The sequence below is a fragment of the Panthera onca genome, chromosome Y, assembly GCF_046562875.1.
Source record: "Panthera onca isolate mPanOnc1 chromosome Y, mPanOnc1 haplotype 2, whole genome shotgun sequence".
Lineage (NCBI taxonomy): Eukaryota > Metazoa > Chordata > Mammalia > Carnivora > Felidae > Panthera > Panthera onca.
In genome coordinates this window covers 7,935,363-8,003,826 of record NC_138358.1, presented here as the reverse complement: position 1 = coordinate 8,003,826, position 68,464 = coordinate 7,935,363, and the positions used below count along the sequence as shown (strand labels likewise).

Below are 68,464 nucleotides of genomic sequence, written 5' to 3'. Positions count from 1 at the left end.
CTCTGGTGGGCCGACAGTAGCAAATACGTAGGGGCTACATGGTGTGCCCAGGCTTTGTGCACAGGGTAGCTAGGGAACCCAACCTGTCAGGCTACGTGGTGTGCAGAGGGCGTAGGTATTTCCCTGGAGGGAGCCGTCTAGCAAAAATCTCTGCTCTTGGCAGACGAGCCATGTTTTGTCACCAGTCAGCTCTTCCTTGGGGCTCTCCTCTCTGCTTCCTGTGCACCAGGCCCAGGGAAAGGGAGGAGCTGGGACCCTAGACCTCAGGTGACTTGAGTCCCCCAGGGGTGCCATAGCAGGGTGGTGTTGGTGATCCATGTGTGGATGGGCAGGTGAGCAGCCTGCCAGCTGCTCTCTGAGGGGACAGTTCCTTGCCAGCAACACCTCTCCCCGCAGCACAAGATCACCACTGTCGCTGCAGCTGGGCTGGGGACATGTCAAGGTGTGTCCCAGAACTGTGTTCCCCTTGCATGTAAGTGGTGCCAGAATGCGCCTCTCAGTCCCTGTGCGGGTGACCCTGATTAGCCTCAGGCTTAGTCGACTCCTGGCCTCATGTAAATGGGGAACTGGGTTCCTTTCTCAGTGTCTCAGCGGTTGCATGTCGACAGAGGATGCTGTGGACATTGTGGTCAGGATTCTGACCGGGCTCCCCCCGCCCTGCCCCAAACCACAGTGGGCAGCACATGGCCCACTGTGTGTGTGCTTTGGGGAGTCTAAAGCCGTACAGCCCCTCCAGTATTCTTCTCAGGTGGTGGAGGGTCAAAGGGGCCTAGGGAGGAACACTGGTCCCAGTCTGCTGCCGGCTGTGCCCACAGGTGTGTGTGCCCAGCTCCTTGACGCTGAAGCTGCAAGGCTTCTGCCCTGCCCCCAAAGCCCCATCCCTAGAATTTGCGTGTGGGCCAGATGGAAGTGAAGTCCCAGTGACCCTGCGGGATCACAGCGGGTGGTCTCGTCTGTGCCTGGCCACCCACCTACCTGCCTTCCCCGCAGCCCGTTGCCCCCATACAGGGCTTTCGGTAAACACGCGGCCACCGTCCAGCATTTAGAGGAAAGGCTTGACGGTGTCCCAGTACCGCTGGTCATGTGTTGGCTGCTGCCAGCTGACAGCATGGAGACCCCATGGCCCAGTGGAGGATGTCCGACCTGTCCTACAAGGAACTGGGGACGACTGTACGGATGCATCAGGTCCCATGCAGTAACCTAGGCCTGACTTTATCCGCCTAGGGGGTGATCGAAGAGCCTTGGGGTCCCAGGCCTGGCATATGTGTCGGTGTGCTCCCTCCTGGATGGCGCTGCCGACACAAGGCTGGCTGGTCAGGGGTCGCGTGTGAGGCCCGTTGGGTCCCGGCCTCTAGGTCCGATACTGCTGTAGGTGTTGTTGAAAAGACAGAGCACGATATGACCATCCCTTGGGTGTCGCTGCACCGGGCATCCCGTCGCTGCTCCCAGGTTCCCACTACCGAGTCTCCCCGGGAGGCCTGGGAGGTTGCCAGGCTCCTTTTGCAGGGACACAAAGGCTTGTGAGAGCCCATCCGCAGGGTCCGGTGCTCATTGCGGATGACTTGGGGGCAGTGCGAGATCTATTGCTCCCGTCCTTAGAGGAGATTGTGGTAGTCTTAAGGGACAAAGATGTGCCTGGAGAATAGAAGGATGTCCAGAGGAAGCATTGGAGGAGGAAGAGGACGAGGAGGAGTAGGAGGATGAGGAGGAGTTGGAGGAAGAGGATTGGGAGGAGTTAGAGCTGGAAGAGAAGGGTGAATGATTGGGTGCAGGAGAGGGAACAAGTGGAGGAGGAGGATGTCCAGGATGAGGAGGAGCACGAGCCAAAGGAGCAGGAGCAGCTGGGGGAGGATGTTGAGGAGGACGAGAGCAGAGGGAAGAGGGTGGGGAGAAAAGATAGAGCCAGGGCTCCAGAGCATGAGTAGAAGTGTAGGAGCAGAAGGAGGAAGAGCCCGAGGAGGAAGAGGTGGAGGGAGAGGAGGAGCAGGAGGAGTTGGAGGAAGAGGATTGGGTGGGGTTAGAAGAAGAGGAGGAGGAGAAGGAGCAGTGAATGACTGGGTGCAGGAGAAGGACAAATGGAAGAGGATGATGTCCAGCACCAGGAAGAGGCGGATTACGGGCCAGAGGAGCAGGAGCAGCTGGAGGACGGAGTCGACTAGGACGAGAGCAGAGGGAAGAAGAGGTGAAAGGTCAGAGGTAGGGCAGGAAGGGCGGTAGCAGGAGAGGACCTGGAGAAGGAGGAAGAGTCCTAGGAGGAAGAGTTGGAGGAGGAGGAAGAGGTGAAGGACGAGGAGGATCAGATGGAGGAAGAGGACTGGGAGGAGTAGGAGGAGGAGGAAGACGAGTGAATGATCGGGTGCAGGCGAGGGAAGAAGTGGAGGAGGAGGAAGTCCAGGACGAGCAAGAGGAGGAGCACGAGTCGAAGAGCAGTAGTAGCTGGGGAGGAAATTGAGGAGGACGTGAGCAGAGGGAAGAAGAGGAGGAGGAGGAAAGGTAGAGCCAGGGCTGGAAGAGCAGTAGCTGCAGAGGGGGAGCAGAAGGATGAAGAGGCCCGAGGCTAAGACTTCCAGTACTGTGTTGAATAACAGTGGAGGCGGTGGACATTCCTGTCTCGTTCGTGACTTGAGCTGAGAGCTTTTGCTCCTTGAGATGATATTCACGTTGGGTCGTTCATACATGGCTTTATGATCTCGATGTGTGCTCCTTCTATCCCTACTTTCTTGAGGGGTTTTACCAGGAAAGGATGCTGTATTTTGTCCATCACTCTGTCTGCATCGATTGAGAGGATCCTGTGGTTCTCGTCCTTTCTTTTATTGATGTGAGGAATCCCGTTAATTGTTTTGCAGATGTTGAACCAGCCCTGCGTCCCAGGTACAAATCCCACTGGGTCGTGGTGAATAACATTTTCATGTATTGTTGGATCCGAGGGTCTAATATCTTGTTGAGGAGTTTTGCATCCATGTGCATCAGGGAAATTGGCCTATAGTTCTCCTTTTCAGTGGGGTCTCTTTCCGGTTTTGGAATCAAGGTAACGCTGGCTTCATAGAAAGAGCTTGGAAGTTTTCCTTCCATTTCTATTGTGAGAACAGCTTCAAGAGAATAAGTGTTAACTCTTCCTTAAATGTTTGCTGGCACTCCCCTGGAAAGCCATCTGGCCCTGCAGTCTTCTTCCTTCGGCAGGTTTTGGATTACTAATTTGATTTCTTTACTGGTGATGGGTCTGTTCAAATTTTCCTTTTCTTCCTCTTTCAGCTTTGGTAGTGTATATGTTTCTAGGAATTTGTCCATTTCTTCCAGATTGCCCATTGTATTGGCAAATAATTGCTCCTAATATTCTCTTCTTATTGTTTGCCTTTCTGCTGTGTTGGTTGTGATGTCTCCTCTTTCATTCTTGCGTTTCTTTATTTGGGCCCTTTCCTTTTTCTTTTTCATCAAACTGATGACTGGCTTATCAATTTTGTTAATTCCTTCAAAGAAGCAGCTTCTGGGCTCATTGATCTGTTCTCCTATTTTGGTTTGTTTCTTTGTTTGTTTGTTTGTTTGAGGTTGTTTTTGTTTTTGTTTTGTTTGATTTTTGGTTTCAATAGCATTAATTTCCGTTAATCATTGTTATTTTCTGTCTCCTGAATGTTTTGGGTTTCGTATGGTGTTCTTTTTACAGCCTCTTAAGGCGTAAGGTGAGGTTGTGTCTCTGAGATCTTTCTTTCTTCTTTAGGAAGACCTGACTTGCTAGATAGGTCCTCTTATAACCGACCCTGGTGCGTCCCAGAGGTTTTGGGTTGTGGTGTTATCACTGACTTCCATATACATTTTCATTGACTTCCGTATACTTTTTATATTCTCTTTCAACCCTTGCTTAGCCCATTCAATCTTTAGTAGGATGTTCTTCAGTCTCCCAGTATTTGTTACCTTTCCAAATTGTTTCTTGTAGTTGATTTCGAGTCTCTTAGTGTTGTGGTCTGAAAATATGCACGGTGTGACCTCGATCTCTTTGAACTTCCTTAGGGATGACTGTTTTCCCCAGCATATGATCTATAGAGGAGAATATTCCATGAGCACCGGAGAAGAATGTATATTCTGCTGCTTTATTATGAAATGTTCTGAACATATCTGTGAAGCCCATCTTGTCCAGTGTGTCATTCAAAGCCCCCGTTTGCTTGTTGATTTTTCGTTTACATGATCTGTCTATTGCAGTGAGTGAGTGCATAGAAGTCTCCTCCTATGATGGCATTACTAAGAATGAGGTTCCTTATGTTTGCGTTTAATTGGTTTGTATATTTGGTTGCTCTCAAATACGCCACATAAATGTATCCATTTGCTAGGTCTTCTTGGTGGATAGACCCCTGAATTATGACATCATGCCCTTGTGTATCACTTGACACAGTCTTAAATTAAAGTCTAGATTGTCTGATAGAAGTATGGCTACTTTGGCTTTGTTTTGTTGACGGGTAGCATGACAGATGATTCTCCATCCCCTTCTTTTCACTCTGAAGTTGTTTTCACATCTAAAGTGGGTCTCTGGTAAACAGCATATCGATGGAACTTGTTTTCTCATCCATTCTGTTCCCCTATGTTTTTTGATTGGAGCATTCAGTCCACTGACGTTTAAAGTAGTACTGAAAGACACGATTTTATGGCCATTATCTTGTTTGAAGAGTTGGAGGAAAACATATCTATATATCTTTATATCTATATCTACGTCTCCATCTCCATCTGTATGTGTATGTGTATGTGTATGTGTATGTGTATGTGTATGTGTATGTGTATGTGTATGTGTATGTATATGTATATGTATGCGTATGTATTGTATTAACTGTATCTATATATCAATATCTATATCGATATGTATATGTCTATATACATCTATATATATAATTCTATATCTATTTGTATATATAAATATAATTATAAAGATAGATAGATAGATAGATAGATAGATAGATAGATATCAATTTCCCTCTGAGTGTCCCCCCTTAAAATTGCGTGCAGGTGTGATTTAGCGGTCACAAACTCCTTTAAATTTTGTGTATCTGGGAACCTTTTTCCTCTGTTTCTATTTTGAATGACAGCCTTGCTGGATAAAGAATTCTTCACTGTGGATGTTTCTAATTCAGCACTTTGAACGTATCCTACCACTCCTTTCAGGCCTGCCAAGTTTCTCTGGATAGGTCTGCTGCAAACCTGATCTGTCTTCTCTTGTAGTTTAGGGACTTGTTTCCCTTGCTGCCTTCATGATTCTCTTTGCCTGAGTACTTTGTGAGTTTGAATATGATATGCCTTGCTGAGGGTCAGTTTTTGTTGAATCTGATGGGGTCCTCGGTGCTTCCCGGATTTTGATGGTGTGTCTTTCCCCAGGTTAGCAAAATTTCCCACTATGATTTGCTCACATAACCTTTCTACCCCTTTTTCTCTCTCTTCCTCTTCGGGACCCCTATGATTCTGATGTTGTTTTTCGTTCTGCATGAGTCACTGATTTCTCCAATTCTTCAATCGTGCTCTTTTCCTTAATCTCCCTCGATTTTGCTGCTTCCATAGTCTCCATAAGTTGGTCCTCTGAATCGCTGATTCTCTGTTCTGTCTCATCCATCCTTGACACCGCTGCATCCATCCGTCATTGCAGCTCAGTTATATCATTTTTAATTTCATTCTGGCCAGTTTTTACTGCATTTTGTCTCTGCACAAAGGGACTCTAATCTACATTGGACTGCAGCTAGTATTCTCATAATCGTGCTTCTAAATGCTGCTTCAGACATCTTGCTTGTGTCTGTGTTGGTTGAATCCCTGGCTCTCGTTTCTTCAGGCTCTTTCTTTCTGGGTGAATTCCTTCCCTTTGTCATTTTGAATGGAGAAAAGGAACTCATGAGGTAGAAAATTCAATGAAATATTCAAATTATAAAATGTTAAAAGTAAAAACTTAAAAACACACATGTGAATAATGGAATGAATGATGCTAGATTCTAGGCATGTTTCACGTGGGTGTTGAAAGTGGTTTTGACACAGGAGAGAAAAAAACGTGGGAGTGGAGAAAAATTTAGAAAATACTAATAAAAAATATTAAAAAGGGAAATGTTGTGAGAATTTGAAAAATCAATACACTGAAGTAGACTAAAAGGAGAAGATGGGAGTAAAATAGAATCTGTGAATATAGACACAAAAGGAAAGAATAATGTAGAAGAGTATTAAAGAAAGTTAGTAAAATTTCCACCTGCCCAGTCTCCTTCGCCTCTCCGCGCACAAAAGCACCTCCCTTCCCATGCCTCCTCGCTCTCCAAGTTCACTTCTGCATGCCACGTACCTGCTGAATTCGGTGGTTCAGGATATGCAGATTGCTGTGCTAATCCTCCAGTCAGTTTCCTGGGTGGGTAGGATGGTTTAGTGTTGGTCGGGCTGTATCTCATGCACGCGAGACACTTAAGAAGCTTCCATGCTGTCTGCCATCCGGGCTCCTCCCCAAAGAGGTGAGATCTGTAGCACCAGTTCTCCGATATGAGACATCCCACAGGAAAGTTGCGGTCGGTGACAAAGCGGAAAAGGGCATGTACCAAACAGGGAGGTCACCCTGGAGGGGGAGGCAGAGAACCTGCTCCAGACCTGGGAGGGGAGGCAGGGGCTCAAATGCTGGAGCCACGCCCACTGCCCTCCAGCTGATTGTTCCTGAACAGCAGCCAACTGTCTGGGTCTGGCCTGGAGCGCCTTCACCCCAAGGACCCATGGTCAAAAAGTTCACTGCCTCTGCCTCTGCCTCTCCCCCACCTCCACCGCAGCCACAGCCACAGCCACAGCCACAGCCACTTCAGTGTCCGAAGGGCCACGGGGCCGTGGGTGTGCTTCCCAAATGCTGGTGGGCTCCAGAAGGAGGCGGCAGGCATTTAAAAACCTTGGGCCTTGACACTCCACCTGCTGGGCCTAGTCTGGAGCCTCATGCCTCAAGTTCCCACTCCTTCTGCTCTATGGCCCTAGCCTGAGGATGGGCTAGGGCCCCAAAGCAAGGGAGTCCTGTTCCGGAAAACGCTGAGATTCCTGACAATACCGGGCCTCCATTCTGCTGGAAGAGGGCGTTCGAGAGTCCAGGAATCGTGGCAACACCCCTGTCTCAGTCCCAGACAATTTCACTCGTTCATACGCACTCACACGCACACGCACGGGCACGGGCACACACACACACTCCCCCTCTGTGGCTGTCTCTAGTGGTGACTTACTCTCCTTCTTCGGCCTCCTTCCATGTCCCTCTGGCCTCTGTCTGTCTCTGAGTCCCTGTGATCATTTTCTTGAGGGAACGCTTCCTCCCTCCCGCACCTCCATCTCTCTTTCTCTGTCTCTGTGCTGTCCTTGCACAGTATCAGTGCATCTGGGTTTCCGTGAGCTGTGCGTGTCCATAGGGACGTAGTAGGCTGCTGATGGCACAGGGCTGCAGGGGAACACACAAAGGAACGCACAAGTACCAGGGGTCAGAGCACATCCAGACCTCCTAAGCCGTGACTGCCTCCAGGCAGCCCACACAAGCTGGGTATACATGTGAACTGAGAAAGGTCAGTCCCTTGGCCCTTGCCCTGTAGGTTGCAGCCAGCTGGGAGGTACTGAAACCCAAGGGACTGCCCAGTGTTGAGAGGGTCTGAAGAAAGGGCAGGAGCCGAGGAGGCAGGGAACCTAGTCGTAGCTGGTGTTTCTCCACATGCCATGTTCCGGTGCCATTGGTACTGGAAGGTTGGTATCAGTTGTGGCTCTCTTTCCTTGGCATCTCAATGCAAGCTTCCGTGACCCAATGGAGGTCCTGAATCTGCCCTAGTTTTCAGCCAGGTTGGGCCCCAGGACAAATGCACGTGCTGTGTGAGGGGGGAAAGCAAGTGTGAGTCGTGAGGAGGAGCTAGCCTCGTGAGTGGGATGTGGCAGAGGGCATGAGTGAGTGCACAGGTCCACTAGAGTGTGTCTGTGAATGTATTGTGGCTGGCGCCTGTGAGTACTTTTGCCTGAGACCTAGCGTTTGTGCTGGCAGCGTGCACGTGTCTGTGTCCACGTGCCGCGTGGCCGTGCATCTTTGTGCCCGAGTGAGTGTGTGTAGGCCGTTGGCAAGCGAAGGAAAGAGACTGGGGGCTTTCCTGACTTGGTGAGTAAGGGGGGGCTCCAGTGCCCAAGTGCAGCGAGTGCAATCCCTTCGCGCCTGGGATCGACACGGAGCTAGCTGATCACCTTTCATGACGGGAGGAAAGCCCGGACTTTGCCTGGGTCCGCTCGTCCTGTGTTGCCTTGGCCAGGGGCAAGTTGGGGTTGGGCCACCCATGGCGCAGTGGAGGAGGACCAAAGTTCCCTGCAAGGAAGTGGGCGTTAGTGGAGGGAGGCAGCAGAGAGCATGAGTAAGTCTGGCCCTGCTCCTGGAGCGGCCTAGGGGATCATCGCAAGGCCTTGTGGTCCCAGCCAGGGTATGTGTCTGGGTGAACATCCTCCTGGATGACCCTGCAGAGACAGGCCTGGCTGGTCTAGAGTCCCTTGCGAAGTTGGGGCCCGGCCCCTGGACCCCAATACTGTGGTAGGTGTTGTTCAACCTGAAAGGCAATGCCTGCTTGTCCCAGACAGTCCCTGCACCTGGGACCCAGATTTGTTCCCACGTTCCTGCCACGGGGTCTCCCGGCGATGCGTGGGAGTTTGACAGGCCCCATTTCTCTGGAGGGAGTGAGTTGCATAGGTCAGGTGCACCAGGGTCTGGGCCTGCTTTCCTGTCTTGCCCACCCGCTACGTCCTCTGCTGAGGGCAGCTTGAGGGCTCACCACTGGACCTGTTCCTCTCCCTTTCTGGGTAAGAGTTTGCCTCTCTGTCGGTCACACTGGCCACCCCCTCTCAGCCCCCTGCCACCTGTTCAGCCTCCCCCCATCCACCTGCGTTTCTATGCATTGCTGTCACCTGAAGCGGTGGTGTGCTGCCTCATATATCACAGCCACCCTGGAGCATTGCTGTACCCCGTTCGTATCCTGACATAGCCCAGCGAGTCTGGAGGAACCTCTTCTGTGTCACGGAAGCAACATGTTGGCCAGAGGGCCCGGCACACGAATTTGGAAATCCTAGAATCCCCCGCCTGCCTGGCAGCCTCCTGGTCCCATAAAGAGGTAGGGGAACACTGCATTCCACCAAAGGGAAAAGGCAATGCATGAGTGTGGTGCCTGGCCAGGCAATGCATCTCGAGCCTCCAATCCTGCAGTGGCTCTGTGTGGTGTGTGTGTGTGTAGCTTATGCTGTCTGACATAGACCGGCAGGGAGTCCACATCACCACTGCCCTGACAGGGAGGGAGACCACATCATCGCCCTCACTGCACACCGTCTGCAGCTTATTGCTTCCCCAAAGTGGTCATGTGGCTTCATGTAGACCCTGGGGTGTGTCCCTCACTTGGGTCCCAACACTGCATCCCCCAACCCCCCGATACCTCTCGGAGACCCTTGAAATCATGCTGCCTGTGGCACAGGGGGACAGTGTTTTGAGCCAGCGCCCACGCTCATGGCAGCCTGCCGCCTAAGTGAGTGGTAAAGGAAATGGGACCAGGATGAACAGACATACGGCCAACGAAGGCCTGGGGAGGGTCCCTGTGAGAAGATGGCCAAGCATTGTGGGAGGAAGGGGACCGCTGTCTGTGGGACAGACACAAGCTCCAGGAATCCCAGGGCCCACGGTCACGGGTCTTTCCTGTGCACTGCCACACACGGGAGCAATGGGCAGCCCGTCATGAGAGGGGGGTGTGTGCTTGCCAGTGTGTCACTTTCCAGGCAACGGGGACAAACGGCAAGAGCGGCGCGCATGATACGCAGCCTCCCCTAGTGTGGCGTCCTCTCCACGTCACACACCTCTGGTCACCGACCTTCCCTAGCCGGTGCACTGCTAGACTGCTGTCATGACATACATGTCTTCTGGGAGCAAGGATGGACGTAGAGAGTATGCAAAGGAGGCTGAGCAGATGGAAAACCGGGGTGCACAGACAGCAGGCGCACAGCTGACATGCGTCTCCCGGACAGCCAAGGTGATCCGCTGAGTGGATTTGTCGGACTAGGGGCACAATGAACAAAGGTGGCGGTGTAAATGGGCAAAGCGGGGAGGTCCCCCTTTACCCGTGTGTGTAGATAGCCGCGTGCCCAGCGCAGCGTGGAATGCAAAGGTCGCTTTCGCATGGCCAGAAGCCAAACAGGGCACCCAGAGCGCACAGAGGGCCGGCTGCAAGCCCCCCGGAGGAGTTGCACTGCACGGGGCCCAGAGCCTTCCTGCCTATGCAACAGACGCGCCCCAGTTTCCGGGTGACCTAGGGGCGGGACCGCCGAAGCCACGCACGCCACCGTCCCTATGATTGGTCCTGAAGGCAGTGAAGCGGCCTGGGCGTGGCTTGGAGCTCCCTCAGCCTCAAAGCCGCAGGCGCACACCTCTCCCCACAAAGGCCTCCGAGGCAGCATCGGCATAGCGATAGCCACCGCCGAGGCATCCTGGGTACAGCACCATGCGCATGCGCATGCGCATGCGCATGCGCCCCCTCGACCTTTGGGCTCTGGGAGGAAGGGGGAGCGAGTTGCCAGCCATTGCCCTCAGGGCTCCGCTCACTGGGTCTGGGGAGGGGGGCCGTGCTTTCACCTCCCGCTTCGTCGTCGGTAGGAGCCACAGTTGGTGTCTCGGGCCGGGGCCGCATGTTGCGCGACTCGTGTTTCCGAAACACTGGGGATGCCCGGAGGCCCCATGCCGCCTTCGACCGGGAACGGGGCGGTCGAGAGACGAGGGCCCGTGGGGACACTGGGTCTCCGGCAGGGCCGGAGGTGCCGCAGGCCGAAGGCTTGCAGGCCACAAGCGAACAGCCTGTGCAGGAAGGCCAGGCCCGACCCGAGAGGCAGGTGGGCGGCCCCAGCGAGATATCGGTGCCGCTGGTGCATGACATAGTGGCGGTGGAGGCGCTGTGGGGCCTGGCGGAGGAGGAGGTTGAGGTGGCGGCCGCGGAAGAGGACGCGCCTGGGGAAGAGGGGCATGAGCAGAGGAAGAAGGGGGAGGAGGACGAGGAGCAGGAGCCGGGGAAGGAGAAGGTCCAAGTTCACGAGGAGGAGGACCTGAAGGGCGAGGGGGAGCAGCAGGACCAGAAGAGCAGAAGGAGGAGGAGGAGGAGGAAGAGGGGGAGAGGCAGCAGGAGTAAAAGATTAGAAGGAGGAGGAGCAGCAGAAGCCCAAGCAGAAGGAGGAAGAGCGGAAGGAGGAGGAGTTGGCGGAAATGAAAGGGGAGGAGCAGGAGCAGCAGGGTATACAAGCGGGCGCGGCGGCGGCGGCGGCGGCGGCGGCCACGGCGCCGGCCGCGGCGGTGGCGGTGGAGGCATTGGCGGCGGCAGTGGCAGGGGAAGGGGACCAGGAGGAGGAGCAGGAGGAGGAAGGGAAGGCGTGCGAGCCATTAAAGGGAGAGCAGAATTGCAAACGGAGGAGGAAGAGGAGCAGGAGAAGGAAGCGCTGGAGGAGCAGCAGCAGGGCGAGGAGGAGGTGGAGGGCAAGGAGGACAAGGAGGAGCGGGAGGAGGAGGAACAGAAGCCGAGTGAGCAGGAAGGCCGATGGGTGGAAGAAGCCCAGGAGCTGCAGGTGAAGCAGGATAAGAAGGAGCAGGTAGAGTCAGGCCTCCGTCCTTGCCCTTCCCCACTGGAGGCTCTGGAGGCTCTGGAGGCCCTTCAGATAGAGCTACAGCCGGTGAATAAACAAGCCAGCCGGGAGCACGCTCGACTCAAACTCAGGATGTGGCAGAGGCGGCAGCGACATCTGCAGCAGAGAGGTGCCCTTATCCAGGGCATCCGTGGTTTCTGGGCCAAGGCTGTATCCTTCCTGCTGCTGGTGGAGGGTCCAGAGGGGGCTGGGCTTGCGCAAGAGGAAGGAAAGGGAGGTGACATTTAGAGGAACCCAGGACAGGGACTGGAGCTACGCCACGCTCCAGTGGCCGGGAACGTGCAAACGTGATCCCATCCGGTGGTCCTGGCTCTGCAATGAGTGTGGGAGGAGGGCAGTGCCGGGGTGGGGGAGGCATGTGTGCTTTACGTCGCACCTGGCACGGAAACAGCGCTGGGAGAGTGGGGAGTGGCGGTGGAGGTCCAGGCCAGGTCGGGGAAATGACCGAGGGCTTCTTCCCACACAAAGCCGCGTGGGGGCACGTTTCTGGGTCCCGCTAAGCATCTTGCTGCGGGGAAGGCGATGTGAATGCCCACTGGTCGGCGCGAGACCGGATGTGTGCTGTCTGGCTGTGTGGAAGTAAGCGTCCTCAGTGTCCTCACGAGCACACAAAGCTAGGCGTGGTTGCGGGCGTCTGGGCATGCACAGCCTCCTGTGCGTGTCTAGCAGAGCCCTGCGCGATCCTGAGACCCCGTGGGCCTGGACGCAGCCTGCGGGGAGGGCTTGAGACCCTGGGGGAGGACGCCAGTCCCGGGGGGAGGACGCCTGGATGCTGTCCACACTGGTTCTCTGGTTCGAGCTCTCTCACGCCCAGCACCTGAAGGCTCTTTGACCTGCGGCAGTTTGTGAACCACCCTCAGATGTCAGCCCTGATTAGTAAGCCCGATGAAAGCATGCTTCGCCACATGACCAATTTGAAGGTCGGCCTGGGAGTGGGAGGTGGTGTGGGTGGCTGGCTGTGTGGGGAGGGGAGGTGGTGGGGAGAAGTGATGTGTTCCTTCCTCAGGGGAGGGCGGGTCTCCTGGAACAAGATTTCACATTTCTGCCCCACTGTACCACGGCAGGTGGAGGAACACAAGTTTCCCAGGGAATGCCGGAAGATCCTGCTGTTTTTTGGCAAGAACTCCTACTTCCAGAATGAAGTCGTTACGAAGGAGTATGTCCTAGGCCTTGATGGTAAGTGTCCACTGACTGCATGGGCGGCAGTGGGTGGAGGGTTGAATGTGATAAGTTCTCTGGCGCCTTCTCACATACGCGTCTTCCTGCAGGGTATAGGGCGTCTCATTCCAGTCCCATCCAGTGGTACCCAAGGTACAGACAGGAGGCCTACAGACGCAGGCATGACAACAGCAGCCTCAACTTCTTCAACTGGTTCTCTGACCACAGCTTTGCCGGCTCTAGCAGGATTGCTGAGGTGGGGCCCTGTAACAAGGAAGGGAGGTGATTTTCATGGGTTCCCCCACTGCGTGGGATAGCTACCTGAGGCCTGGCCTGTCTCCCCTACCAGATAATCATAGAGGATCTTTGGCCCAACCCCCTGCCGTATTTCAAGATGAAGGAGGCCCCAGGAGAGAGAACTGAGAGGGAAAGAGGTGAGCAGCCAAGGGTGTGGGCACGGAAATGTGTGTCGTGGGGTCCAGGGCACAATTCTCTTCTGCATGGAGGCACCGAGACTCACAGCGGCACAGGAGGTGACCCCAGGTCAAAAGGGCATCAGCCTGAGACAGGGAGTCTTAAGAAGTAACGTGTCCCAGAGGCTTTGCCCCTTTGGGGAGCCTGAAGGTGGGAAGGGGGCTAGACAAAAAGAATGAGCAAAGCGGGACAACCAAAGCTGGCTCATCACATAGCACGGTGACAACTGTCATTCCCGGACCATGAACCCCACCCTCAGGCCTCCTACCACCATCCCACATGTTGTCTGGCTTCTGGATCCCCTTGTCAGCTTTGGCACAGCTTATCACACCCTCCCATCCTACTTTCCGTTTGGAAACATTCAAGCAACCTTACTCAGGGCCAAGATAAGACTCTCACCGTTCGTTCGTTCGTTCGTGTGTGTGTGTGTGTGTGTGTGTGTGTGTGTGTGTACACCCATATATCCCAGGGATATGCACGATCTTGAGAAGAGTATGAAGGAGCGTCGCACTTCATCGACCCCAGTGGAAACCCTTCCGATGCTCACCGATGGTCCACAAGATTCTCCTGGCCATGAAATAAGGACAAGGGTGGTGGTGACACGTGGCGCAGGGCGGGGGTCCAATACATTGGAAGAAATATAGAATGGGAGATAAACAGCATGAAGTGTTTGTGTGTGTCTTCCTCTCAGGTTCGCCCTGGGGCGTGTCCATGTATACATGCGGCTGTCCAGAGGTGTAAGTGTTCTGTGCCTGCACATTGGAGTTCCAAGGAAGGGCGGGACGTAGGACATTGTCCGTAGGGATGGGTCACACATTGGGATTGCATGTGAGGTCAGTAAGATTGAAGCAATGGGGACTTGGGTGAGGGAGGCCAGGGCACAAACCTGAGAGAAAGGCCAGTGCCCAGGTTCATAGCTTTCCTGTGAAAATGAGGAAATTCAAGGAAACGGAGAGGCCAGCACAGGCCAGGGATGTCCAATATTCAGGGTTTGGGCATGTCCATGATGGTGCCCCCAGAATCCCGCATGGGGACACCCTCAGTCATGTTGACTGAACCGCCACACAGGGAGGAATTCCCAGGGTTGATTACCCTCTGGTTTTCAGACGTCTACCAATGCAGACTGTCTTGTGGACAAGGTCAGGATCTCAGGACCAGCCACACATATTTGAGGGATTGTGAGCAGGTTGTAAGATTGGTGTCCAGGGGAAGGAACCGAGGGACCAGAGGCAGAGTGGGTGGGTAAGACCGAAGAAGTTCTGCTTCAGGCAGAGTTGACAGGGACAACATACACACTGCAGAGAAAACAGCCCACTACAGTCTCACGCAACTCCAAAATCACAGCCAACTTTTCTGGTTCCACTTCCTGAAGCTGAGCCTCCCAAACACCGCTTCACTTGTGTGAACTTTGCTGTTTCTGAAAAGACCTCTGGTTACGAATGGGTGGCCCAGATTGCAAGCCAACAGAGGGGAGGGTCGCGGGGAGGTGGGGCTCTTCAAGGGCACGAACACGCCAGCCTCTCCCGTGTGCCCTCTGCCCTCTCATCATCAGCCGTGATGAGTCGGGTGATGCTCTTCCTCTGTGTCCACAGGCTTAAGCCGTGTGTCCAACACGCCATGTGAGACTTGTGAGAAGACTCCCAAGTGCAAACACCAGCAGGCGCTCAGGGAGGTCGCCTCGTCCCAGGCAGCCTGTGTTCCTTTGCCTGAGTGCCAGGACAAAGGCTGCCTCGGCCACATAGGGAACGATGGACTTGTGAGGCCTTAGCATTCTGTGCAGAGGTCCCCGGCAGGCCTGGGGCTTAGAAAGGACTGGGACGAGCCTCACCTGCGAAGACGTGAGTGCTGGGATACTCCTTACACAGCAGATGGCTGCTTGCCAGAGATGTCTGTGCTAGGGATGGGGCAAAAGCTCCACCGTGCGAGCAGTGCAGTAGACAGAGTTCAGCCTTGTCCATCGCAGGCTCTTCTGTATCCCCATGTACCACGGCCCCCAGCACAGCGTGCCTGACACTGACCTCCCGACACTAATATTCCTGTCTCCCAAGCTGCCCAAGCTCCCCAGGATCCCCACTGCACAGCTCTGCAGTACAAGAGCCTTCTCTGCAGTGGGTCTATTCCAGAGAAGGCGTGGGCAGTCCCAATGCATGGAGGCCTCTTGCCCCTATCATATGCAGACAACATGGTCAGCGGGGTGTCAGCACGCTGTGGAGTTGAGGATCTGTGCGACCAAGCCTTACCTCTTCCAGGGCAGAGGCTGTCGCACTCTCTAGAAGGGAAGGCAGGCCTTTCTCTCGCTGCTGTCTGCACGCTGGCTGGAGAGGCACGTCTTCTCAGCTGCTTGATGGGTAAATGTCAGGGTACCCTGGAAAAGCTCCCAGTGCTGACCCGAGTCTTTGGGTGTGAACATCCAAAGAAAGTATGGCCAGTGATTGTGCAGTGGGAATACGGCCTCAGTGGTCATGAGGCTGGGCCCTTTGGGGCATCTTTCTGCACAAGCAGGCCGTTACTTGATAGGTCTTGCCGAGCAGGAACACTTTATGGGACAGGTGAACACAGGGTCCCCCACATGTTAATATCTCCAGCCAATACCTCCTTAGGGGCCAGGGTGACGTTTGCGCCCGGCCTGTCCCAAAGACAAGGTACGGACAAAGTGTGGGTGTGGAATACACTCACGGCACCCAGAGCCAAACCCTCAAGTGTGGACACTTGAGGTCCGTGGGCAGAGGCCTCGGTGCTCTGTGTCCGAGGGATTACAGCCCTCATGCTGCACACCCGGCATCCCCGGGTGTCCTCCCGTATCCGCAGCTCTCCCCGGGGAGCCCTAGGGTCCAGGAGCTGCTAAACCCCCTGCACAACTGTATCTGCTGCCCAGCGGCCTCTTCCACCCCAACATCAGCGTGTGTGGGCTCCAGAGTGCTGTCTCTGTCTCGAGTGGGCTCGAGAGAGGACACCCTCAGCAATTCAGGAGCCTTCTGACTTCCATGTCTCTGAACCACGCGTGTCTCATTGGCCTGTCGGGATCGTCCCGTTGTTCTCTGTTCACAGGAAATGTCTCGCATTGCCTGTGCTCCTCTGTCTCCCTGAGTGAGCCCTGGCGTGTTTGTGTCTTTTCCTGGCTTTGCCTGTGCCGACACCTCTCTGGTGATGCCTCCTTGCCTGGCCTAAGTGGGCACAGCTGTACCCGTGTAACCGCCTTCGTCTCTGCACACCTGTGTGTTGGGTCAGCTGTGGCTCTGGTGGCCTGTCTTGTCTTTGGTGTATGCTTCTGCGCTTGAGTGTGCTTCCCTCTGCATTCAAACCCTTTCTTCCACTGACAGATCCAATTGCTGTCCTGCTGTCAGGTGGAGGGGCTTCTGCGTGTTCTGTTCTATGTTCCAGGAGCCAGAAATCCTTCCGTGCCTGTAGGACCTTCGTCAGAGGATTGGCCATGCACTCACTGCCAGCCAGTTAATGTCCCCAAATGCAGCTGGCTTGCTGTGAGCATTCCGTCACACCTCTATTTTCTGTCCTTCTGTTTTCAAACCCTTTGCGCCCGAGGGGCTCAAACGTCACTGGCCTGCACGTTGCAGATGCAGGCGTAAATTGTGAAAAGCGGACCGGCAACGTTTTCCCACTTACTCTTTTGCCACGTGGCATGTTCCTGGCTGGGAGAGACTTCCCCCTGCCAGTGTGTGTCTCGTTTCCGTGTGCCTCCTGTGTGTTCTGGTCCCTAATTTGTCCATTACGTCCTACCTGGGAGTCTGATTCATGTCTGCAGGAACGAGGCTGACACCTTTGACTGCTGGGTTCTGAGCTCAGCTTAGTCCACCAGGACTAGTGCGTGCCTGAGGGACACAACGGGCAGTGACGGATGTGCCCGTATCCTTCACGTGCAAGCGCTCCGTCCAGCCACCTTCGCCGGGACATTTCTCAGCGACCCCTCTTTGTTTGTGGTGAGAGCACTTGCCTCTGAGAATTCTGACGAGGCGGTGAAGCATTGCTTACGGCTGCCCTGTGCAAGTTAGATCTCCAGAACTCATGCACATGGCATGACTGCATCTTCACACCCGAGCCCCGACACCTCCTCATCGCACCCTCCCCTGATTAGCACCACTCTCCTCTCTGGTGGACTGCATGCCTTTAACTCCTTTAGTCTCCTCAGGAATCCATCAGGCAGGGCTCACCACCACTGTGCTTCTGTCAGGGGCTGGCTTCTTTCAGTGAGCCCAGTGCTTTCTGCACTGATGCTCAATGCACCCGCAGAAGGGTGAGCCACACTAAGCCCGGCGGCAAACCCTTTGGCCCTACATTTCCCACATGTGTGCCTGGTGGCAGAGGTGCACAAGGAGCCCGCCTGCATGCGTCTCCCAGGTCCTCCACAGGGTACAAAGTACCGCCTCAGGAGGCTGATCCGCATCACATGGGCATAGCTCTGCTTGCACGTGTTAGCCTTTCGTATCATACAGGCAGCCCAGACTTAGAAATCCTGCTACCTGCTTACAACGATCCAGCCCTCGTGCTTCTGCAGACGCTCTGTGTCTGTACAGACATTTGAGTCACGGTCTCGTGACCTTCCAATACAGCTTGATGGTCTGTCCTTAGCTTACAGCCTGGGATGCGGTTCTCACTCATTGTCCTCCCCTCGGGTGCGAGTTTCCTCCATCACTGTGGTGGAAGGTAACCTTTATCACCATACGTTGGCTTGAAATTACTGGGCGGATCACCTGTCTGCGTCCGGGGATCCGAAGGAGACCTTGGCTCTTTTGCTCACGGTCCACCCTTTCTCTGTGATGAGTCGCTTTGGATGAGAAGCTTGCCAGAGGCGAGGGGGCCTCAGAGTTGAGCACATTTCCTGGGCATCTGTGAGAACTTCGTTGGTTCCACTCGGAAAGCATTGACATTCATGGATGTGCAGCCTCTGCTTTTGCTTGAATTTGCCGAGCTTTGGGACGTGATTTCTTCCCGCATGTGCTGTGCCTAAATCTCTGCTGTGTCTTTCCGGCAGTCCCGTTTCCTGTCTCCTGCTGGTAAGTGCAGGGCTTCCAGCAGCCCTGTGGGGAACGGGTCCTTGTTTTCTTCCCTGCGGTGCCCTCTTCCTCACCCCGAATGACCTCATTGCAGCTTCCTTCTCGTTCAGCGATCGTTTCAGACTGCCCTTAAGGTCCAGGTGGGAGCGGTGCCTTTTGTGCTGAGGGCTGACCACTGTAGAGCATTCGTCTCTGTGCAAATTGCACAGGTGAATTTCACCAGGTGAAAGTGCACACTGCAGTTGCCCTGTCTTCAGAGTCAGCCCACCTGTCTCCGCCTCGGCTGCCCCTGCTCTCCTTCCTCCTACCCTCTCCTTACCTCCCCCTCCCTTGTCTTCTTCCTGTCCCTCCCTCCCACTTTCCTTCCAGCTCTCTTTGTCTTCGTCTCCCTCCTCTCCATCACTAATGCCTCCCCCTGTCTCCGCCTGTCTTCCTTGTAATAGGTGCCCCTCTGTCTCTTCTTGTCTTGCTCCTCCTCCCCGTCTCTCCCACCAATCTCCCCGGACTCTCCCTCTCCAGGCCGGTCTTCCCCTCCACTCGTCCTTCCTTCATCTGCTCTGCTTGCACGTGTCTCTCTCTCTCCCTCTATAGCTCTGTCTCTCTGTGTGTCTCTTTTTCGCTGTCTCTCTCAGTGGACCTTCTGTGTCTGGGTGCATGCTTCTTCAGAATTCTTGTTGGTGCCTGGGAAATGGGAAGGGAACTCGTCTGCTTTCGCGTGTACTAGTGAAAGCAGGCACAGGGCTTTCTCAGAGACAGACACAGACAAGTCTGCAATTCTCGGTGAAGGGCCCCTACGTGCCCTGCGTGGTTGGAGTCGTCCTCCTTTTAGTGGAAGGTTAGATTTCAGGACCGGAGCAAGCTGCTAAATCCTACTACTACCCCATCTCCCTGGCGCTCTGTACGGAGATCAGTAGGGCACCAGTGGCAGATGGTGCTCTGGGGGTTGTTCTTTGCTCTGAATTGCAGTGCAGTGAGGTCTACTGAGCTGTTTTCTTGCAAGGACATGGCGGTGGGGTGGGTCTAGGGTGGGTGTCACTGGTTCTGGGTGGGCACCCACCTTACCGCCGCCCTCAGCCTGACGGCCAAGGAGGAGATACCGTGCGGACGGCCATGTGGCCCCGGTAGGCGTGACACTAAGGACTTCTCCAGGCTTTGCCCCAGCTTCATGAAGAAGGGGCAAGGGACGGAGCAGGGAGTGGCTCACGGCGTGGACGATCCTGTGCTGAACGCTCTGGTGCCCGTAGTGAGGCCTCTGGGGAAAGGGTGTACAAGCGACCACACACTGCGCGATACCGGGGACCTCGCAAGTGAAGCCTGGAAGGTGACAGCGCTGAAGAGGACATGCGGCAAACGGGGGCCACGCTGGCACCTTGGCACTCGCTCCAGAGCCTGGACCGGCCATTGGCGCGCGCTTGCTGGCGGCCAGCACCCTGTCTTGCTGTCTTGCAACTGATTGCTCCCCGAACCTGGCCAGCTGGCCTGACCTGCCCTGGAACCACTTCGCCCCCAGGCCGCATGCGCACACTCTTCACTGCCTCTGTCTCGGCCCCTCCTCCACAGCAGCCACAGCCAATGCGGAGTCCTCAAATCCCAGAGCCTGTGCGCCTGCGCTCAACTTTGGCGGGCTGCGGCGGGAGGCTTCAGGGAGCTCATGGTCTTGCGGCCAAGGCTCCCCCCACCTGCTGCCGTTTCCTGTCCTTGTCCTGAGGCTGCCCTAGCTACACTGGGGCCGGGGCCGAGCGTCATGGCCAGCGTGTCGCGGTCCGGACAAAGCGGAGATTCCCGCCGACCCTGGGCCCTGATCGTCCCGGATGCGAAAGGTGGAGAGTCCCGGCCCCGCGGGAATGCAGGGGCGCTGGAGGGCGTGGGCTGGCCGCAGTCCCCAGGTTCAGGGGCGGCAAGCGCCCATCCTGTGCAGGAAGCCCAGGCCGGGTGTGAGATACAGGTGGCAAGCCCAGCGGAGGAATTGGTGCTGATATTGGATGACGGAATGGTGGCGGCTGAGGTGGTGATCGGGGAGGAGGAAGAGGACGGCGAGGCGACCAAGGATGAGGTGGCTGGAGAGGAGAATTCTGAGGAAGCCAAGCCAGAAGCAGAGGACATGCACGAGGAGGAGGAGGTGGAAGTTGAGAGACAGCAGCAGGAGGAGTTTCAGGAGCAAGAGGAGAAGCGCGAGGCAGATGCAGAGGCGGAGGAGGGGCCCCAGCTCTCCCAGCCGCTGCAGCAGCAAGAGCCAGCGCTGCGTCCTGCCTCAGCCCAGGACCCGCTGGCAGCACTGGAGCGTCTTCAGCTGGAGATCAGCGCTGGGAATGCCCAGGATTCCAGGGCCTTATGGCGGCTGAAGCGCAGGATTCTTTGGAGGCAGATTTCTTACCTGGATCACAGAAGGGCCATCATCAAGCACATCCCTGGCTTCTGGGCCCAGGCGGTATCCTTCCTTGTGCTGGTGGGTGATGGCGGGGGCTGTTGTGCAGGAGGGCTGGGCACTGAGAGCAGGGTGCCTCAGGGCGATGGCCCCCAGAGAGGAGAGCTGGGGAATGGTCCCTGGCCCTGGGTTGGTGTGGTCTGGGATCCAGTGTAAGGCCTTGGACAGGGGCGGTTGTTGGGGATGGGGGGACTTGGTGACTGGGTCTGTTTCCTCTAGGTCTCCGCCAACGTTGGCCTGCAGGCTGGTCTCAAATATTACTTGCAGACACGAGCCATGTGTCCCCATGCTACCAGAGCTAGGGTAGCACAAAGCAGCCTTCACTCAGAGCAGATAAGGCAAGGAAATATTTCGCTGCAAAATGGGAGAGTTACGCAGGCCGCACACCCACCTTCACATTCACAGGCTGTGCACGTTTCCTAGCAGTTCCTTCAAAAGAGAGCATTTCAGACACACACTCGTGACCTTTAGTGGAACCACGCCACGCCCCTTTGCCAGACAGTAGGACGACTGAGACCCACTCCGAATGGGGTACAAGCTGCCTCCTCAGACCCTGACACACACACACACACACACACACACACACACACACACACACACACAGAGGATTCTCTCCTGGTATCTCCACCCCTGCTTCCCTCTCTGTCCTCAGGCTCCGGCTCGGTCCCACCCATGTCTTTCTCTCCGGACTGGCCGTGTCACTGTGTCTAATCCTTTTCCCTCCTCGGCCCTCCTCGTCCGTGCTTCTCGATCTCTTTCTCCCTCCCACACCCTCTGCTTGCAGCGTAAGTGTGCAGTCGGGTTCCTGTAAGCCATGTTATTCCATCTGGACTCAGGAGGCTGGTGACAACATAGGTCTTCACGGGAATATGCCAAGAAACCCAGCCGTGAGGAGGGGTCAGAGCACATGCCGACATCACAAGCTATGATGGGCTGCTGGCAGCCCACACAGGTCAGATATAGGAAGGAACTGTGAGGCGTGCAGGCAGTGGAGTCTCTCCCTGCTGTGTGCAGACAGCGTGGGAGGTACAGGAAGCCAACGGACTGCCCAGTGTCGATGGGGTCTGATGCATCTGCAGAGGCTGAGGAGTGTGGGGACTAGTGTTTCCTGGTCTTTCTGCACATGCCGTGATCTAGTCCCTTGCTCTTAGCCTGGGAGGGTTGGAGGGGGGCTGTGTCTGTTTCCACAGCATCTGAAGGCACAGCTCCTTGACACAGCACAGATTCTGAATCACCCCCAGTTGTCGGCCATGATCGGTGCCCAGGACAAAGACGTGCTCGGCTACGTGGTCGACTTGGAGGTGAGACCGGGGAGGCTGTGGCTGGGGGCCGTCCCGTCGGGGGTGGGATTTGGGCAGGAGAGGGTGAGGCAAAGGTGCTCACCCTCACAGCCAGGCAAGTAGCTCAGGACCCCGAGGGAGGACACTTGCCCCCTCCTGTCCCATTGCTCACGGCAGGTGGAAGAAGTGGGCCATCCCAAGTACCGCTGCAGAGTGATGTTTTTCTTTGGGGCCAACCCGTACTTCCGGAACCCAGTGATCATTAAGGAGTATCAGCTGAGCTTTGCTGGTAGGGTGTGGGTCCCATGATGGTGCGGGGCAGGGGGATGAGGAGCATGAATCAGGGGCAGGAGGGAGGGGGAGGGGGAGGGGCAGGTGGGTGGGGAGGAGGCCATCAGCTTGCTCCTCAAATCCTCTCTTCCTGCAGGCTACAGGACATCGCGTTCCACTCCAGTCCAGTGGTTCTGGGATGATGAACGTGGAGCTCCCAGTCGCAGGCATGACCCCACCAGCCTTAACTTGTTCAACTGGCTGTGTGAGCACAGCTGCCCAGGGGCGAACAGGATTGCCGAGGTGGGGCCCCTGAGGCCTTCGTCAGCAGTGGGGATGTGGGTGGCCCCCGGCCAGAGAGGAGAGTGGGCTATGCCCAATGTGGCGCCGGCCTGTGTCCTCTTCCAGATCATCATCGAGGACCTGTGGCCCAATCCCCTGCAGTACTACCTGAGGGAGGAAGGGACCAGAAGACAGTGATCTGACGTGCTCACGTGTCGGTGAGAACCCCAGTATGCGGTGTGTTGACCTGCGTGTTGTATGGGCAAGGGAACGTGGGCCACACATTGGCTTGGAAATGGAAGGTCCGCCGACACAGGGACACAGGTAGCATGGGGAGAGGGTGGGAGGATGACAGGGGACCTGCAGAGACTCAGCTGCAAACACACAGAGGGTCGAAGCCTGCAAACCAGATGCAGTCGTGCTGTGGGCTGGGGCTTTGGAGAGCAACTCGGGAGGAGCAGTGCTTCACCACAAATGCTCCCCGTGGATGTCCGCCCTGTCCCGGGCTTCCCCCTGCTCCTTCAGTCTGGATTTGCCTGCCAGTCTTTGGGTCAGGAGCTGCCGTGTCCCCAGGCGCCACTGTGGTGAGAATCTCGCACTTCCTTCCATGTGCCCCACCACGCCATGTCCTCCCGCAACCCGACAGCCATTCTTAGAACTGGTCCAAGGCCATTGGGGGCTGGAAATGAATCCCTGGGTGAGAAAGCAAGGGGGATCGCAAAAGGGCGAGGCACAAGAGTGACACCATCTGGGATGTATTTGCAAATATCCCGTATCATTCTTGGTGTCTGTTGCGTGGGGGCGCGTGTGTGCGCGTGTACGCAAATGTGTCTGCGTGTGCCCACATGCGTCAGGTGCTCTGCATCTGTGTGGGCGTGAATCGTGCAGAGCTTCTATCTTTGCCCATGCAGAAACAATGGAGGACGCCACCAGTGCTGGAAGAGATGGGTGGATGAGTCTCCTGTCTTCTACGTGCCCCGGAGAGAATTGAGGAAGAGATAACGTGTGGCAGCCTTGAAGAGTTTCCACGATGTTTATGTGGACACATACAGGAAGCTAAAAACCCTTCTGTTTTTGGTGTGTGTGTGTGTGTGTGTGTGTGTGTGTGTGTATGGGGACCTGAGGAGGGACGATGAGGAAGGGACCTGAGTGTGACTGTCCTGCCGCTGCCCGGGTGATTCTGTGTGTGCGGGAGAGGTGCAGTACTGGGGTGGGGCCGGTGTTGCCATGTGCACAGAGGCCTGCCTTCTTGGGCAGGAAGAGCCTGGAAGGAGGAGGAGGAAGAGACAGACCTGTTATTTGGAGATTTATTGTATAGGCCAGAGCCGAAAGGCAGGGAAGGGGATTGCACAGTGGGACCAAATTGGTCCATTGGGTCCTGGTACAGTGTGGCCAGGACTCGGGGGGTTTCAGCCAGGACCCTTGATCCCAGAGGGGTGCTGTGTCCTTGGTGAGATAGAATCCAGTCAGCAAAGCCTCCAGTCAGGATCAGAGCGAAGACCACATGTCCCCGGACAACTCAGGAGCAGGCAGGCTTCTCATAGTCGATGCCAGTATACCTTGCTGCTGCCTCCCACACCCGGGGCTCCTTTGACCCCGAGCCCTGTCCTCAGACAGTGGCTCAGGATGGGAGATGTGTCAGGGGGAGGGGCAGGTGTGGGTTGTGGGCAGCAGCGAGGCTTATGAGTGGGAATTCATGGAGAGAGTACGCACGAGGGCAGAGATCCAGCGTGAGTTCGTGCGAGTGTGTGTGGGCGTCTGTGGCAAACTGGGCCTGAGATCCGTGGTGGTGCCGGCAGTGTGAGCGTGCATATGTTTGTGCGATTGCGTAGCGGTGTGTCTCTGTCTGTGCAGGAGTGGGTGGTTAGGCCACTGGAGAGACAAGGAGAGACACAGCGGTCTGTGTGAATGAGGTGCTTATGTGGGACGGTCAGGTGCCAGAATACAAGAGTGCAGTCCCTTCCCTCCTGAGTCCTGATGGTAATCGCTGGGATGGGTGCAATCGTTGCTGTGCCAGGGGGCTCAAGTCAGGATGCAAAAGGGAGATTGGTGCAAGGTCAAGAGGGGGGCCGAGGGGAGGAAAGCCTGTGTCCAGTGGCCAGTGGACCACTTGTGAGTAAGTGTGCTTGTGTGTGTGTTAGTGTGTGTCTATGTGGGAGTGAGTGTGTGTGTGTGTGTGTGTGTGTGTGTGTGTGTGTGTGTGTTGAGTGGCTCTGGTGGGCCGACAGTAGCAAATACGTAGGGGCTACATGGTGTGCCCAGGCTTTGTGCACAGGGTAGCTAGGGAACCCAACCTGTCAGGCTACGTGGTGTGCAGAGGGCGTAGGTATTTCCCTGGAGGGAGCCGTCTAGCAAAAATCTCTGCTCTTGGCAGACGAGCCATGTTTTGTCACCAGTCAGCTCTTCCTTGGGGCTCTCCTCTCTGCTTCCTGTGCACCAGGCCCAGGGAAAGGGAGGAGCTGGGACCCTAGACCTCAGGTGACTTGAGTCCCCCAGGGGTGCCATAGCAGGGTGGTGTTGGTGATCCATGTGTGGATGGGCAGGTGAGCAGCCTGCCAGCTGCTCTCTGAGGGGACAGTTCCTTGCCAGCAACACCTCTCCCCGCAGCACAAGATCACCACTGTCGCTGCAGCTGGGCTGGGGACATGTCAAGGTGTGTCCCAGAACTGTGTTCCCCTTGCATGTAAGTGGTGCCAGAATGCGCCTCTCAGTCCCTGTGCGGGTGACCCTGATTAGCCTCAGGCTTAGTCGACTCCTGGCCTCATGTAAATGGGGAACTGGGTTCCTTTCTCAGTGTCTCAGCGGTTGCATGTCGACAGAGGATGCTGTGGACATTGTGGTCAGGATTCTGACCGGGCTCCCCCCGCCCTGCCCCAAACCACAGTGGGCAGCACATGGCCCACTGTGTGTGTGCTTTGGGGAGTCTAAAGCCGTACAGCCCCTCCAGTATTCTTCTCAGGTGGTGGAGGGTCAAAGGGGCCTAGGGAGGAACACTGGTCCCAGTCTGCTGCCGGCTGTGCCCACAGGTGTGTGTGCCCAGCTCCTTGACGCTGAAGCTGCAAGGCTTCTGCCCTGCCCCCAAAGCCCCATCCCTAGAATTTGCGTGTGGGCCAGATGGAAGTGAAGTCCCAGTGACCCTGCGGGATCACAGCGGGTGGTCTCGTCTGTGCCTGGCCACCCACCTACCTGCCTTCCCCGCAGCCCGTTGCCCCCATACAGGGCTTTCGGTAAACACGCGGCCACCGTCCAGCATTTAGAGGAAAGGCTTGACGGTGTCCCAGTACCGCTGGTCATGTGTTGGCTGCTGCCAGCTGACAGCATGGAGACCCCATGGCCCAGTGGAGGATGTCCGACCTGTCCTACAAGGAACTGGGGACGACTGTACGGATGCATCAGGTCCCATGCAGTAACCTAGGCCTGACTTTATCCGCCTAGGGGGTGATCGAAGAGCCTTGGGGTCCCAGGCCTGGCATATGTGTCGGTGTGCTCCCTCCTGGATGGCGCTGCCGACACAAGGCTGGCTGGTCAGGGGTCGCGTGTGAGGCCCGTTGGGTCCCGGCCTCTAGGTCCGATACTGCTGTAGGTGTTGTTGAAAAGACAGAGCACGATATGACCATCCCTTGGGTGTCGCTGCACCTGGCATCCCGTCGCTGCTCCCAGGTTCCCACTACCGAGTCTCCCCGGGAGGCCTGGGAGGTTGCCAGGCTCCTTTTGCAGGGACACAAAGGCTTGTGAGAGCCCATCCGCAGGGTCCGGTGCTCATTGCGGATGACTTGGGGGCAGTGCGAGATCTATTGCTCCCGTCCTTAGAGGAGATTGTGGTAGTCTTAAGGGACAAAGATGTGCCTGGAGAATAGAAGGATGTCCAGAGGAAGCATTGGAGGAGGAAGAGGACGAGGAGGAGTAGGAGGATGAGGAGGAGTTGGAGGAAGAGGATTGGGAGGAGTTAGAGCTGGAAGAGAAGGGTGAATGATTGGGTGCAGGAGAGGGAACAAGTGGAGGAGGAGGATGTCCAGGATGAGGAGGAGCACGAGCCAAAGGAGCAGGAGCAGCTGGGGGAGGATGTTGAGGAGGACGAGAGCAGAGGGAAGAGGGTGGGGAGAAAAGATAGAGCCAGGGCTCCAGAGCATGAGTAGAAGTGTAGGAGCAGAAGGAGGAAGAGCCCGAGGAGGAAGAGGTGGAGGGAGAGGAGGAGCAGGAGGAGTTGGAGGAAGAGGATTGGGTGGGGTTAGAAGAAGAGGAGGAGGAGAAGGAGCAGTGAATGACTGGGTGCAGGAGAAGGACAAATGGAAGAGGATGATGTCCAGCACCAGGAAGAGGCGGATTACGGGCCAGAGGAGCAGGAGCAGCTGGAGGACGGAGTCGACTAGGACGAGAGCAGAGGGAAGAAGAGGTGAAAGGTCAGAGGTAGGGCAGGAAGGGCGGTAGCAGGAGAGGACCTGGAGAAGGAGGAAGAGTCCTAGGAGGAAGAGTTGGAGGAGGAGGAAGAGGTGAAGGACGAGGAGGATCAGATGGAGGAAGAGGACTGGGAGGAGTAGGAGGAGGAGGAAGACGAGTGAATGATCGGGTGCAGGCGAGGGAAGAAGTGGAGGAGGAGGAAGTCCAGGACGAGCAAGAGGAGGAGCACGAGTCGAAGAGCAGTAGTAGCTGGGGAGGAAATTGAGGAGGACGTGAGCAGAGGGAAGAAGAGGAGGAGGAGGAAAGGTAGAGCCAGGGCTGGAAGAGCAGTAGCTGCAGAGGGGGAGCAGAAGGATGAAGAGGCCCGAGGCTAAGACTTCCAGTACTGTGTTGAATAACAGTGGAGGCGGTGGACATTCCTGTCTCGTTCGTGACTTGAGCTGAGAGCTTTTGCTCCTTGAGATGATATTCACGTTGGGTCGTTCATACATGGCTTTATGATCTCGATGTGTGCTCCTTCTATCCCTACTTTCTTGAGGGGTTTTACCAGGAAAGGATGCTGTATTTTGTCCATCACTCTGTCTGCATCGATTGAGAGGATCCTGTGGTTCTCGTCCTTTCTTTTATTGATGTGAGGAATCCCGTTAATTGTTTTGCAGATGTTGAACCAGCCCTGCGTCCCAGGTACAAATCCCACTGGGTCGTGGTGAATAACATTTTCATGTATTGTTGGATCCGAGGGTCTAATATCTTGTTGAGGAGTTTTGCATCCATGTGCATCAGGGAAATTGGCCTATAGTTCTCCTTTTCAGTGGGGTCTCTTTCCGGTTTTGGAATCAAGGTAACGCTGGCTTCATAGAAAGAGCTTGGAAGTTTTCCTTCCATTTCTATTGTGAGAACAGCTTCAAGAGAATAAGTGTTAACTCTTCCTTAAATGTTTGCTGGCACTCCCCTGGAAAGCCATCTGGCCCTGCAGTCTTCTTCCTTCGGCAGGTTTTGGATTACTAATTTGATTTCTTTACTGGTGATGGGTCTGTTCAAATTTTCCTTTTCTTCCTCTTTCAGCTTTGGTAGTGTATATGTTTCTAGGAATTTGTCCATTTCTTCCAGATTGCCCATTGTATTGGCAAATAATTGCTCCTAATATTCTCTTCTTATTGTTTGCCTTTCTGCTGTGTTGGTTGTGATGTCTCCTCTTTCATTCTTGCGTTTCTTTATTTGGGCCCTTTCCTTTTTCTTTTTCATCAAACTGATGACTGGCTTATCAATTTTGTTAATTCCTTCAAAGAAGCAGCTTCTGGGCTCATTGATCTGTTCTCCTATTTTGGTTTGTTTCTTTGTTTGTTTGTTTGTTTGAGGTTGTTTTTGTTTTTGTTTTGTTTGATTTTTGGTTTCAATAGCATTAATTTCCGTTAATCATTGTTATTTTCTGTCTCCTGAATGTTTTGGGTTTCGTATGGTGTTCTTTTTACAGCCTCTTAAGGCGTAAGGTGAGGTTGTGTCTCTGAGATCTTTCTTTCTTCTTTAGGAAGACCTGACTTGCTAGATAGGTCCTCTTATAACCGACCCTGGTGCGTCCCAGAGGTTTTGGGTTGTGGTGTTATCACTGACTTCCATATACATTTTCATTGACTTCCGTATACTTTTTATATTCTCTTTCAACCCTTGCTTAGCCCATTCAATCTTTAGTAGGATGTTCTTCAGTCTCCCAGTATTTGTTACCTTTCCAAATTGTTTCTTGTAGTTGATTTCGAGTCTCTTAGTGTTGTGGTCTGAAAATATGCACGGTGTGACCTCGATCTCTTTGAACTTCCTTAGGGATGACTGTTTTCCCCAGCATATGATCTATAGAGGAGAATATTCCATGAGCACCGGAGAAGAATGTATATTCTGCTGCTTTATTATGAAATGTTCTGAACATATCTGTGAAGCCCATCTTGTCCAGTGTGTCATTCAAAGCCCCCGTTTGCTTGTTGATTTTTCGTTTACAAGATCTGTCTATTGCAGTGAGTGAGTGCATAGAAGTCTCCTCCTATGATGGCATTACTAAGAATGAGGTTCCTTATGTTTGCGTTTAATTGGTTTGTATATTTGGTTGCTCTCAAATACGCCACATAAATGTATCCATTTGCTAGGTCTTCTTGGTGGATAGACCCCTGAATTATGACATCATGCCCTTGTGTATCACTTGACACAGTCTTAAATTAAAGTCTAGATTGTCTGATAGAAGTATGGCTACTTTGGCTTTGTTTTGTTGACGGGTAGCATGACAGATGATTCTCCATCCCCTTCTTTTCACTCTGAAGTTGTTTTCACATCTAAAGTGGGTCTCTGGTAAACAGCATATCGATGGAACTTGTTTTCTCATCCATTCTGTTCCCCTATGTTTTTTGATTGGAGCATTCAGTCCACTGACGTTTAAAGTAGTACTGAAAGACACGATTTTATGGCCATTATCTTGTTTGAAGAGTTGGAGGAAAACATATCTATATATCTTTATATCTATATCTACGTCTCCATCTCCATCTGTATGTGTATGTGTATGTGTATGTGTATGTGTATGTGTATGTGTATGTGTATGTATATGTATATGTATGCGTATGTATTGTATTAACTGTATCTATATATCAATATCTATATCGATATGTATATGTCTATATACATCTATATATATAATTCTATATCTATTTGTATATATAAATATAATTATAAAGATAGATAGATAGATAGATAGATAGATAGATATCAATTTCCCTCTGAGTGTCCCCCCTTAAAATTGCGTGCAGGTGTGATTTAGCGGTCACAAACTCCTTTAAATTTTGTGTATCTGGGAACCTTTTTCCTCTGTTTCTATTTTGAATGACAGCCTTGCTGGATAAAGAATTCTTCACTGTGGATGTTTCTAATTCAGCACTTTGAACGTATCCTACCACTCCTTTCAGGCCTGCCAAGTTTCTCTGGATAGGTCTGCTGCAAACCTGATCTGTCTTCTCTTGTAGTTTAGGGACTTGTTTCCCTTGCTGCCTTCATGATTCTCTTTGCCTGAGTACTTTGTGAGTTTGAATATGATATGCCTTGCTGAGGGTCAGTTTTTGTTGAATCTGATGGGGTCCTCGGTGCTTCCCGGATTTTGATGGTGTGTCTTTCCCCAGGTTAGCAAAATTTCCCACTATGATTTGCTCACATAACCTTTCTACCCCTTTTTCTCTCTCTTCCTCTTCGGGACCCCTATGATTCTGATGTTGTTTTTCGTTCTGCATGAGTCACTGATTTCTCCAATTCTTCAATCGTGCTCTTTTCCTTAATCTCCCTCGATTTTGCTGCTTCCATAGTCTCCATAAGTTGGTCCTCTGAATCGCTGATTCTCTGTTCTGTCTCATCCATCCTTGACACCGCTGCATCCATCCGTCATTGCAGCTCAGTTATATCATTTTTAATTTCATTCTGGCCAGTTTTTACTGCATTTTGTCTCTGCACAAAGGGACTCTAATCTACATTGGACTGCAGCTAGTATTCTCATAATCGTGCTTCTAAATGCTGCTTCAGACATCTTGCTTGTGTCTGTGTTGGTTGAATCCCTGGCTCTCGTTTCTTCAGGCTCTTTCTTTCTGGGTGAATTCCTTCCCTTTGTCATTTTGAATGGAGAAAAGGAACTCATGAGGTAGAAAATTCAATGAAATATTCAAATTATAAAATGTTAAAAGTAAAAACTTAAAAACACACATGTGAATAATGGAATGAATGATGCTAGATTCTAGGCATGTTTCACGTGGGTGTTGAAAGTGGTTTTGACACAGGAGAGAAAAAAACGTGGGAGTGGAGAAAAATTTAGAAAATACTAATAAAAAATATTAAAAAGGGAAATGTTGTGAGAATTTGAAAAATCAATACACTGAAGTAGACTAAAAGGAGAAGATGGGAGTAAAATAGAATCTGTGAATATAGACACAAAAGGAAAGAATAATGTAGAAGAGTATTAAAGAAAGTTAGTAAAATTTCCACCTGCCCAGTCTCCTTCGCCTCTCCGCGCACAAAAGCACCTCCCTTCCCATGCCTCCTCGCTCTCCAAGTTCACTTCTGCATGCCACGTACCTGCTGAATTCGGTGGTTCAGGATATGCAGATTGCTGTGCTAATCCTCCAGTCAGTTTCCTGGGTGGGTAGGATGGTTTAGTGTTGGTCGGGCTGTATCTCATGCACGCGAGACACTTAAGAAGCTTCCATGCTGTCTGCCATCCGGGCTCCTCCCCAAAGAGGTGAGATCTGTAGCACCAGTTCTCCGATATGAGACATCCCACAGGAAAGTTGCGGTCGGTGACAAAGCGGAAAAGGGCATGTACCAAACAGGGAGGTCACCCTGGAGGGGGAGGCAGAGAACCTGCTCCAGACCTGGGAGGGGAGGCAGGGGCTCAAATGCTGGAGCCACGCCCACTGCCCTCCAGCTGATTGTTCCTGAACAGCAGCCAACTGTCTGGGTCTGGCCTGGAGCGCCTTCACCCCAAGGACCCATGGTCAAAAAGTTCACTGCCTCTGCCTCTGCCTCTCCCCCACCTCCACCGCAGCCACAGCCACAGCCACAGCCACAGCCACTTCAGTGTCCGAAGGGCCACGGGGCCGTGGGCGTGCTTCCCAAATGCTGGTGGGCTCCAGAAGGAGGCGGCAGGCATTTAAAAACCTTGGGCCTTGACAGTCCACCTGCTGGGCCTAGTCTGGAGCCTCATGCCTCAAGTTCCCACTCCTTCTGCTCTATGGCCCTAGCCTGAGGATGGGCTAGGGCCCCAAAGCAAGGGAGTCCTGTTCCGGAAAACGCTGAGATTCCTGACAATACCGGGCCTCCATTCTGCTGGAAGAGGGCGTTCGAGAGTCCAGGAATCGTGGCAACACCCCTGTCTCAGTCCCAGACAATTTCACTCATTCATACGCACTCACACGCACACGCACGGGCACGGGCACACACACACACTCCCCCTCTGTGGCTGTCTCTAGTGGTGACTTACTCTCCTTCTTCGGCCTCCTTCCATGTCCCTCTGGCCTCTGTCTGTCTCTGAGTCCCTGTGATCATTTTCTTGAGGGAACGCTTCCTCCCTCCCGCACCTCCATCTCTCTTTCTCTGTCTCTGTGCTGTCCTTGCACAGTATCAGTGCATCTGGGTTTCCGTGAGCTGTGCGTGTCCATAGGGACGTAGTAGGCTGCTGATGGCACAGGGCTGCAGGGGAACACACAAAGGAACGCACAAGTACCAGGGGTCAGAGCACATCCAGACCTCCTAAGCCGTGACTGCCTCCAGGCAGCCCACACAAGCTGGGTATACATGTGAACTGAGAAAGGTCAGTCCCTTGGCCCTTGCCCTGTAGGTTGCAGCCAGCTGGGAGGTACTGAAACCCAAGGGACTGCCCAGTGTTGAGAGGGTCTGAAGAAAGGGCAGGAGCCGAGGAGGCAGGGAACCTAGTCGTAGCTGGTGTTTCTCCACATGCCATGTTCCGGTGCCATTGGTACTGGAAGGTTGGTATCAGTTGTGGCTCTCTTTCCTTGGCATCTCAATGCAAGCTTCCGTGACCCAATGGAGGTCCTGAATCTGCCCTAGTTTTCAGCCAGGTTGGGCCCCAGGACAAATGCACGTGCTGTGTGAGGGGGGAAAGCAAGTGTGAGTCGTGAGGAGGAGCTAGCCTCGTGAGTGGGATGTGGCAGAGGGCATGAGTGAGTGCACAGGTCCACTAGAGTGTGTCTGTGAATGTATTGTGGCTGGCGCCTGTGAGTACTTTTGCCTGAGACCTAGCGTTTGTGCTGGCAGCGTGCACGTGTCTGTGTCCACGTGCCGCGTGGCCGTGCATCTTTGTGCCCGAGTGAGTGTGTGTAGGCCGTTGGCAAGCGAAGGAAAGAGACTGGGGGCTTTCCTGACTTGGTGAGTAAGGGGGGGCTCCAGTGCCCAAGTGCAGCGAGTGCAATCCCTTCGCGCCTGGGATCGACACGGAGCTAGCTGATCACCTTTCATGACGGGAGGAAAGCCCGGACTTTGCCTGGGTCCGCTCGTCCTGTGTTGCCTTGGCCAGGGGCAAGTTGGGGTTGGGCCACCCATGGCGCAGTGGAGGAGGACCAAAGTTCCCTGCAAGGAAGTGGGCGTTAGTGGAGGGAGGCAGCAGAGAGCATGAGTAAGTCTGGCCCTGCTCCTGGAGCGGCCTAGGGGATCATCGCAAGGCCTTGTGGTCCCAGCCAGGGTATGTGTCTGGGTGAACATCCTCCTGGATGACCCTGCAGAGACAGGCCTGGCTGGTCTAGAGTCCCTTGCGAAGTTGGGGCCCGGCCCCTGGACCCCAATACTGTGGTAGGTGTTGTTCAACCTGAAAGGCAATGCCTGCTTGTCCCAGACAGTCCCTGCACCTGGGACCCAGATTTGTTCCCACGTTCCTGCCACGGGGTCTCCCGGCGATGCGTGGGAGTTTGACAGGCCCCATTTCTCTGGAGGGAGTGAGTTGCATAGGTCAGGTGCACCAGGGTCTGGGCCTGCTTTCCTGTCTTGCCCACCCGCTACGTCCTCTGCTGAGGGCAGCTTGAGGGCTCACCACTGGACCTGTTCCTCTCCCTTTCTGGGTAAGAGTTTGCCTCTCTGTCGGTCACACTGGCCACCCCCTCTCAGCCCCCTGCCACCTGTTCAGCCTCCCCCCATCCACCTGCGTTTCTATGCATTGCTGTCACCTGAAGCGGTGGTGTGCTGCCTCATATATCACAGCCACCCTGGAGCATTGCTGTACCCCGTTCGTATCCTGACATAGCCCAGCGAGTCTGGAGGAACCTCTTCTGTGTCACGGAAGCAACATGTTGGCCAGAGGGCCCGGCACACGAATTTGGAAATCCTAGAATCCCCCGCCTGCCTGGCAGCCTCCTGGTCCCATAAAGAGGTAGGGGAACACTGCATTCCACCAAAGGGAAAAGGCAATGCATGAGTGTGGTGCCTGGCCAGGCAATGCATCTCGAGCCTCCAATCCTGCAGTGGCTCTGTGTGGTGTGTGTGTGTGTAGCTTATGCTGTCTGACATAGACCGGCAGGGAGTCCACATCACCACTGCCCTGACAGGGAGGGAGACCACATCATCGCCCTCACTGCACACCGTCTGCAGCTTATTGCTTCCCCAAAGTGGTCATGTGGCTTCATGTAGACCCTGGGGCGTGTCCCTCACTTGGGTCCCAACACTGCATCCCCCAACCCCCCGATACCTCTCGGAGACCCTTGAAATCATGCTGCCTGTGGCACAGGGGGACAGTGTTTTGAGCCAGCGCCCACGCTCATGGCAGCCTGCCGCCTAAGTGAGTGGTAAAGGAAATGGGACCAGGATGAACAGACATACGGCCAACGAAGGCCTGGGGAGGGTCCCTGTGAGAAGATGGCCAAGCATTGTGGGAGGAAGGGGACCGCTGTCTGTGGGACAGACACAAGCTCCAGGAATCCCAGGGCCCACGGTCACGGGTCTTTCCTGTGCACTGCCACACACGGGAGCAATGGGCAGCCCGTCATGAGAGGGGGGTGTGTGCTTGCCAGTGTGTCACTTTCCAGGCAACGGGGACAAACGGCAAGAGCGGCGCGCATGATACGCAGCCTCCCCTAGTGTGGCGTCCTCTCCACGTCACACACCTCTGGTCACCGACCTTCCCTAGCCGGTGCACTGCTAGACTGCTGTCATGACATACATGTCTTCTGGGAGCAAGGATGGACGTAGAGAGTATGCAAAGGAGGCTGAGCAGATGGAAAACCGGGGTGCACAGACAGCAGGCGCACAGCTGACATGCGTCTCCCGGACAGCCAAGGTGATCCGCTGAGTGGATTTGTCGGACTAGGGGCACAATGAACAAAGGTGGCGGTGTAAATGGGCAAAGCGGGGAGGTCCCCCTTTACCCGTGTGTGTAGATAGCCGCGTGCCCAGCGCAGCGTGGAATGCAAAGGTCGCTTTCGCATGGCCAGAAGCCAAACAGGGCACCCAGAGCGCACAGAGGGCCGGCTGCAAGCCCCCCGGAGGAGTTGCACTGCACGGGGCCCAGAGCCTTCCTGCCTATGCAACAGACGCGCCCCAGTTTCCGGGTGACCTAGGGGCGGGACCGCCGAAGCCACGCACGCCACCGTCCCTATGATTGGTCCTGAAGGCAGTGAAGCGGCCTGGGCGTGGCTTGGAGCTCCCTCAGCCTCAAAGCCGCAGGCGCACACCTCTCCCCACAAAGGCCTCCGAGGCAGCATCGGCATAGCGATAGCCACCGCCGAGGCATCCTGGGTACAGCACCATGCGCATGCGCATGCGCATGCGCCCCCTCGACCTTTGGGCTCTGGGAGGAAGGGGGAGCGAGTTGCCAGCCATTGCCCTCAGGGCTCCGCTCACTGGGTCTGGGGAGGGGGGCCGTGCTTTCACCTCCCGCTTCGTCGTCGGTAGGAGCCACAGTTGGTGTCTCGGGCCGGGGCCGCATGTTGCGCGACTCGTGTTTCCGAAACACTGGGGATGCCCGGAGGCCCCATGCCGCCTTCGACCGGGAACGGGGCGGTCGAGAGACGAGGGCCCGTGGGGACACTGGGTCTCCGGCAGGGCCGGAGGTGCCGCAGGCCGAAGGCTTGCAGGCCACAAGCGAACAGCCTGTGCAGGAAGGCCAGGCCCGACCCGAGAGGCAGGTGGGCGGCCCCAGCGAGATATCGGTGCCGCTGGTGCATGACATAGTGGCGGTGGAGGCGCTGTGGGGCCTGGCGGAGGAGGAGGTTGAGGTGGCGGCCGCGGAAGAGGACGCGCCTGGGGAAGAGGGGCATGAGCAGAGGAAGAAGGGGGAGGAGGACGAGGAGCAGGAGCCGGGGAAGGAGAAGGTCCAAGTTCACGAGGAGGAGGACCTGAAGGGCGAGGGGGAGCAGCAGGACCAGAAGAGCAGAAGGAGGAGGAGGAGGAGGAAGAGGGGGAGAGGCAGCAGGAGTAAAAGATTAGAAGGAGGAGGAGCAGCAGAAGCCCAAGCAGAAGGAGGAAGAGCGGAAGGAGGAGGAGTTGGCGGAAATGAAAGGGGAGGAGCAGGAGCAGCAGGGTATACAAGCGGGCGCGGCGGCGGCGGCGGCGGCGGCGGCGGCGGCGGCGGCGGCGGCGGCGGCGGCGGCGGCCACGGCGCCGGCCGCGGCGGTGGCGGTGGAGGCATTGGCGGCGGCAGTGGCAGGGGAAGGGGACCAGGAGGAGGAGCAGGAGGAGGAAGGGAAGGCGTGCGAGCCATTAAAGGGAGAGCAGAATTGCAAACGGAGGAGGAAGAGGAGCAGGAGAAGGAAGCGCTGGAGGAGCAGCAGCAGGGCGAGGAGGAGGTGGAGGGCAAGGAGGACAAGGAGGAGCGGGAGGAGGAGGAACAGAAGCCGAGTGAGCAGGAAGGCCGATGGGTGGAAGAAGCCCAGGAGCTGCAGGTGAAGCAGGATAAGAAGGAGCAGGTAGAGTCAGGCCTCCGTCCTTGCCCTTCCCCACTGGAGGCTCTGGAGGCTCTGGAGGCCCTTCAGATAGAGCTACAGCCGGTGAATAAACAAGCCAGCCGGGAGCACGCTCGACTCAAACTCAGGATGTGGCAGAGGCGGCAGCGACATCTGCAGCAGAGAGGTGCCCTTATCCAGGGCATCCGTGGTTTCTGGGCCAAGGCTGTATCCTTCCTGCTGCTGGTGGAGGGTCCAGAGGGGGCTGGGCTTGCGCAAGAGGAAGGAAAGGGAGGTGACATTTAGAGGAACCCAGGACAGGGACTGGAGCTACGCCACGCTCCAGTGGCCGGGAACGTGCAAACGTGATCCCATCCGGTGGTCCTGGCTCTGCAATGAGTGTGGGAGGAGGGCAGTGCCGGGGTGGGGGAGGCATGTGTGCTTTACGTCGCACCTGGCACGGAAACAGCGCTGGGAGAGTGGGGAGTGGCGGTGGAGGTCCAGGCCAGGTCGGGGAAATGACCGAGGGCTTCTTCCCACACAAAGCCGCGTGGGGGCACGTTTCTGGGTCCCGCTAAGCATCTTGCTGCGGGGAAGGCGATGTGAATGCCCACTGGTCGGCGCGAGACCGGATGTGTGCTGTCTGGCTGTGTGGAAGTAAGCGTCCTCAGTGTCCTCACGAGCACACAAAGCTAGGCGTGGTTGCGGGCGTCTGGGCATGCACAGCCTCCTGTGCGTGTCTAGCAGAGCCCTGCGCGATCCTGAGACCCCGTGGGCCTGGACGCAGCCTGCGGGGAGGGCTTGAGACCCTGGGGGAGGACGCCAGTCCCGGGGGGAGGACGCCTGGATGCTGTCCACACTGGTTCTCTGGTTCGAGCTCTCTCACGCCCAGCACCTGAAGGCTCTTTGACCTGCGGCAGTTTGTGAACCACCCTCAGATGTCAGCCCTGATTAGTAAGCCCGATGAAAGCATGCTTCGCCACATGACCAATTTGAAGGTCGGCCTGGGAGTGGGAGGTGGTGTGGGTGGCTGGCTGTGTGGGGAGGGGAGGTGGTGGGGAGAAGTGATGTGTTCCTTCCTCAGGGGAGGGCGGGTCTCCTGGAACAAGATTTCACATTTCTGCCCCACTGTACCACGGCAGGTGGAGGAACACAAGTTTCCCAGGGAATGCCGGAAGATCCTGCTGTTTTTTGGCAAGAACTCCTACTTCCAGAATGAAGTCGTTACGAAGGAGTATGTCCTAGGCCTTGATGGTAAGTGTCCACTGACTGCATGGGCGGCAGTGGGTGGAGGGTTGAATGTGATAAGTTCTCTGGCGCCTTCTCACATACGCGTCTTCCTGCAGGGTATAGGGCGTCTCATTCCAGTCCCATCCAGTGGTACCCAAGGTACAGACAGGAGGCCTACAGACGCAGGCATGACAACAGCAGCCTCAACTTCTTCAACTGGTTCTCTGACCACAGCTTTGCCGGCTCTAGCAGGATTGCTGAGGTGGGGCCCTGTAACAAGGAAGGGAGGTGATTTTCATGGGTTCCCCCACTGCGTGGGATAGCTACCTGAGGCCTGGCCTGTCTCCCCTACCAGATAATCATAGAGGATCTTTGGCCCAACCCCCTGCCGTATTTCAAGATGAAGGAGGCCCCAGGAGAGAGAACTGAGAGGGAAAGAGGTGAGCAGCCAAGGGTGTGGGCACGGAAATGTGTGTCGTGGGGTCCAGGGCACAATTCTCTTCTGCATGGAGGCACCGAGACTCACAGCGGCACAGGAGGTGACCCCAGGTCAAAAGGGCATCAGCCTGAGACAGGGAGTCTTAAGAAGTAACGTGTCCCAGAGGCTTTGCCCCTTTGGGGAGCCTGAAGGTGGGAAGGGGGCTAGACAAAAAGAATGAGCAAAGCGGGACAACCAAAGCTGGCTCATCACATAGCACGGTGACAACTGTCATTCCCGGACCATGAACCCCACCCTCAGGCCTCCTACCACCATCCCACATGTTGTCTGGCTTCTGGATCCCCTTGTCAGCTTTGGCACAGCTTATCACACCCTCCCATCCTACTTTCCGTTTGGAAACATTCAAGCAACCTTACTCAGGGCCAAGATAAGACTCTCACCTGTCCTGTGTGTGTGTGTGTGTGTGTGTGTGTGTGTGTGTGTGTTTGTGTCTGTGTGTACCCATATATCCCAGGGATATGCACGATCTTGAGAAGAGTATGAAGGAGCGTCGCACTACATCGACCCCAGTGGAAACCCTTCCGATGCTCACCGATGGTCCACAAGATTCTCCTGGCCATGAAATAAGGACAAGGGTGGTGGTGACACGTGGCGCAGGGCGGGGGTCCAATACATTGGAAGAAATATAGAATGGGAGATAAACAGCATGAAGTGTTTGTGTGTGTCTTCCTCTCAGGTTCGCCCTGGGGCGTGTCCATGTATACATGCGGCTGTCCAGAGGTGTAAGTGTTCTGTGCCTGCACATTGGAGTTCCAAGGAAGGGCGGGACGTAGGACATTGTCCGTAGGGATGGGTCACACATTGGGATTGCATGTGAGGTCAGTAAGATTGAAGCAATGGGGACTTGGGTGAGGGAGGCCAGGGCACAAACCTGAGAGAAAGGCCAGTGCCCAGGTTCATAGCTTTCCTGTGAAAATGAGGAAATTCAAGGAAACGGAGAGGCCAGCACAGGCCAGGGATGTCCAATATTCAGGGTTTGGGCATGTCCATGATGGTGCCCCCAGAATCCCGCATGGGGACACCCTCAGTCATGTTGACTGAACCGCCACACAGGGAGGAATTCCCAGGGTTGATTACCCTCTGGTTTTCAGACGTCTACCAATGCAGACTGTCTTGTGGACAAGGTCAGGATCTCAGGACCAGCCACACACATTTGAGGGATTGTGAGCAGGTTGTAAGATTGGTGTCCAGGGGAAGGAACCGAGGGACCAGAGGCAGAGTGGGTGGGTAAGACCGATGAAGTTCTGCTTCAGGCAGAGTTGACAGGGACAACATACACACTGCAGAGAAAACAGCCCACTACAGTCTCACGCAACTCCAAAATCACAGCCAACTTTTCTGGTTCCACTTCCTGAAGCTGAGCCTCCCAAACACCGCTTCACTTATTCTCAAACACACACACACACACACACACACACACACACACAAGACTCCTGAAGGAGTCCTAGTGCTGATGCCCTTGTGTGAACTTTGCTGTTTCTGAAAAGACCTCTGGTTACGAATGGGTGGTCCAGATTGCAAGCCAACAGAGGGGAGGGTCGCGGGGAGGTGGGGCTCTTCAAGGGCACGAACACGCCAGCCTCTCCCGTGTGCCCTCTGCCCTCTCATCATCAGCCGTGATGAGTCGGGTGATGCTCTTCCTCTGTGTCCACAGGCTTAAGCCGTGTGTCCAACACGCCATGTGAGACTTGTGAGAAGACTCCCAAGTGCAAACACCAGCAGGCGCTCAGGGAGGTCGCCTCGTCCCAGGCAGCCTGTGTTCCTTTGCCTGAGTGCCAGGACAAAGGCTGCCTCAGCCACATAGGGAACGATGGACTTGTGAGGCCTTAGCATTCTGTGCAGAGGTCCCCGGCAGGCCTGGGGCTTAGAAAGGACTGGGACGAGCCTCACCTGCGAAGACGTGAGTGCTGGGATACTCCTTACACAGCAGATGGCTGCTTGCCAGAGATGTCTGTGCTAGGGATGGGGCAAAAGCTCCACCGTGCGAGCAGTGCAGTAGACAGAGTTCAGCCTTGTCCATCGCAGGCTCTTCTGTATCCCCATGTAACACGGCCCCCAGCACAGCGTGCCTGAGACTGACCTCCCGACACTAATATTCCTGTCTCCCAAGCTGCCCAAGCTCCCCAGGATCCCCACTGCACAGCTCTGCAGTACAAGAGCCTTCTCTGCAGTGGGTCTATTCCAGAGAAGGCGTGGGCAGTCCCAATGCATGGAGGCCTCTTGCCCCTATCATATGCAGACAACATGGTCAGCGGGGTGTGAGCACGCTGTGGAGTTGAGGATCTGTGCGACCAAGCCTTACCTCTTCCAGGGCAGAGGCTGTCGCACTCTCTAGAAGGGAAGGCAGGCCTTTCTCTCGCTGCTGTCTGCACGCTGGCTGGAGAGGCACGTCTTCTCAGCTGCTTGATGGGTAAATGTCAGGGTACCCTGGAAAAGCTCCCAGTGCTGACCCGAGTCTTTGGGTGTGAACATCCAAAGAAAGTATGGCCAGTGATTGTGCAGTGGGAATACGGCCTCAGTGGTCATGAGGCTGGGCCCTTTGGGGCATCTTTCTGCACAAGCAGGCCGTTACTTGATAGGTCTTGCCGAGCAGGAACACTTTACGGGACAGGTGAACACAGGGTCCCCCACATGTTAATATCTCCAGCCAATACCTCCTTAGGGGCCAGGGTGACGTTTGCGCCCGGCCTGTCCCAAAGACAAGGTACGGACAAAGTGTGGGTGTGGAATACACTCACGGCACCCAGAGCCAAACCCTCAAGTGTGGACACTTGAGGTCCGTGGGCAGAGGCCTCGGTGCTCTGTGTCCGAGGGATTACAGCCCTCATGCTGCACACCCGGCATCCCCGGGTGTCCTCCCGTATCCGCAGCTCTCCCCGGGGAGCCCTAGGGTCCAGGAGCTGCTAAACCCCCTGCACAACTGTATCTGCTGCCCAGCGGCCTCTTCCACCCCAACATCAGCGTGTGTGGGCTCCAGAGTGCTGTCTCTGTCTCGAGTGGGCTCGAGAGAGGACACCCTCAGCAATTCAGGAGCCTTCTGACTTCCATGTCTCTGAACCACGCGTGTCTCATTGGCCTGTCGGGATCGTCCCGTTGTTCTCTGTTCACAGGAAATGTCTCGCATTGCCTGTGCTCCTCTGTCTCCCTGAGTGAGCCCTGGCGTGTTTGTGTCTTTTCCTGGCTTTGCCTGTGCCGACACCTCTCTGGTGATGCCTCCTTGCCTGGCCTAAGTGGGCACAGCTGTACCCGTGTAACCGCCTTCGTCTCTGCACACCTGTGTGTTGGGTCAGCTGTGGCTCTGGTGGCCTGTCTTGTCTTTGGTGTATGCTTCTGCGCTTGAGTGTGCTTCCCTCTGCATTCAAACCCTTTCTTCCACTGACAGATCCAATTGCTGTCCTGCTGTCAGGTGGAGGGGCTTCTGCGTGTTCTGTTCTATGTTCCAGGAGCCAGAAATCCTTCCGTGCCTGTAGGACCTTCGTCAGAGGATTGGCCATGCACTCACTGCCAGCCAGTTAATGTCCCCAAATGCAGCTGGCTTGCTGTGAGCATTCCGTCACACCTCTATTTTCTGTCCTTCTGTTTTCAAACCCTTTGCGCCCGAGGGGCTCAAACGTCACTGGCCTGCACGTTGCAGATGCAGGCGTAAATTGTGAAAAGCGGACCGGCAACGTTTTCCCACTTACTCTTTTGCCACGTGGCATGTTCCTGGCTGGGAGAGACTTCCCCCTGCCAGTGTGTGTCTCGTTTCCGTGTGCCTCCTGTGTGTTCTGGTCCCTAATTTGTCCATTACGTCCTACCTGGGAGTCTGATTCATGTCTGCAGGAACGAGGCTGACACCTTTGACTGCTGGGTTCTGAGCTCAGCTTAGTCCACCAGGACTAGTGCGTGCCTGAGGGACACAACGGGCAGTGACGGATGTGCCCGTATCCTTCACGTGCAAGCGCTCCGTCCAGCCACCTTCGCCGGGACATTTCTCAGCGACCCCTCTTTGTTTGTGGTGAGAGCACTTGCCTCTGAGAAATCTGACGAGGCGGTGAAGCATTGCTTACGGCTGCCCTGTGCAAGTTAGATCTCCAGAACTCATGCACATGGCATGACTGCATCTTCACACCCGAGCCCCGACACCTCCTCATCGCACCCTCCCCTGATTAGCACCACTCTCCTCTCTGGTGGACTGCATGCCTTTAACTCCTTTAGTCTCCTCAGGAATCCATCAGGCAGGGCTCACCACCACTGTGCTTCTGTCAGGGGCTGGCTTCTTTCAGTGAGCCCAGTGCTTTCTGCACTGATGCTCAATGCACCCGCAGAAGGGTGAGCCACACTAAGCCCGGCGGCAAACCCTTTGGCCCTACATTTCCCACATGTGTGCCTGGTGGCAGAGGTGCACAAGGAGCCCGCCTGCATGCGTCTCCCAGGTCCTCCACAGGGTACAAAGTACCGCCTCAGGAGGCTGATCCGCATCACATGGGCATAGCTCTGCTTGCACGTGTTAGCCTTTCGTATCATACAGGCAGCCCAGACTTAGAAATCCTGCTACCTGCTTACAACGATCCAGCCCTCGTGCTTCTGCAGACGCTCTGTGTCTGTACAGACATTTGAGTCACGGTCTCGTGACCTTCCAATACAGCTTGATGGTCTGTCCTTAGCTTACAGCCTGGGATGCGGTTCTCACTCATTGTCCTCCCCTCGGGTGCGAGTTTCCTCCATCACTGTGGTGGAAGGTAACCTTTATCACCATACGTTGGCTTGAAATTACTGGGCGGATCACCTGTCTGCGTCCGGGGATCCGAAGGAGACCTTGGCTCTTTTGCTCACGGTCCACCCTTTCTCTGTGATGAGTCGCTTTGGATGAGAAGCTTGCCAGAGGCGAGGGGGCCTCAGAGTTGAGCACATTTCCTGGGCATCTGTGAGAACTTCGTTGGTTCCACTCGGAAAGCATTGACATTCATGGATGTGCAGCCTCTGCTTTTGCTTGAATTTGCCGAGCTTTGGGACGTGATTTCTTCCCGCATGTGCTGTGCCTAAATCTCTGCTGTGTCTTTCCGGCAGTCCCGTTTCCTGTCTCCTGCTGGTAAGTGCAGGGCTTCCAGCAGCCCTGTGGGGAACGGGTCCTTGTTTTCTTCCCTGCGGTGCCCTCTTCCTCACCCCGAATGACCTCATTGCAGCTTCCTTCTCGTTCAGCGATCGTTTCAGACTGCCCTTAAGGTCCAGGTGGGAGCGGTGCCTTTTGTGCTGAGGGCTGACCACTGTAGAGCATTCGTCTCTGTGCAAATTGCACAGGTGAATTTCACCAGGTGAAAGTGCACACTGCAGTTGCCCTGTCTTCAGAGTCAGCCCACCTGTCTCCGCCTCGGCTGCCCCTGCTCTCCTTCCTCCTACCCTCTCCTTACCTCCCCCTCCCTTGTCTTCTTCCTGTCCCTCCCTCCCACTTTCCTTCCAGCTCTCTTTGTCTTCGTCTCCCTCCTCTCCATCACTAATGCCTCCCCCTGTCTCCGCCTGTCTTCCTTGTAATAGGTGCCCCTCTGTCTCTTCTTGTCTTGCTCCTCCTCCCCGTCTCTCCCACCAATCTCCCCGGACTCTCCCTCTCCAGGCCGGTCTTCCCCTCCACTCGTCCTTCCTTCATCTGCTCTGCTTGCACGTGTCTCTCTCTCTCCCTCTATAGCTCTGTCTCTCTGTGTGTCTCTTTTTCGCTGTCTCTCTCAGTGGACCTTCTGTGTCTGGGTGCATGCTTCTTCAGAATTCTTGTTGGTGCCTGGGAAATGGGAAGGGAACTCGTCTGCTTTCGCGTGTACTAGTGAAAGCAGGCACAGGGCTTTCTCAGAGACAGACACAGACAAGTCTGCAATTCTCGGTGAAGGGCCCCTACGTGCCCTGCGTGGTTGGAGTCGTCCTCCTTTTAGTGGAAGGTTAGATTTCAGGACCGGAGCAAGCTGCTAAATCCTACTACTACCCCATCTCCCTGGCGCTCTGTACGGAGATCAGTAGGGCACCAGTGGCAGATGGTGCTCTGGGGGTTGTTCTTTGCTCTGAATTGCAGTGCAGTGAGGTCTACTGAGCTGTTTTCTTGCAAGGACATGGCGGTGGGGTGGGTCTAGGGTGGGTGTCACTGGTTCTGGGTGGGCACCCACCTTACCGCCGCCCTCAGCCTGACGGCCAAGGAGGAGATACCGTGCGGACGGCCATGTGGCCCCGGTAGGCGTGACACTAAGGACTTCTCCAGGCTTTGCCCCAGCTTCATGAAGAAGGGGCAAGGGACGGAGCAGGGAGTGGCTCACGGCGTGGACGATCCTGTGCTGAACGCTCTGGTGCCCGTAGTGAGGCCTCTGGGGAAAGGGTGTACAAGCGACCACACACTGCGCGATACCGGGGACCTCGCAAGTGAAGCCTGGAAGGTGACAGCGCTGAAGAGGACATGCGGCAAACGGGGGCCACGCTGGCACCTTGGCACTCGCTCCAGAGCCTGGACCGGTCATTGGCGCGCGCTTGCTGGCGGCCAGCACCCTGTCTTGCTGTCTTGCAACTGATTGCTCCCCGAACCTGGCCAGCTGGCCTGACCTGCCCTGGAACCACTTCGCCCCCAGGCCGCATGCGCACACTCTTCACTGCCTCTGTCTCGGCCCCTCCTCCACAGCAGCCACAGCCAATGCGGAGTCCTCAAATCCCAGAGCCTGTGCGCCTGCGCTCAACTTTGGCGGGCTGCGGCGGGAGGCTTCAGGGAGCTCATGGTCTTGCGGCCAAGGCTCCCCCCACCTGCTGCCGTTTCCTGTCCTTGTCCTGAGGCTGCCCTAGCTACACTGGGGCCGGGGCCGAGCGTCATGGCCAGCGTGTCGCGGTCCGGACAAAGCGGAGATTCCCGCCGACCCTGGGCCCTGATCGTCCCGGATGCGAAAGGTGGAGAGTCCCGGCCCCGCGGGAATGCAGGGGCGCTGGAGGGCGTGGGCTGGCCGCAGTCCCCAGGTTCAGGGGCGGCAAGCGCCCATCCTGTGCAGGAAGCCCAGGCCGGGTGTGAGATACAGGTGGCAAGCCCAGCGGAGGAATTGGTGCTGATATTGGATGACGGAATGGTGGCGGCTGAGGTGGTGATCGGGGAGGAGGAAGAGGACGGCGAGGCGACCAAGGATGAGGTGGCTGGAGAGGAGAATTCTGAGGAAGCCAAGCCAGAAGCAGAGGACATGCACGAGGAGGAGGAGGTGGAAGTTGAGAGACAGCAGCAGGAGGAGTTTCAGGAGCAAGAGGAGAAGCGCGAGGCAGATGCAGAGGCGGAGGAGGGGCCCCAGCTCTCCCAGCCGCTGCAGCAGCAAGAGCCAGCGCTGCGTCCTGCCTCAGCCCAGGACCCGCTGGCAGCACTGGAGCGTCTTCAGCTGGAGATCAGCGCTGGGAATGCCCAGGATTCCAGGGCCTTATGGCGGCTGAAGCGCAGGATTCTTCGGAGGCAGATTTCTTACCTGGATCACAGAAGGGCCATCATCAAGCACATCCCTGGCTTCTGGGCCCAGGCGGTATCCTTCCTTGTGCTGGTGGGTGATGGCGGGGGCTGTTGTGCAGGAGGGCTGGGCACTGAGAGCAGGGTGCCTCAGGGCGATGGCCCCCAGAGAGGAGAGCCGGGGAATGGTCCCTGGCCCTGGGTTGGTGTGGTCTGGGATCCAGTGTAAGGCCTTGGACAGGGGCGGTTGTTGGGGATGGGGGGACTTGGTGACTGGGTCTGTTTCCTCTAGGTCTCCGCCAACGTTGGCCTGCAGGCTGGTCTCAAATATTACTTGCAGACACGAGCCATGTGTCCCCATGCTACCAGAGCTAGGGTAGCACAAAGCAGCCTTCACTCAGAGCAGATAAGGCAAGGAAATATTTCGCTGCAAAATGGGAGAGTTACGCAGGCCGCACACCCACCTTCACATTCACAGGCTGTGCACGTTTCCTAGCAGTTCCTTCAAAAGAGAGCATTTCAGACACACACTCGTGACCTTTAGTGGAACCACGCCACGCCCCTTTGCCAGACAGTAGGACGACTGAGACCCACTCCGAATGGGGTACAAGCTGCCTCCTCAGACCCTGACACACACACACACACACACACACACACACACACACACACACAGAGGATTCTCTCCTGGTATCTCCACCCCTGCTTCCCTCTCTGTCCTCAGGCTCCGGCTCGGTCCCACCCATGTCTTTCTCTCCGGACTGGCCGTGTCACTGTGTCTAATCCTTTTCCCTCCTCGGCCCTCCTCGTCCGTGCTTCTCGATCTCTTTCTCCCTCCCACACCCTCTGCTTGCAGCGTAAGTGTGCAGTCGGGTTCCTGTAAGCCATGTTATTCCATCTGGACTCAGGAGGCTGGTGACAACATAGGTCTTCACGGGAATATGCCAAGAAACCCAGCCGTGAGGAGGGGTCAGAGCACATGCCGACATCACAAGCTATGATGGGCTGCTGGCAGCCCACACAGGTCAGATATAGGAAGGAACTGTGAGGCGTGCAGGCAGTGGAGTCTCTCCCTGCTGTGTGCAGACAGCGTGGGAGGTACAGGAAGCCAACGGACTGCCCAGTGTCGATGGGGTCTGATGCATCTGCAGAGGCTGAGGAGTGTGGGGACTAGTGTTTCCTGGTCTTTCTGCACATGCCGTGATCTAGTCCCTTGCTCTTAGCCTGGGAGGGTTGGAGGGGGGCTGTGTCTGTTTCCACAGCATCTGAAGGCACAGCTCCTTGACACAGCACAGATTCTGAATCACCCCCAGTTGTCGGCCATGATCGGTGCCCAGGACAAAGACGTGCTCAGCTACGTGGTCGACTTGGAGGTGAGACCGGGGAGGCTGTGGCTGGGGGCCGTCCCGTCGGGGGTGGGATTTGGGCAGGAGAGGGTGAGGCAAAGGTGCTCACCCTCACAGCCAGGCAAGTAGCTCAGGACCCCGAGGGAGGACACTTGCCCCCTCCTGTCCCATTGCTCACGGCAGGTGGAAGAAGTGGGCCATCCCAAGTACCGCTGCAGAGTGATGTTTTTCTTTGGGGCCAACCCGTACTTCCGGAACCCAGTGATCATTAAGGAGTATCAGCTGAGCTTTGCTGGTAGGGTGTGGGTCCCATGATGGTGCGGGGCAGGGGGATGAGGAGCATGAATCAGGGGCAGGAGGGAGGGGGAGGGGGAGGGGCAGGTGGGTGGGGAGGAGGCCATCAGCTTGCTCCTCAAATCCTCTCTTCCTGCAGGCTACAGGACATCGCGTTCCACTCCAGTCCAGTGGTTCTGGGATGATGAACGTGGAGCTCCCAGTCGCAGGCATGACCCCACCAGCCTTAACTTGTTCAACTGGCTGTGTGAGCACAGCTGCCCAGGGGCGAACAGGATTGCCGAGGTGGGGCCCCTGAGGCCTTCGTCAGCAGTGGGGATGTGGGTGGCCCCCGGCCAGAGAGGAGAGTGGGCTATGCCCAATGTGGCGCCGGCCTGTGTCCTCTTCCAGATCATCATCGAGGACCTGTGGCCCAATCCCCTGCAGTACTACCTGAGGGAGGAAGGGACCAGAAGACAGTGATCTGACGTGCTCACGTGTCGGTGAGAACCCCAGTATGCGGTGTGTTGACCTGCGTGTTGTATGGGCAAGGGAACGTGGGCCACACATTGGCTTGGAAATGGAAGGTCCGCCGACACAGGGACACAGGTAGCATGGGGAGAGGGTGGGAGGATGACAGGGGACCTGCAGAGACTCAGCTGCAAACACACAGAGGGTCGAAGCCTGCAAACCAGATGCAGTCGTGCTGTGGGCTGGGGCTTTGGAGAGCAACTCGGGAGGAGCAGTGCTTCACCACAAATGCTCCCCGTGGATGTCCGCCCTGTCCCGGGCTTCCCCCTGCTCCTTCAGTCTGGATTTGCCTGCCAGTCTTTGGGTCAGGAGCTGCCGTGTCCCCAGGCGCCACTGTGGTGAGAATCTCGCACTTCCTTCCATGTGCCCCACCACGCCATGTCCTCCCGCAACCCGACAGCCATTCTTAGAACTGGTCCAAGGCCATTGGGGGCTGGAAATGAATCCCTGGGTGAGAAAGCAAGGGGGATCGCAAAAGGGCGAGGCACAAGAGTGACACCATCTGGGATGTATTTGCAAATATCCCGTATCATTCTTGGTGTCTGTTGCGTGGGGGCGCGTGTGTGCGCGTGTACGCAAATGTGTCTGCGTGTGCCCACATGCGTCAGGTGCTCTGCATCTGTGTGGGCGTGAATCGTGCAGAGCTTCTATCTTTGCCCATGCAGAAACAATGGAGGACGCCACCAGTGCTGGAAGAGATGGGTGGATGAGTCTCCTGTCTTCTACGTGCCCCGGAGAGAATTGAGGAAGAGATAACGTGTGGCAGCCTTGAAGAGTTTCCACGATGTTTATGTGGACACATACAGGAAGCTAAAAACCCTTCTGTTTTTGGTGTGTGTGTGTGTGTGTGTGTGTGTGTGTATGGGGACCTGAGGAGGGACGATGAGGAAGGGACCTGAGTGTGACTGTCCTGCCGCTGCCCGGGTGATTCTGTGTGTGCGGGAGAGGTGCAGTACTGGGGTGGGGCCGGTGTTGCCATGTGCACAGAGGCCTGCCTTCTTGGGCAGGAAGAGCCTGGAAGGAGGAGGAGGAAGAGACAGACCTGTTATTTGGAGATTTATTGTATAGGCCAGAGCCGAAAGGCAGGGAAGGGGATTGCACAGTGGGACCAAATTGGTCCATTGGGTCCTGGTACAGTGTGGCCAGGACTCGGGGGGTTTCAGCCAGGACCCTTGATCCCAGAGGGGTGCTGTGTCCTTGGTGAGATAGAATCCAGTCAGCAAAGCCTCCAGTCAGGATCAGAGCGAAGACCACATGTCCCCGGACAACTCAGGAGCAGGCAGGCTTCTCATAGTCGATGCCAGTATACCTTGCTGCTGCCTCCCACACCCGGGGCTCCTTTGACCCCGAGCCCTGTCCTCAGACAGTGGCTCAGGATGGGAGATGTGTCAGGGGGAGGGGCAGGTGTGGGTTGTGGGCAGCAGCGAGGCTTATGAGTGGGAATTCATGGAGAGAGTACGCACGAGGGCAGAGATCCAGCGTGAGTTCGTGCGAGTGTGTGTGGGCGTCTGTGGCAAACTGGGCCTGAGATCCGTGGTGGTGCCGGCAGTGTGAGCGTGCATATGTTTGTGCGATTGCGTAGCGGTGTGTCTCTGTCTGTGCAGGAGTGGGTGGTTAGGCCACTGGAGAGACAAGGAGAGACACAGCGGTCTGTGTGAATGAGGTGCTTATGTGGGACGGTCAGGTGCCATAATACAAGAGTGCAGTCCCTTCCCTCCTGAGTCCTGATGGTAATCGCTGGGATGGGTGCAATCGTTGCTGTGCCAGGGGGCTCAAGTCAGGATGCAAAAGGGAGATTGGTGCAAGGTCAAGAGGGGGGCCGAGGGGAGGAAAGCCTGTGTCCAGTGGCCAGTGGACCACTTGTGAGTGAGTGTGCTTGCGTGTGTGTTAGTGTGTGTCTATGTGGGAGTGAGTGTGTGTGTGTGTGTGTGTGTGTGTGTGTGTGTGTGTGTGTGAGTGGCTCTGGTGGGCCGACAGTAGCAAATACGTAGGGGCTACATGGTGTGCCCAGGCTTTGTGCACAGGGTAGCTAGGGAACCCAACCTGTCAGGCTACGTGGTGTGCAGAGGGCGTAGGTATTTCCCTGGAGGGAGCCGTCTAGCAAAAATCTCTGCTCTTGGCAGACGAGCCATGTTTTGTCACCAGTCAGCTCTTCCTTGGGGCTCTCCTCTCTGCTTCCTGTGCACCAGGCCCAGGGAAAGGGAGGAGCTGGGACCCTAGACCTCAGGTGACTTGAGTCCCCCAGGGGTGCCATAGCAGGGTGGTGTTGGTGATCCATGTGTGGATGGGCAGGTGAGCAGCCTGCCAGCTGCTCTCTGAGGGGACAGTTCCTTGCCAGCAACACCTCTCCCCGCAGCACAAGATCACCACTGTCGCTGCAGCTGGGCTGGGGACATGTCAAGGTGTGTCCCAGAACTGTGTTCCCCTTGCATGTAAGTGGTGCCAGAATGCGCCTCTCAGTCCCTGTGCGGGTGACCCTGATTAGCCTCAGGCTTAGTCGACTCCTGGCCTCATGTAAATGGGGAACTGGGTTCCTTTCTCAGTGTCTCAGCGGTTGCATGTCGACAGAGGATGCTGTGGACATTGTGGTCAGGATTCTGACCGGGCTCCCCCCGCCCTGCCCCAAACCACAGTGGGCAGCACATGGCCCACTGTGTGTGTGCTTTGGGGAGTCTAAAGCCGTACAGCCCCTCCAGTATTCTTCTCAGGTGGTGGAGGGTCAAAGGGGCCTAGGGAGGAACACTGGTCCCAGTCTGCTGCCGGCTGTGCCCACAGGTGTGTGTGCCCAGCTCCTTGACGCTGAAGCTGCAAGGCTTCTGCCCTGCCCCCAAAGCCCCATCCCTAGAATTTGCGTGTGGGCCAGATGGAAGTGAAGTCCCAGTGACCCTGCGGGATCACAGCGGGTGGTCTCGTCTGTGCCTGGCCACCCACCTACCTGCCTTCCCCGCAGCCCGTTGCCCCCATACAGGGCTTTCGGTAAACACGCGGCCACCGTCCAGCATGAGAGGAAAGGCTTGACGGTGTCCCAGTACCGCTGGTCATGTGTTGGCTGCTGCCAGCTGACAGCATGGAGACCCCATGGCCCAGTGGAGGATGTCCGACCTGTCCTACAAGGAACTGGGGACGACTGTACGGATGCATCAGGTCCCATGCAGTAACCTAGGCCTGACTTTATCCGCCTAGGGGGTGATCGAAGAGCCTTGGGGTCCCAGGCCTGGCATATGTGTCGGTGTGCTCCCTCCTGGATGGCGCTGCCGACACAAGGCTGGCTGGTCAGGGGTCGCGTGTGAGGCCCGTTGGGTCCCGGCCTCTAGGTCCGATACTGCCGTAGGTGTTGTTGAAAAGACAGAGCACGATATGACCATCCCTTGGGTGTCGCTGCACCGGGCATCCCGTCGCTGCTCCCAGGTTCCCACTACCGAGTCTCCCCGGGAGGCCTGGGAGGTTGCCAGGCTCCTTTTGCAGGGACACAAAGGCTTGTGAGAGCCCATCCGCAGGGTCCGGTGCTCATTGCGGATGACTTGGGGGCAGTGCGAGATCTATTGCTCCCGTCCTTAGAGGAGATTGTGGTAGTCTTAAGGGACAAAGATGTGCCTGGAGAATAGAAGGATGTCCAGAGGAAGCATTGGAGGAGGAAGAGGACGAGGAGGAGTAGGAGGATGAGGAGGAGTTGGAGGAAGAGGATTGGGAGGAGTTAGAGCTGGAAGAGAAGGGTGAATGATTGGGTGCAGGAGAGGGAACAAGTGGAGGAGGAGGATGTCCAGGATGAGGAGGAGCACGAGCCAAAGGAGCAGGAGCAGCTGGGGGAGGATGTTGAGGAGGACGAGAGCAGAGGGAAGAGGGTGGGGAGAAAAGATAGAGCCAGGGCTCCAGAGCATGAGTAGAAGTGTAGGAGCAGAAGGAGGAAGAGCCCGAGGAGGAAGAGGTGGAGGGAGAGGAGGAGCAGGAGGAGTTGGAGGAAGAGGATTGGGTGGGGTTAGAAGAAGAGGAGGAGGAGAAGGAGCAGTGAATGACTGGGTGCAGGAGAAGGACAAATGGAAGAGGATGATGTCCAGCACCAGGAAGAGGCGGATTACGGGCCAGAGGAGCAGGAGCAGCTGGAGGACGGAGTCGACTAGGACGAGAGCAGAGGGAAGAAGAGGTGAAAGGTCAGAGGTAGGGCAGGAAGGGCGGTAGCAGGAGAGGACCTGGAGAAGGAGGAAGAGTCCTAGGAGGAAGAGTTGGAGGAGGAGGAAGAGGTGAAGGACGAGGAGGATCAGATGGAGGAAGAGGACTGGGAGGAGTAGGAGGAGGAGGAAGACGAGTGAATGATCGGGTGCAGGCGAGGGAAGAAGTGGAGGAGGAGGAAGTCCAGGACGAGCAAGAGGAGGAGCACGAGTCGAAGAGCAGTAGTAGCTGGGGAGGAAATTGAGGAGGACGTGAGCAGAGGGAAGAAGAGGAGGAGGAGGAAAGGTAGAGCCAGGGCTGGAAGAGCAGTAGCTGCAGAGGGGGAGCAGAAGGATGAAGAGGCCCGAGGCTAAGACTTCCAGTACTGTGTTGAATAACAGTGGAGGCGGTGGACATTCCTGTCTCGTTCGTGACTTGAGCTGAGAGCTTTTGCTCCTTGAGATGATATTCACGTTGGGTCGTTCATACATGGCTTTATGATCTCGATGTGTGCTCCTTCTATCCCTACTTTCTTGAGGGGTTTTACCAGGAAAGGATGCTGTATTTTGTCCATCACTCTGTCTGCATCGATTGAGAGGATCCTGTGGTTCTCGTCCTTTCTTTTATTGATGTGAGGAATCCCGTTGATTGTTTTGCAGATGTTGAACCAGCCCTGCGTCCCAGGTACAAATCCCACTGGGTCGTGGTGAATAACATTTTCATGTATTGTTGGATCCGAGGGTCTAATATCTTGTTGAGGAGTTTTGCATCCATGTGCATCAGGGAAATTGGCCTATAGTTCTCCTTTTCAGTGGGGTCTCTTTCCGGTTTTGGAATCAAGGTAACGCTGGCTTCATAGAAAGAGCTTGGAAGTTTTCCTTCCATTTCTATTGTGAGAACAGCTTCAAGAGAATAAGTGTTAACTCTTCCTTAAATGTTTGCTGGCACTCCCCTGGAAAGCCATCTGGCCCTGCAGTCTTCTTCCTTCGGCAGGTTTTGGATTACTAATTTGATTTCTTTACTGGTGATGGGTCTGTTCAAATTTTCCTTTTCTTCCTCTTTCAGCTTTGGTAGTGTATATGTTTCTAGGAATTTGTCCATTTCTTCCAGATTGCCCATTGTATTGGCAAATAATTGCTCCTCATATTCTCTTCTTATTGTTTGCCTTTCTGCTGTGTTGGTTGTGATGTCTCCTCTTTCATTCTTGCGTTTCTTTATTTGGGCCCTTTCCTTTTTCTTTTTCATCAAACTGATGACTGGCTTATCAATTTTGTTAATTCCTTCAAAGAAGCAGCTTCTGGGCTCATTGATCTGTTCTCCTATTTTGGTTTGTTTCTTTGTTTGTTTGTTTGTTTGAGGTTGTTTTTGTTTTTGTTTTGTTTGATTTTTGGTTTCAATAGCATTAATTTCCGTTAATCATTGTTATTTTCTGTCTCCTGAATGTTTTGGGTTTCGTATGGTGTTCTTTTTACAGCCTCTTAAGGCGTAAGGTGAGGTTGTGTCTCTGAGATCTTTCTTTCTTCTTTAGGAAGACCTGACTTGCTAGATAGGTCCTCTTATAACCGACCCTGGTGCGTCCCAGAGGTTTTGGGTTGTGGTGTTATCACTGACTTCCATATACATTTTCATTGACTTCCGTATACTTTTTATATTCTCTTTCAACCCTTGCTTAGTCCATTCAATCTTTAGTAGGATGTTCTTCAGTCTCCCAGTATTTGTTACCTTTCCAAATTGTTTCTTGTAGTTGATTTCGAGTCTCTTAGTGTTGTGGTCTGAAAATATGCACGGTGTGACCTCGATCTCTTTGAACTTCCTTAGGGATGACTGTTTTCCCCAGCATATGATCTATAGAGGAGAATATTCCATGAGCACCGGAGAAGAATGTATATTCTGCTGCTTTATTATGAAATGTTCTGAACATATCTGTGAAGCCCATCTTGTCCAGTGTGTCATTCAAAGCCCCCGTTTGCTTGTTGATTTTTCGTTTACATGATCTGTCTGTTGCAGTGAGTGAGTGCATAGAAGTCTCCTCCTATGATGGCATTACTAAGAATGAGGTTCCTTATGTTTGCGTTTAATTGGTTTGTATATTTGGTTGCTCTCAAATACGCCACATAAATGTATCCATTTGCTAGGTCTTCTTGGTGGATAGACCCCTGAATTATGACATCATGCCCTTGTGTATCACTTGACACAGTCTTAAATTAAAGTCTAGATTGTCTGATAGAAGTATGGCTACTTTGGCTTTGTTTTGTTGACGGGTAGCATGACAGATGATTCTCCATCCCCTTCTTTTCACTCTGAAGTTGTTTTCACATCTAAAGTGGGTCTCTGGTAAACAGCATATCGATGGAACTTGTTTTCTCATCCATTCTGTTCCCCTATGTTTTTTGATTGGAGCATTCAGTCCACTGACGTTTAAAGTAGTACTGAAAGACACGATTTTATGGCCATTATCTTGTTTGAAGAGTTGGAGGAAAACATATCTATATATCTTTATATCTATATCTACGTCTCCATCTCCATCTGTATGTGTATGTGTATGTGTATGTGTATGTGTATGTGTATGTGTATGTATATGTATATGTATGCGTATGTATTGTATTAACTGTATCTATATATCAATATCTATATCGATATGTATATGTCTATATACATCTATATATATAATTCTATATCTATTTGTATATATAAATATAATTATAAAGATAGATAGATAGATAGATAGATAGATAGATAGATAGATAGATATCAATTTCCCTCTGAGTGTCCCCCCTTAAAATTGCGTGCAGGTGTGATTTAGCGGTCACAAACTCCTTTAAATTTTGTGTATCTGGGAACCTTTTTCCTCTGTTTCTATTTTGAATGACAGCCTTGCTGGATAAAGAATTCTTCACTGTGGATGTTTCTAATTCAGCACTTTGAACGTATCCTACCACTCCTTTCAGGCCTGCCAAGTTTCTCTGGATAGGTCTGCTGCAAACCTGATCTGTCTTCTCTTGTAGTTTAGGGACTTGTTTCCCTTGCTGCCTTCATGATTCTCTTTGCCTGAGTACTTTGTGAGTTTGAATATGATAGGCCTTGCTGAGGGTCAGTTTTTGTTGAATCTGATGGGGTCCTCGGTGCTTCCCGGATTTTGATGGTGTGTCTTTCCCCAGGTTAGCAACATTTCCCACTATGATTTGCTCACATAACCTTTCTACCCCTTTTTCTCTCTCTTCCTCTTCGGGACCCCTATGATTCTGATGTTGTTTTTCGTTCTGCATGAGTCACTGATTTCTCCAATTCTTCAATCGTGCTCTTTTCCTTAATCTCCCTCGATTTTGCTGCTTCCATAGTCTCCTTAAGTTGGTCCTCTGAATCGCTGATTCTCTGTTCTGTCTCATCCATCCTTGACACCGCTGCATCCATCCGTCATTGCAGCTCAGTTATATCATTTTTAATTTCATTCTGGCCAGTTTTTACTGCATTTTGTCTCTGCACAAAGGGACTCTAATCTACATTGGACTGCAGCTAGTATTCTCATAATCGTGCTTCTAAATGCTGCTTCAGACATCTTGCTTGTGTCTGTGTTGGTTGAATCCCTGGCTCTCGTTTCTTCAGGCTCTTTCTTTCTGGGTGAATTCCTTCCCTTTGTCATTTTGAATGGAGAAAAGGAACTCATGAGGTAGAAAATTCAATGAAATATTCAAATTATAAAATGTTAAAAGTAAAAACTTAAAAACACACATGTGAATAATGGAATGAATGATGCTAGATTCTAGGCATGTTTCACGTGGGTGTTGAAAGTGGTTTTGACACAGGAGAGAAAAAAACGTGGGAGTGGAGAAAAATTTAGAAAATACTAATAAAAAATATTAAAAAGGGAAATGTTGTGAGAATTTGAAAAATCAATACACTGAAGTAGACTAAAAGGAGAAGATGGGAGTAAAATAGAATCTGTGAATATAGACACAAAAGGAAAGAATAATGTAGAAGAGTATTAAAGAAAGTTAGTAAAATTTCCACCTGCCCAGTCTCCTTCGCCTCTCCGCGCACAAAAGCACCTCCCTTCCCATGCCTCCTCGCTCTCCAAGTTCACTTCTGCATGCCACGTACCTGCTGAATTCGGTGGTTCAGGATATGCAGATTGCTGTGCTAATCCTCCAGTCAGTTTCCTGGGTGGGTAGGATGGTTTAGTGTTGGTCGGGCTGTATCTCATGCACGCGAGACACTTAAGAAGCTTCCATGCTGTCTGCCATCCGGGCTCCTCCCCAAAGAGGTGAGATCTGTAGCACCAGTTCTCCGATATGAGACATCCCACAGGAAAGTTGCGGTCGGTGACAAAGCGGAAAAGGGCATGTACCAAACAGGGAGGTCACCCTGGAGGGGGAGGCAGAGAACCTGCTCCAGACCTGGGAGGGGAGGCAGGGGCTCAAATGCTGGAGCCACGCCCACTGCCCTCCAGCTGATTGTTCCTGAACAGCAGCCAACTGTCTGGGTCTGGCCTGGAGCGCCTTCACCCCAAGGACCCATGGTCAAAAAGTTCACTGCCTCTGCCTCTGCCTCTCCCCCACCTCCACCGCAGCCACAGCCACAGCCACAGCCACAGCCACAGCCACTTCAGTGTCCGAAGGGCCACGGGGCCGTGGGCGTGCTTCCCAAATGCTGGTGGGCTCCAGAAGGAGGCGGCAGGCATTTAAAAACCTTGGGCCTTGACACTCCACCTGCTGGGCCTAGTCTGGAGCCTCATGCCTCAAGTTCCCACTCCTTCTGCCCTATGGCCCTAGCCTGAGGATGGGCTAGGGCCCCAAAGCAAGGGAGTCCTGTTCCGGAAAACGCTGAGATTCCTGACAATACCGGGCCTCCATTCTGCTGGAAGAGGGCGTTCGAGAGTCCAGGAATCGTGGCAACACCCCTGTCTCAGTCCCAGACAATTTCACTCGTTCATACGCACTCACACGCACACGCACGGGCACGGGCACACACACACACTCCCCCTCTGTGGCTGTCTCTAGTGGTGACTTACTCTCCTTCTTCGGCCTCCTTCCATGTCCCTCTGGCCTCTGTCTGTCTCTGAGTCCCTGTGATCATTTTCTTGAGGGAACGCTTCCTCCCTCCCGCACCTCCATCTCTCTTTCTCTGTCTCTGTGCTGTCCTTGCACAGTATCAGTGCATCTGGGTTTCCGTGAGCTGTGCGTGTCCATAGGGACGTAGTAGGCTGCTGATGGCACAGGGCTGCAGGGGAACACACAAAGGAACGCACAAGTACCAGGGGTCAGAGCACATCCAGACCTCCTAAGCCGTGACTGCCTCCAGGCAGCCCACACAAGCTGGGTATACATGTGAACTGAGAAAGGTCAGTCCCTTGGCCCTTGCCCTGTAGGTTGCAGCCAGCTGGGAGGTACTGAAACCCAAGGGACTGCCCAGTGTTGAGAGGGTCTGAAGAAAGGGCAGGAGCCGAGGAGGCAGGGAACCTAGTCGTAGCTGGTGTTTCTCCACATGCCATGTTCCGGTGCCATTGGTACTGGAAGGTTGGTATCAGTTGTGGCTCTCTTTCCTTGGCATCTCAATGCAAGCTTCCGTGACCCAATGGAGGTCCTGAATCTGCCCTAGTTTTCAGCCAGGTTGGGCCCCAGGACAAATGCACGTGCTGTGTGAGGGGGGAAAGCAAGTGTGAGTCGTGAGGAGGAGCTAGCCTCGTGAGTGGGATGTGGCAGAGGGCATGAGTGAGTGCACAGGTCCACTAGAGTGTGTCTGTGAATGTATTGTGGCTGGCGCCTGTGAGTACTTTTGCCTGAGACCTAGCGTTTGTGCTGGCAGCGTGCACGTGTCTGTGTCCACGTGCCGCGTGGCCGTGCATCTTTGTGCCCGAGTGAGTGTGTGTAGGCCGTTGGCAAGCGAAGGAAAGAGACTGGGGGCTTTCCTGACTTGGTGAGTAAGGGGGGGCTCCAGTGCCCAAGTGCAGCGAGTGCAATCCCTTCGCGCCTGGGATCGACACGGAGCTAGCTGATCACCTTTCATGACGGGAGGAAAGCCCGGACTTTGCCTGGGTCCGCTCGTCCTGTGTTGCCTTGGCCAGGGGCAAGTTGGGGTTGGGCCACCCATGGCGCAGTGGAGGAGGACCAAAGTTCCCTGCAAGGAAGTGGGCGTTAGTGGAGGGAGGCAGCAGAGAGCATGAGTAAGTCTGGCCCTGCTCCTGGAGCGGCCTAGGGGATCATCGCAAGGCCTTGTGGTCCCAGCCAGGGTATGTGTCTGGGTGAACATCCTCCTGGATGACCCTGCAGAGACAGGCCTGGCTGGTCTAGAGTCCCTTGCGAAGTTGGGGCCCGGCCCCTGGACCCCAATACTGTGGTAGGTGTTGTTCAAACTGAAAGGCATTGCCTGCTTGTCCCAGACAGTCCCTGCACCTGGGACCCAGATTTGTTCCCACGTTCCTGCCACGGGGTCTCCCGGCGATGCGTGGGAGTTTGACAGGCCCCATTTCTCTGGAGGGAGTGAGTTGCATAGGTCAGGTGCACCAGGGTCTGGGCCTGCTTTCCTGTCTTGCCCACCCGCTACGTCCTCTGCTGAGGGCAGCTTGAGGGCTCACCACTGGACCTGTTCCTCTCCCTTTCTGGGTAAGAGTTTGCCTCTCTGTCGGTCACACTGGCCACCCCCTCTCAGCCCCCTGCCACCTGTTCAGCCTCCCCCCATCCACCTGCGTTTCTATGCATTGCTGTCACCTGAAGCGGTGGTGTGCTGCCTCATATATCACAGCCACCCTGGAGCATTGCTGTACCCCGTTCGTATCCTGACATAGCCCAGCGAGTCTGGAGGAACCTCTTCTGTGTCACGGAAGCAACATGTTGGCCAGAGGGCCCGGCACACGAATTTGGAAATCCTAGAATCCCCCGCCTGCCTGGCAGCCTCCTGGTCCCATAAAGAGGTAGGGGAACACTGCATTCCACCAAAGGGAAAAGGCAATGCATGAGTGTGGTGCCTGGCCAGGCAATGCATCTCGAGCCTCCAATCCTGCAGTGGCTCTGTGTGGTGTGTGTGTGTGTAGCTTATGCTGTCTGACATAGACCGGCAGGGAGTCCACATCACCACTGCCCTGACAGGGAGGGAGACCACATCATCGCCCTCACTGCACACCGTCTGCAGCTTATTGCTTCCCCAAAGTGGTCATGTGGCTTCATGTAGACCCTGGGGCGTGTCCCTCACTTGGGTCCCAACACTGCATCCCCCAACCCCCCGATACCTCTCGGAGACCCTTGAAATCATGCTGCCTGTGGCACAGGGGGACAGTGTTTTGAGCCAGCGCCCACGCTCATGGCAGCCTGCCGCCTAAGTGAGTGGTAAAGGAAATGGGACCAGGATGAACAGACATACGGCCAACGAAGGCCTGGGGAGGGTCCCTGTGAGAAGATGGCCAAGCATTGTGGGAGGAAGGGGACCGCTGTCTGTGGGACAGACACAAGCTCCAGGAATCCCAGGGCCCACGGTCACGGGTCTTTCCTGTGCACTGCCACACACGGGAGCAATGGGCAGCCCGTCATGAGAGGGGGGGTGTGTGCTTGCCAGTGTGTCACTTTCCAGGCAACGGGGACAAACGGCAAGAGCGGCGCGCATGATACGCAGCCTCCCCTAGTGTGGCGTCCTCTCCACGTCACACACCTCTGGTCACCGACCTTCCCTAGCCGGTGCACTGCTAGACTGCTGTCATGACATACATGTCTTCTGGGAGCAAGGATGGACGTAGAGAGTATGCAAAGGAGGCTGAGCAGATGGAAAACCGGGGTGCACAGACAGCAGGCGCACAGCTGACATGCGTCTCCCGGACAGCCAAGGTGATCCGCTGAGTGGATTTGTCGGACTAGGGGCACAATGAACAAAGGTGGCGGTGTAAATGGGCAAAGCGGGGAGGTCCCCCTTTACCCGTGTGTGTAGATAGCCGCGTGCCCAGCGCAGCGTGGAATGCAAAGGTCGCTTTCGCATGGCCAGAAGCCAAACAGGGCACCCAGAGCGCACAGAGGGCCGGCTGCAAGCCCCCCGGAGGAGTTGCACTGCACGGGGCCCAGAGCCTTCCTGCCTATGCAACAGACGCGCCCCAGTTTCCGGGTGACCTAGGGGCGGGACCGCCGAAGCCACGCACGCCACCGTCCCTATGATTGGTCCTGAAGGCAGTGAAGCGGCCTGGGCGTGGCTTGGAGCTCCCTCAGCCTCAAAGCCGCAGGCGCACACCTCTCCCCACAAAGGCCTCCGAGGCAGCATCGGCATAGCGATAGCCACCGCCGAGGCATCCTGGGTACAGCACCATGCGCATGCGCATGCGCATGCGCATGCGCCCCCTCGACCTTTGGGCTCTGGGAGGAAGGGGGAGCGAGTTGCCAGCCATTGCCCTCAGGGCTCCGCTCACTGGGTCTGGGGAGGGGGGCCGTGCTTTCACCTCCCGCTTCGTCGTCGGTAGGAGCCACAGTTGGTGTCTCGGGCCGGGGCCGCATGTTGCGCGACTCGTGTTTCCGAAACACTGGGGATGCCCGGAGGCCCCATGCCGCCTTCGACCGGGAACGGGGCGGTCGAGAGACGAGGGCCCGTGGGGACACTGGGTCTCCGGCAGGGCCGGAGGTGCCGCAGGCCGAAGGCTTGCAGGCCACAAGCGAACAGCCTGTGCAGGAAGGCCAGGCCCGACCCGAGAGGCAGGTGGGCGGCCCCAGCGAGATATCGGTGCCGCTGGTGCATGACATAGTGGCGGTGGAGGCGCTGTGGGGCCTGGCGGAGGAGGAGGTTGAGGTGGCGGCCGCGGAAGAGGACGCGCCTGGGGAAGAGGGGCATGAGCAGAGGAAGAAGGGGGAGGAGGACGAGGAGCAGGAGCCGGGGAAGGAGAAGGTCCAAGTTCACGAGGAGGAGGACCTGAAGGGCGAGGGGGAGCAGCAGGACCAGAAGAGCAGAAGGAGGAGGAGGAGGAGGAAGAGGGGGAGAGGCAGCAGGAGTAAAAGATTAGAAGGAGGAGGAGCAGCAGAAGCCCAAGCAGAAGGAGGAAGAGCGGAAGGAGGAGGAGTTGGCGGAAATGAAAGGGGAGGAGCAGGAGCAGCAGGGTATACAAGCGGGCGCGGCGGCGGCGGCGGCGGCGGCGGCGGCCACGGCGCCGGCCGCGGCGGTGGCGGTGGAGGCATTGGCGGCGGCAGTGGCAGGGGAAGGGGACCAGGAGGAGGAGCAGGAGGAGGAAGGGAAGGCGTGCGAGCCATTAAAGGGAGAGCAGAATTGCAAACGGAGGAGGAAGAGGAGCAGGAGAAGGAAGCGCTGGAGGAGCAGCAGCAGGGCGAGGAGGAGGTGGAGGGCAAGGAGGACAAGGAGGAGCGGGAGGAGGAGGAACAGAAGCCGAGTGAGCAGGAAGGCCGATGGGTGGAAGAAGCCCAGGAGCTGCAGGTGAAGCAGGATAAGAAGGAGCAGGTAGAGTCAGGCCTCCGTCCTTGCCCTTCCCCACTGGAGGCTCTGGAGGCTCTGGAGGCCCTTCAGATAGAGCTACAGCCGGTGAATAAACAAGCCAGCCGGGAGCACGCTCGACTCAAACTCAGGATGTGGCAGAGGCGGCAGCGACATCTGCAGCAGAGAGGTGCCCTTATCCAGGGCATCCGAGGTTTCTGGGCCAAGGCTGTATCCTTCCTGCTGCTGGTGGAGGGTCCAGAGGGGGCTGGGCTTGCGCAAGAGGAAGGAAAGGGAGGTGACATTTAGAGGAACCCAGGACAGGGACTGGAGCTACGCCACGCTCCAGTGGCCGGGAACGTGCAAACGTGATCCCATCCGGTGGTCCTGGCTCTGCAATGAGTGTGGGAGGAGGGCAGTGCCGGGGTGGGGGAGGCATGTGTGCTTTACGTCGCACCTGGCACGGAAACAGCGCTGGGAGAGTGGGGAGTGGCGGTGGAGGTCCAGGCCAGGTCGGGGAAATGACCGAGGGCTTCTTCCCACACAAAGCCGCGTGGGGGCACGTTTCTGGGTCCCGCTAAGCATCTTGCTGCGGGGAAGGCGATGTGAATGCCCACTGGTCGGCGCGAGACCGGATGTGTGCTGTCTGGCTGTGTGGAAGTAAGCGTCCTCAGTGTCCTCACGAGCACACAAAGCTAGGCGTGGTTGCGGGCGTCTGGGCATGCACAGCCTCCTGTGCGTGTCTAGCAGAGCCCTGCACGATCCTGAGACCCCGTGGGCCTGGACGCAGCCTGCGGGGAGGGCTTGAGACCCTGGGGGAGGACGCCAGTCCCGGGGGGAGGACGCCTGGATGCTGTCCACACTGGTTCTCTGGTTCGAGCTCTCTCACGCCCAGCACCTGAAGGCTCTTTGACCTGCGGCAGTTTGTGAACCACCCTCAGATGTCAGCCCTGATTAGTAAGCCCGATGAAAGCATGCTTCGCCACATGACCAATTTGAAGGTCGGCCTGGGAGTGGGAGGTGGTGTGGGTGGCTGGCTGTGTGGGGAGGGGAGGTGGTGGGGAGAAGTGATGTGTTCCTTCCTCAGGGGAGGGCGGGTCTCCTGGAACAAGATTTCACATTTCTGCCCCACTGTACCACGGCAGGTGGAGGAACACAAGTTTCCCAGGGAATGCCGGAAGATCCTGCTGTTTTTTGGCAAGAACTCCTACTTCCAGAATGAAGTCGTTACGAAGGAGTATGTCCTAGGCCTTGATGGTAAGTGTCCACTGACTGCATGGGCGGCAGTGGGTGGAGGGTTGAATGTGATAAGTTCTCTGGCGCCTTCTCACATACGCGTCTTCCTGCAGGGTATAGGGCGTCTCATTCCAGTCCCATCCAGTGGTACCCAAGGTACAGACAGGAGGCCTACAGACGCAGGCATGACAACAGCAGCCTCAACTTCTTCAACTGGTTCTCTGACCACAGCTTTGCCGGCTCTAGCAGGATTGCTGAGGTGGGGCCCTGTAACAAGGAAGGGAGGTGATTTTCATGGGTTCCCCCACTGCGTGGGATAGCTACCTGAGGCCTGGCCTGTCTCCCCTACCAGATAATCATAGAGGATCTTTGGCCCAACCCCCTGCCGTATTTCAAGATGAAGGAGGCCCCAGGAGAGAGAACTGAGAGGGAAAGAGGTGAGCAGCCAAGGGTGTGGGCACGGAAATGTGTGTCGTGGGGTCCAGGGCACAATTCTCTTCTGCATGGAGGCACCGAGACTCACAGCGGCACAGGAGGTGACCCCAGGTCAAAAGGGCATCAGCCTGAGACAGGGAGTCTTAAGAAGTAACGTGTCCCAGAGGCTTTGCCCCTTTGGGGAGCCTGAAGGTGGGAAGGGGGCTAGACAAAAAGAATGAGCAAAGCGGGACAACCAAAGCTGGCTCATCACATAGCACGGTGACAACTGTCATTCCCGGACCATGAACCCCACCCTCAGGCCTCCTACCACCATCCCACATGTTGTCTGGCTTCTGGATCCCCTTGTCAGCTTTGGCACAGCTTATCACACCCTCCCATCCTACTTTCCGTTTGGAAACATTCAAGCAACCTTACTCAGGGCCAAGATAAGACTCTCACCGTTCGTGTGTGTGTGTGTGTGTGTGTGTGTGTGTGTGTGTGTGTGTGTACACCCATATATCCCAGGGATATGCACGATCTTGAGAAGAGTATGAAGGAGCGTCGCACTTCATCGACCCCAGTGGAAACCCTTCCGATGCTCACCGATGGTCCACAAGATTCTCCTGGCCATGAAATAAGGACAAGGGTGGTGGTGACACGTGGCGCAGGGCGGGGGTCCAATACATTGGAAGAAATATAGAATGGGAGATAAACAGCATGAAGTGTTTGTGTGTGTCTTCCTCTCAGGTTCGCTCTGGGGCGTGTCCATGTATACATGCGGCTGTCCAGAGGTGTAAGTGTTCTGTGCCTGCACATTGGAGTTCCAAGGAAGGGCGGGACGTAGGACATTGTCCGTAGGGATGGGTCACACATTGGGATTGCATGTGAGGTCAGTAAGATTGAAGCAATGGGGACTTGGGTGAGGGAGGCCAGGGCACAAACCTGAGAGAAAGGCCAGTGCCCAGGTTCATAGCTTTCCTGTGAAAATGAGGAAATTCAAGGAAACGGAGAGGCCAGCACAGGCCAGGGATGTCCAATATTCAGGGTTTGGGCATGTCCATGATGGTGCCCCCAGAATCCCGCATGGGGACACCCTCAGTCATGTTGACTGAACCGCCACACAGGGAGGAATTCCCAGGGTTGATTACCCTCTGGTTTTCAGACGTCTACCAATGCAGACTGTCTTGTGGACAAGGTCAGGATCTCAGGACCAGCCACACATATTTGAGGGATTGTGAGCAGGTTGTAAGATTGGTGTCCAGGGGAAGGAACCGAGGGACCAGAGGCAGAGTGGGTGGGTAAGACCGAAGAAGTTCTGCTTCAGGCAGAGTTGACAGGGACAACATACACACTGCAGAGAAAACAGCCCACTACAGTCTCACGCAACTCCAAAATCACAGCCAACTTTGCTGGTTCCACTTCCTGAAGCTGAGCCTCCCAAACACCGCTTCACTTGTGTGAACTTTGCTGTTTCTGAAAAGACCTCTGGTTACGAATGGGTGGCCCAGATTGCAAGCCAACAGAGGGGAGGGTCGCGGGGAGGTGGGGCTCTTCAAGGGCACGAACACGCCAGCCTCTCCCGTGTGCCCTCTGCCCTCTCATCATCAGCCGTGATGAGTCGGGTGATGCTCTTCCTCTGTGTCCACAGGCTTAAGCCGTGTGTCCAACACGCCATGTGAGACTTGTGAGAAGACTCCCAAGTGCAAACACCAGCAGGCGCTCAGGGAGGTCGCCTCGTCCCAGGCAGCCTGTGTTCCTTTGCCTGAGTGCCAGGACAAAGGCTGCCTCGGCCACATAGGGAACGATGGACTTGTGAGGCCTTAGCATTCTGTGCAGAGGTCCCCGGCAGGCCTGGGGCTTAGAAAGGACTGGGACGAGCCTCACCTGCGAAGACGTGAGTGCTGGGATACTCCTTACACAGCAGATGGCTGCTTGCCAGAGATGTCTGTGCTAGGGATGGGGCAAAAGCTCCACCGTGCGAGCAGTGCAGTAGACAGAGTTCAGCCTTGTCCATCGCAGGCTCTTCTGTATCCCCATGTACCACGGCCCCCAGCACAGCGTGCCTGAGACTGACCTCCCGACACTAATATTCCTGTCTCCCAAGCTGCCCAAGCTCCCCAGGATCCCCACTGCACAGCTCTGCAGTACAAGAGCCTTCTCTGCAGTGGGTCTATTCCAGAGAAGGCGTGGGCAGTCCCAATGCATGGAGGCCTCTTGCCCCTATCATATGCAGACAACATGGTCAGCGGGGTGTGAGCACGCTGTGGAGTTGAGGATCTGTGCGACCAAGCCTTACCTCTTCCAGGGCAGAGGCTGTCGCACTCTCTAGAAGGGAAGGCAGGCCTTTCTCTCGCTGCTGTCTGCACGCTGGCTGGAGAGGCACGTCTTCTCAGCTGCTTGATGGGTAAATGTCAGGGTACCCTGGAAAAGCTCCCAGTGCTGACCCGAGTCTTTGGGTGTGAACATCCAAAGAAAGTATGGCCAGTGATTGTGCAGTGGGAATACGGCCTCAGTGGTCATGAGGCTGGGCCCTTTGGGGCATCTTTCTGCACAAGCAGGCCGTTACTTGATAGGTCTTGCCGAGCAGGAACACTTTACGGGACAGGTGAACACAGGGTCCCCCACATGTTAATATCTCCAGCCAATACCTCCTTAGGGGCCAGGGTGACGTTTGCGCCCGGCCTGTCCCAAAGACAAGGTACGGACAAAGTGTGGGTGTGGAATACACTCACGGCACCCAGAGCCAAACCCTCAAGTGTGGACACTTGAGGTCCGTGGGCAGAGGCCTCGGTGCTCTGTGTCCGAGGGATTACAGCCCTCATGCTGCACACCCGGCATCCCCGGGTGTCCTCCCGTATCCGCAGCTCTCCCCGGGGAGCCCTAGGGTCCAGGAGCTGCTAAACCCCCTGCACAACTGTATCTGCTGCCCAGCGGCCTCTTCCACCCCAACATCAGCGTGTGTGGGCTCCAGAGTGCTGTCCCTCGAGAGAGGACACCCTCAGCAATTCAGGAGCCTTCTGACTTCCATGTCTCTGAACCACGCGTGTCTCATTGGCCTGTCGGGATCGTCCCGTTGTTCTCTGTTCACAGGAAATGTCTCGCATTGCCTGTGCTCCTCTGTCTCCCTGAGTGAGCCCTGGCGTGTTTGTGTCTTTTCCTGGCTTTGCCTGTGCCGACACCTCTCTGGTGATGCCTCCTTGCCTGGCCTAAGTGGGCACAGCTGTACCCGTGTAACCGCCTTCGTCTCTGCACACCTGTGTGTTGGGTCAGCTGTGGCTCTGGTGGCCTGTCTTGTCTTTGGTGTATGCTTCTGCGCTTGAGTGTGCTTCCCTCTGCATTCAAACCCTTTCTTCCACTGACAGATCCAATTGCTGTCCTGCTGTCAGGTGGAGGGGCTTCTGCGTGTTCTGTTCTATGTTCCAGGAGCCAGAAATCCTTCCGTGCCTGTAGGACCTTCGTCAGAGGATTGGCCATGCACTCACTGCCAGCCAGTTAATGTCCCCAAATGCAGCTGGCTTGCTGTGAGCATTCCGTCACACCTCTATTTTCTGTCCTTCTGTTTTCAAACCCTTTGCGCCCGAGGGGCTCAAACGTCACTGGCCTGCACGTTGCAGATGCAGGCGTAAATTGTGAAAAGCGGACCGGCAACGTTTTCCCACTTACTCTTTTGCCACGTGGCATGTTCCTGGCTGGGAGAGACTTCCCCCTGCCAGTGTGTGTCTCGTTTCCGTGTGCCTCCTGTGTGTTCTGGTCCCTAATTTGTCCATTACGTCCTACCTGGGAGTCTGATTCATGTCTGCAGGAACGAGGCTGACACCTTTGACTGCTGGGTTCTGAGCTCAGCTTAGTCCACCAGGACTAGTGCGTGCCTGAGGGACACAACGGGCAGTGACGGATGTGCCCGTATCCTTCACGTGCAAGCGCTCCGTCCAGCCACCTTCGCCGGGACATTTCTCAGCGACCCCTCTTTGTTTGTGGTGAGAGCACTTGCCTCTGAGAAATCTGACGAGGCGGTGAAGCATTGCTTACGGCTGCCCTGTGCAAGTTAGATCTCCAGAACTCATGCACATGGCATGACTGCATCTTCACACCCGAGCCCCGACACCTCCTCATCGCACCCTCCCCTGATTAGCACCACTCTACTCTCTGGTGGACTGCATGCCTTTAACTCCTTTAGTCTCCTCAGGAATCCATCAGGCAGGGCTCACCACCACTGTGCTTCTGTCAGGGGCTGGCTTCTTTCAGTGAGCCCAGTGCTTTCTGCACTGATGCTCAATGCACCCGCAGAAGGGTGAGCCACACTAAGCCCGGCGGCAAACCCTTTGGCCCTACATTTCCCACATGGTGTGCCTGGTGGCAGAGGTGCACAAGGAGCCCGCCTGCATGCGTCTCCCAGGTCCTCCACAGGGTACAAAGTACCGCCTCAGGAGGCTGATCCGCATCACATGGGCATAGCTCTGCTTGCACGTGTTAGCCTTTCGTATCATACAGGCAGCCCAGACTTAGAAATCCTGCTACCTGCTTACAACGATCCAGCCCTCGTGCTTCTGCAGACGCTCTGTGTCTGTACAGACATTTGAGTCACGGTCTCGTGACCTTCCAATACAGCTTGATGGTCTGTCCTTAGCTTACAGCCTGGGATGCGGTTCTCACTCATTGTCCTCCCCTCGGGTGCGAGTTTCCTCCATCACTGTGGTGGAAGGTAACCTTTATCACCATACGTTGGCTTGAAATTACTGGGCGGATCACCTGTCTGCGTCCGGGGATCCGAAGGAGACCTTGGCTCTTTTGCTCACGGTCCACCCTTTCTCTGTGATGAGTCGCTTTGGATGAGAAGCTTGCCAGAGGCGAGGGGGCCTCAGAGTTGAGCACATTTCCTGGGCATCTGTGAGAACTTCGTTGGTTCCACTCGGAAAGCATTGACATTCATGGATGTGCAGCCTCTGCTTTTGCTTGAATTTGCCGAGCTTTGGGACGTGATTTCTTCCCGCATGTGCTGTGCCTAAATCTCTGCTGTGTCTTTCCGGCAGTCCCGTTTCCTGTCTCCTGCTGGTAAGTGCAGGGCTTCCAGCAGCCCTGTGGGGAACGGGTCCTTGTTTTCTTCCCTGCGGTGCCCTCTTCCTCACCCCGAATGACCTCATTGCAGCTTCCTTCTCGTTCAGCGATCGTTTCAGACTGCCCTTAAGGTCCAGGTGGGAGCGGTGCCTTTTGTGCTGAGGGCTGACCACTGTAGAGCATTCGTCTCTGTGCAAATTGCACAGGTGAATTTCACCAGGTGAAAGTGCACACTGCAGTTGCCCTGTCTTCAGAGTCAGCCCACCTGTCTCCGCCTCGGCTGCCCCTGCTCTCCTTCCTCCTACCCTCTCCTTACCTCCCCCTCCCTTGTCTTCTTCCTGTCCCTCCCTCCCACTTTCCTTCCAGCTCTCTTTGTCTTCGTCTCCCTCCTCTCCATCACTAATGCCTCCCCCTGTCTCCGCCTGTCTTCCTTGTAATAGGTGCCCCTCTGTCTCTTCTTGTCTTGCTCCTCCTCCCCGTCTCTCCCACCAATCTCCCCGGACTCTCCCTCTCCAGGCCGGTCTTCCCCTCCACTCATCCTTCCTTCATCTGCTCTGCTTGCACGTGTCTCT

At 55.4% G+C, this 68,464-nt stretch overlaps 4 protein-coding genes across 4 annotated transcripts; all 4 read left to right on the top strand.

The window, feature by feature from the left end:
• Positions 1-10,559: 10,559 nt before the first annotated feature.
• On the top strand, positions 10,560-19,607 carry LOC145715014 (uncharacterized). Its single transcript, XM_081794601.1, has 3 exons — positions 10,560-11,805; positions 12,498-12,628; positions 19,541-19,607. The coding sequence occupies exons 1-3, from the start codon at positions 10,654-10,656 to the stop codon at positions 19,605-19,607; spliced, it is 1,350 nt and encodes a 449-aa protein (XP_081650727.1). The 5' UTR covers positions 10,560-10,653.
• A 433-nt stretch (positions 19,608-20,040) lies between these two features.
• Positions 20,041-33,720, top strand: LOC145715013 (uncharacterized). Its single transcript, XM_081794600.1, has 2 exons — positions 20,041-20,742; positions 33,604-33,720. Exons 1-2 carry the CDS (start codon positions 20,041-20,043, stop codon positions 33,718-33,720), a joined length of 819 nt encoding a protein of 272 aa, XP_081650726.1.
• A 1,581-nt stretch (positions 33,721-35,301) lies between these two features.
• On the top strand, positions 35,302-44,463 carry LOC145715012 (uncharacterized). Its single transcript, XM_081794599.1, has 3 exons — positions 35,302-36,580; positions 37,273-37,403; positions 44,397-44,463. Exons 1-3 carry the CDS (start codon positions 35,396-35,398, stop codon positions 44,461-44,463), a joined length of 1,383 nt encoding a protein of 460 aa, XP_081650725.1. The 5' UTR covers positions 35,302-35,395.
• A 433-nt stretch (positions 44,464-44,896) lies between these two features.
• On the top strand, positions 44,897-45,642 carry LOC145715011 (testis-specific Y-encoded protein 2-like). The gene is made up of 2 exons (XM_081794598.1): positions 44,897-45,594; positions 45,627-45,642. Exons 1-2 carry the CDS (start codon positions 44,897-44,899, stop codon positions 45,640-45,642), a joined length of 714 nt encoding a protein of 237 aa, XP_081650724.1.
• Positions 45,643-68,464: the final 22,822 nt, after the last annotated feature.

Excerpts from the sequence above, each read along its gene's own strand:
- LOC145715012 (XM_081794599.1), top strand. The coding sequence starts at position 35,396 with ATGTTGCGCGACTCGTGTTTCCGAAACACTGGGGATGCCCGGAGGCCC. Across the intron at positions 36,581-37,272 it reads GTGGTTTCTGGGCCAAGGCT|TTTGTGAACCACCCTCAGAT; the intron begins GTATCCTTCCTG and ends GACCTGCGGCAG. Across the intron at positions 37,404-44,396 it reads TGGCTGTGTGGGGAGGGGAG|TGAGGCCTCTGGGGAAAGGG; the intron begins GTGGTGGGGAGA and ends TGGTGCCCGTAG.
- LOC145715013 (XM_081794600.1), top strand. The coding sequence starts at position 20,041 with ATGGCCAGCGTGTCGCGGTCCGGACAAAGCGGAGATTCCCGCCGACCC. Across the intron at positions 20,743-33,603 it reads CGGTATCCTTCCTTGTGCTG|CCTCCCCCCATCCACCTGCG; the intron begins GTGGGTGATGGC and ends CCACCTGTTCAG.
- LOC145715014 (XM_081794601.1), top strand. The coding sequence starts at position 10,654 with ATGTTGCGCGACTCGTGTTTCCGAAACACTGGGGATGCCCGGAGGCCC. Across the intron at positions 11,806-12,497 it reads GTGGTTTCTGGGCCAAGGCT|TTTGTGAACCACCCTCAGAT; the intron begins GTATCCTTCCTG and ends GACCTGCGGCAG. Across the intron at positions 12,629-19,540 it reads TGGCTGTGTGGGGAGGGGAG|TGAGGCCTCTGGGGAAAGGG; the intron begins GTGGTGGGGAGA and ends TGGTGCCCGTAG.
- LOC145715011 (XM_081794598.1), top strand. The coding sequence starts at position 44,897 with ATGGCCAGCGTGTCGCGGTCCGGACAAAGCGGAGATTCCCGCCGACCC.